Source organism: Lactuca saligna, chromosome 9 (assembly GCF_052625555.1).
Source record: "Lactuca saligna cultivar CGN05327 chromosome 9, ASM5262555v1, whole genome shotgun sequence".
NCBI lineage: Eukaryota > Viridiplantae > Streptophyta > Magnoliopsida > Asterales > Asteraceae > Lactuca > Lactuca saligna.
In genome coordinates this window covers 63,361,106-63,433,194 of record NC_136425.1, presented here as the reverse complement: position 1 = coordinate 63,433,194, position 72,089 = coordinate 63,361,106, and the positions used below count along the sequence as shown (strand labels likewise).

Genomic DNA, 72,089 nt, shown 5'->3' with positions numbered 1-72,089 from the left:
GACCTACATAATAAAGAAGAAAAGGGTCGAATTGCTACCTCAAAGTGAAGCCTCCTTGCTTGAAAGTCTTAGAACAATAACCTCCTTTGGTCCTTTTTGCTAGATCACTTCTCCTCCTTAGCAAAATCACAACAAAATGGATCAAGATGGCTCTCTCTCACTTCACACGCTCAAATGTGCTAGGGTTCTTTTCTCTGGAAGGGTAGTCGTAAATGAAGGCCATAAGGAACTTTAAATAGGGAACATGCCTAAGGATTTAGGGTTTCTGCCAATAGCACGGACTCGTCGAGTCCATTCACTGACTCATCGAGTCCACTCATTAATCTGAGTCATCATTCAAGATCCTACTCGACGAGTTAGGGCATCAAATCGTCGAGTCACTCCTCATATCTCAAAATAAATAATCAAATGACCATACCTGGGAATCCGGATGTTACAACTAGATTGTCTTAACTTTCCTTACTCACCCAAGATGTCGGAGCTTTATATGCAATCACTGCTATAACCATAGGAATCGATGTGCGTGGCATTGTACGTGTCACATGTTGAATCTTATCTTCCATTAACTTCTCCAACTCTTCAAGCTTATTTCCTTCTCCTATGTTGAAGACTTCATCTTGAGCATCACCATTTTGAAACCCATCTTTGTGACATCCCCTTTTTTCACGGCCAGAAAACACCGATTTGTTTATGCTTTGTTTTATAAATCAGAGTAATCTTTTAAAGAATACAGTTGGAGAATTTGTTCCCAAACAAGATATGATAAAACTTTATCAAAACATTTCTCAAAGATAATGTACTTTTCATTAAATAATAAAATCTCGGAATGTCATGTTTCGATATAGACCAAAAGCATAAGTAGTATAAAATAGACCTTACAATAGTTATTTATAACTACTGATCTATAATCCAAAATCTCTCGTCAAGTCCACCAACTTATACTTGCCATTACCAGTAATGCAAAGAAAACTGAATGGGTCAGGCTTGGGAGCCTGGTGAGAATATAGGGTTTTCAACCCACAATAATAAAATTATTATATTTAATCATTAAACAATCAACCCAATTACCCATCCCCATTATCTTCTTTATTTCTTAAGGTTTTACCCTAAGAATCAACTATCATTCCTTCATTCATTCCTAAGGATTGACCTAAGGAATTGGCACAAAGTCCATTGTTGCCCGAGGTTCATCTACACAGTATTAAGTCCATAGCTACCAAGGTTTATCTACACAGTACTAAATCCATAGCTACCAAGGTTCATCTACACAGTACTAAATCCATAGCTACCAAGGTTCATCTACACAATACTAAATCCATAGCTACCAAGGTTCATCTACACAGTACTAAATCCATAGCTACCATTGTATTTATATAAGGCATTAAATCTATAGCTGCCAGGGTTTTTAGAGTACACCGGTGAACACATCGTTCGTAACACCTACACGTTATGAACCTGCCAGCATTCCACTGGACTGTTTAAAATCGTCCGTGGTTGTCACTCATTTTCACCTGTCACCCTCATCTCATGATCTATATCATCTTACGTCTCATCCTCAAACTCATCTTTCATCACACACCAACTATTTCATCTACCCATGCTCTACCCAACATATTTGTAGATATAAATTACATATATAGTTTAAATCATATACAAACCTATATAAAACATTCATCCAACATCCATCTCAAATAAAAAAACAATATATAAACATATAACATGTATTTCATAGCAAATACTTCATATCTATGTGTTAGAAGAAAGTAACTACACACTCACACATAACATAGATGTAATATATTCAACCGATACTTGTATTAAAATCTTGTTTATGAAAGTGACTATACACTCACACATAACATAGATGTAATACATTCAACCGATACTTGTATTAAAATCGTTTTTATGAAAGGGACTATAGACTCACTTGTTTAGACGATGCTTGGACAACACTACGGCTCTTCGAGTAGCAATTCTCCGGTGAAACCGGGATATCTTCACACACTGGGCTTCTCGCGGGCAGAGCTTCGACTTGGAAACTCTTTTCTTTTCGGGATCTTCGGACTTCAGGACTTGCTTCGGGTCTCGGGATGATATCGGGGCTTCGGGGGTATTTCTTTGCATGTAAATCAATGTAATACGGGTGAGAGAAAAGAGATTTGGCAACCACAAACGACTGCCCCTTCAAATCTATTTATAGGGCTGTTTTCTCGATTTTGACGTTGTGAACAGTGTTCCCACATTGTGGGCATAAACGTCATTGCATGTATCATCTTCCACTTGCTATGTCAGGCTCCAGAAGACGTCAGAAGCCAGTCCATGTCGTGAACACTGTTTTCACGTCGTGGTGTCTGACAGTTTTGGGGTTTCGTGCCTCGAACTTCAGAAATTCATAACTTCCGCATACGAAGTCCGTTTTCAAGTTTTTTATATCGACGCGTAGGTCAAAACAAGATCTACAACTTTCATTTAGACTTCATCGGCTAGTTTTGACTTTATTTTTATTATATATTTTTTATATTATTTTTAGTAGGCCGAGACAGGAAAACTCTGTTAGGAAATCATAACTCCTTCGTATGACGTCCGTTTTCATCTGTCTTTTAACCGTTGGACTACTATCGACGAGATCTTCAATTCTCGTTTAGATTGTTTCGGCTAAATATCGCTCAATCTCATATTCGAACTTCGGGTTGTACACTGCTAAGCCGAAACTTCGAAACATCATAACTTCCTCATACGGAGTCAGATTTGGGCGTTCTTTTCATGCATGCTCTCGGTTTAACGTATTCTAAGACTTTTGATAGATCGCAAAATCCAAATATCACTCTATCGTAAATTCACTATTTACATCGCGCTATGTCGTGTCGGTTCTGTCGCAAAACTTCGACAGGTCATAACTTCTTCATTATAACTCGGATTTCGGCGTTCTTTATATGTACAAAATCCTTGTAACATATACTATGACTTAGTTAAGATTACTCCTTCTAAATAATCTTCCATCAAAAAAGTCATTTTTGAGACTTATCGTCTCTAAATTGACTAGCCCTGATCTACGGGCATTACAGTCTTCAACTCCAAAAGTAACTTCATCATCTCCCTCTCTTAAAGTAAGTTTGGATTTGCGAATATCGACCAAGGATTGAGCAGTATTTAATAAAGGGCGATCAAGAATGATTAGGACATTAACATATTCCTTCATATCCAAAACAACAAAGTTAATTGGAAAAACAAATTTCCTAATTTTCACTCAAATATCCTCCACAATGCCCCTTGGATGTGTCACTGAACGGTTAGCCATGTGAATTGTCATTCTTGTACCCTTCAAATCCGAAAGATTTAGTTTTTGATAGAATGAAAAAGACATTAGATTTATGCTAGCTCCAGAAGCGGCTAAAGCATAAGTCTTTGTATTATTTCCAAATTCACACGGAAGCGTGAGGCGTCCAAAATCTCCCATTTTCTTTGGTAACTTTCCCAATATTACTTTAGAACTTTTCTCACTAAGGATCACCTTGCTATTCTTTTCTAATTGTTGGCGAGTGTCAAGCAGAGCTTGCAAGAACTTAGCATATTCAGGAACTTTAGACAATAATTCAATGAAAGGGGTGTTGATTGAAATACCCTTCACTTGCTTCATAAACTTCAAGTGTTCCTGCTCCAGTGGATGAATATGAGCTCGAGACGGAAATGGTAACGGAGGACGATAAGCTTGAACATTACTAAAATTTTTCTGATCAGACCCTGCCCACATCGTGAGGTTTGAATGCTCACGTCGTGAGTTTGATATTTCAGCAACATTTTTTTCTTCAACTTTAGACTTCTTCGGCTTTGTTCTGGACGAGTGTGCATCGACTTCAAGTGCTTCAAGGAACTCAGAGATGGTATCCTCTTCGGTTTCTATTACCATAACATGTGGTTGAGGCTTTTTCTCGGGAATTTTTGGAGATAATTTTTCATGTACCAAAGTAGTTAAATGACGTAGTTGAGCTTTGATATTTTGAATCGATGCTTCGTGATTCCTTAATAAGGATTGCTGATCCTTCATGAGAATTTGGTGTTCCATTATCACTGCATCGGTCTCACCGTGTCTTTTCTCCGAAGCCTCCAGTAGCGGTTGTTATTTTTGGTAGAATCCTCGGCCATTCTGCCTATATTTTTCTTCTTTTTGCTTCTTATATTCTTCATATGGTAACCACTCCTTCTTTGGTTTCCTCCAATCTTCATCATACTTATCTCCACACGAGTAAAACACTTAAGCCTTCTTATTTCCATTATCATCCAAGTGGCACTCTTTTGTCAAGTGTGGACCATTGCATCTTTCACAACCGACTCTAATAGCATGAATTGATTGGTCCATTTTTGTCATCCTTTGGTCCATCGGATTTAGCATAGCTAAAACAGCAGCCATGTCTTCAGAAGTCCCACTACCTATTCCTTTTGCCACATCATGTCTAGGATATGGTACTCACGAGAATGCTAGGAAAACTTTTCAATTAACTCTTTGATTTCAGCCAGATTTTTCTTAGTTAAGGTTCCTTGAGAATCAAGGAGTTGTCTTGTCATGGCATTATCCCCATCATAAAATATAGACACTTCTTGTTGCTCATTCAAGTCATTTTGGGGGCAATTCCTTATCAACCCATTGTAGCGTTCCCATGCTTCATAAAGTGACTCCCCCAGTTGTTGCTCGAAATTTGCTATAGCTTTCTTGAGTTTAGTAACCTTTGAAGGTGGGAAAAAGTGTTCCAAAAATTGCTCGTGCATCTATGCCCAAGTAGTAATTGCATCGGGTGGAAGTGCGTTTAGCCAATCCTTAGCGGCTCCCTTGAAAGTAACGGGAAGCATTCTCAAAAGCACCATCTCTCTTGGAACATTAGGGAAGTTAAAGTAATCTGCTATATCGTTTAATACACCAAGGTGTTTATATGCATCCTCATGGTCTTTCCCGGAAAACGGTACTTTAAGTGCGGACAAAATGTGTCCCTTCAGCTCAAATGTAGTTGCAGCTGGAATCACGGGCTGCACAAGACCTGGACCGGTGTCCTCTCGGATTCTCTTCTTATATGCCTCCATGGACATATCAGCAATGTTTTCCATCACGTTTATTGGCTTGTCTTCGGGTTCAATATGTTCTAACTTGAATTTAGGTTCGGTCTCGTAATCAGAATCTTTTGAATTAGGATTTTCCTCAAAGCTTTCAATCTTGTTTTCGTCTTTCTTTTGATTGCTCGACTCTCCCATGTTCTTCCCTTTCTTTTTCCCAAAAACTAATTTAAGATCCTTGAAAGGCGACTTCTTTGGTGGTTGGTTTTCTCCTACATTCTTATCCGTCATTTTGTGAAGGGATGACTCTAGATCTTCAAGTGGTGGTATCAAAGGTGTGTTATACCCATGGGTCATGAACTACTGCAACAAAAGCAAAAATTAAAATGTAAAAATGAACAAAAACTACTTAAGACTACCTACAGACTGTCCACCATGACGTGGTATAGGGCACCACGTGATGTTGTCGCAACTAAACTAAACAGAAACGAAAAACAAAATAAAACGTAACTTACTAAGCTCGTATCGTGAGTTCAGTTCTAAAATGAAAACTAAGGCAAACACTTAACTTTTTGTAGGTTTTACCCCACAAAAAGGATTGATTAACCTAAAGCAAATAAATTAACAATCAAATAAGCCGTTCCCCGGCAACGGCAACAAAAACTCGATGTTTTCTAATAGCTACACCTAATTTTACCTCCTATCCTACTAGCTATCCGATCCAGGGCAGTGTACCATTTCACAAATAGTATAGCACAAACCGTCGAGTATCGATCTCAGGGAATGAAATGAATTGCTTAAGCTACTTACTATTAAATTAACCTAAAATTCTAAGCAAAAGTAAAATGGTTTTTTTTATCTAATTTTGCAAGTTTAGACAAACTTAAATTCTTAACAACTATTCAATCAATATTCAAAACACTTATGTTAATTCAAATCCACTTTCCCTCAATGGTTAGCTATTTATTATGGATAATTCTTGTTGGTTACCAATTAATATATTATTAGCAATTTGAGTCCAAATTTACCAATGTTGAATTAATTCATGTAAAGTTATGCATGGTCATACATAATTTAACACATAATCAATTATTAAACAGGATTGGAGCTATGTAAGATTGAGTTAACAAACACAATTACATTTACAATATGTGTTCTCTAGCACATCCAAATTCAAATACTTTAATTACTTATCTAAGATTGGTTCGATCTTAGATCTAATAATCTAATAGTCACTAAACTACATAGAATATGAATTAAAACTAGATAGGTATAACCTGTGATCGACACCCTACTTACCTAAGCTATTATGATTTTTTTTTTTTTGAGTTGTATCAACCACCTCTTCCATTCCCATCCTATGCCAAGGAAAATTTGATAAATCAAGGAAACACAATGTTCATGGAGCATAACGAACTTAAAGAGCAATTGGAAAAAGAAGAAAAGCCTTCGAAACCTCTAATGTCAACACCAATGATTTTTGAGGTGTTTGCTTTTACAAGACCACCAAATCCAGTAACAGAGTTGATTGAAGAAAAAGAAGAAGAGAGTGATGAGTCCAATTTTGATAAGAAAAACCTAGAAAGAGACAAGAAAAAAGCTAAAGACACAAGAATGAGGAAAGAACCCAAGCGAAAGCACAAAGAAGATGTTAACTCAACAATGCAAGAAAGCTCAAGAAAGGCATTCAATGGATGGGTTGCCTACAAGAAAATAAGGCTCGAGATGATGGAGAACGGGGAGGTTACAGTTCCACCTGATGCAACGTAGATTGGGAAGGAGTCTGGCTTACGACTCGTTTAAAAAGAAGCGTTTGTAAGGAGGCAACCAGATGTTTTTAGAGTTTGCATTTTCTTTTCTTTTTTATTTAGTTTTAGTTTTAGTTTTATTTTTCTTTTTAGTTTTATTTTACCTTAACCGAATGAAGATGTGTTGCTCTAGTTCTTGATCTTATTTTGTAGTGTTGAGCGAAAGTGAAGCAGTGAATGAGCTTAATTTGAAGAAGTTGTGCGATTTTTGAAGTTCATAATTGAAGAACACGTTTTTGAAATAAAGCAATCTAGTATCAAATTCAACATGCTAGGTTTAAACAATCAAACATAAGCCATTAACCAAATAGAAAAATCCATACTAACATAACCCATGAGTTCTAGCTTCATTTAGCTAACATAAGCAGGTAGATTTAGCTACTCATAGTAACAATCAAACAAGCAATCCTCATAATCAAAAGCATAATAATGTACCAAACTAAGAATTAAGTATGATCTTCTTCTTCTTCCTTGGTTGAAATTACTAGATTCCTATCTTCTTTTTCAATGAAAAACGACTTCTGGAAACTATTTTCTCTAGCCAACCTCTAAAATCCATAAGCATCAAAACTATTTATAGATTTCGATTTTAACCTCCTCATGTCGTGAGAAAAAGATTCTCACATCGTGAGCTTAGTATTTATCCGTATTGAACACGGATTCTTGCCTCCGGATGTTTATCTTCTAAAACTTTAATACTCACTTCGTGAGGCTTGATTCCTCACGTCATGAGGTCGTCTTTTTGCTGAATTCTTCATCTTTTAAGCTTTAAACCTCCAAAGTTCCAATCCTTGTCGCCTTTAGTCCTTATTCTTCAAGATGAATTCTTTTAGCTGCAAAATACAATTACATCTTATAAGTATCACTTATCTATGAAAATAACCAAAATATTAATCAAAATGTATTCAAATATTGCCTAAAAATATGTATAAATATGGCAATATCAGCACCCATGCTTCTACTAGATAGAATGAATCCCATGCTTGTATGGTATAGACTTTACTTTTGATTATTTAAATTTGAAAGCCATGCCTGGACTAACCTAGTTAGTTTTGGCCATATCTTCCTAAAAGAAGAGATAACTTTTACATTTTATAAACAAAGTTTATAAAATATAGACTTTAATTTTTTTGTAAAAGACAAAACAATTTATCTAGTCCAAAATGTTGTTCATGACTTAATAATTCATACCATATGAATTATGTAATATTATTTGCTAATGAAAATTATTATTTTCTAGAAATATATAATTTCCAATTAATTATAAGAGTTTATTGAATATTTGTTAAGATTAATTTCTAATAAATAATAAATTATATCAAGTTATTGTTAGTGTGACCCATTAGTATCCTATGTTAATTAGCAATATCACTTTAATATGATTCTTGAGCATACTAGATCTTTCAATGAGCTCTTCAATGTCACCAATGGAGGCTAAAAATGATTTGGGCAGGAAGGGGGTGATGGAGGATGAGGGTGTGCAAACCCTAGCCTCCTACTTCCCTTAAATAGGGAGCAAAACACAATATTAGGGTTAGCCTGATCTCACGACGTGAACATATATGTGTCAGGTCATGAGCCTAAAAAATGGTCATGCGTTTCAGTCGAATGTCACGTCGTGAGACCTTATCTCTCACGACGTGACCCTCCTTGATTTGGGGTTTATCATTTTTATTTAATTCAAAATATTGATAGATCGAGTACTTGCATTTGGATGTTACATTGTTGTAACCAACAAACCCAATTTACAAAACATTTACTATTTCTATCACAAAACCATAAGAAAAAAAAATTCATTTATCGCATCAACAATTTGATCTTTTATAATCTTCTTACTTACTAAAAGTTGATCGTTTCAAAATAGCCACAATACCAGAGGGTAGTACATATCACCGCACCAATGATTCCTTTTTTTACAAAGAACTAGAATAGTCATCAATAGAGGGTAGTACATGTCACCGCATCAATGATTCATTTTTTTACATATAACTAGAATAGTCACAAAAGCATCAAACATAGCTCTTTTTGAAGCAACTTTTGTTGGATAAAAATCAAGCAAAAAAACATTGCATTCCACGTTCTAGCTGCCACCTCACAGTTAAAAAAATGGTCTAGTTGCTCAATTTCTAATGAACAAACATGACAAAGAGTATAAGGAATATCGATACCTCTTTTGTCTAAATTATCACTAAAAGGAAGTCGATCTAACAGGACACGCCAAAAAAAATATTCACCTTTCTAGGTATAAAATGTTTCATCTCGTATGCAAGTCAATAGATTGTAGAACATGATTATCAGTCCATCTTCTAGTATCAGCAACGAAAAAGTTCCACAATCCCCTATATCCCGCCACCATTTATCTTCACAATCCGAAAGAACAATACCTTGTAGCACCACCAACAAGTCGTTTAATTGAATGTACTCGACTCCTCCTCTAATATCCCGATGTCATTGCCATTTCCATCCAGCATCAGACCACATATAAAAAATCGAGCATTCTAGGTTTGTGTCGATATGGTATAGCTGAGGGAAACAAGTTGATAAAGTTTGATCCCTACCCAAGAATCTATCAAAATTATAATCAAACAACCATTACCAATCTACCTCTTCAAACCGAGTGATCTATAATAATTTTTTTTCCACCAAACGAGAACTAGCTAAAATAATATGAGCCCACAGCCCATAACTGCTAGCCCTATGTTGACCCATCTCGAAACCTCTTTGATCACCATACAAAGCTTTAATAACTTCAACCCAAATCATAGAAATATTATTCAGAAAATGCCATCTTCATTTTTGTAGTAACTTAACATTTATAGCCGATAAGCTTCACCTAACCCTCCTTTGCATCTTTCCGCTAGCACTAAGACCCATTTGACCCGGTGCATTTTACTAACATCATCATCACTACCCCCAAAAAATTGATCTACTCGATTCAAGGTCTTTAGCAACCACCACCGAAAGGAGAAATATAGAAATATAATATATACCAATAGCACCCATAATCGATTTTAAAAGCATAGCTCGACCACCAATCGATAAAGTTGTAACATTCCATTTTGACAATTTTTATGAACCTTTGATTTCACTAGATCCCAACTTTCTATTCTGAACATGTTTTGACTAACCGGTAAACCAAGATAAGTAAAAAGCAGTTTATCTGGTTTACATCCTATGGCCTTTGCAAATCTCATATCACTTTATGATTTCAAAATTAAAACCATATGGACGCGGGGCTTTTTCGCTACCACAAGCCCACACTGCCATTTTTACTTCTTCCTGAAAAACCAACGCTTCAAGAAAAAGAAAAAGGGATTGCTTAACCAGAGCTCTTCCTCTCCTTCAGGATGACCACAAACTTTTTAAACTTTTTTTCATAAAATTCGAAAATCAATTTTTTTACCTGTCATCCAATCCAAACCTACGTCCACACCTTAAATAGCAAGTTGCATAAGTTTTCTATTCTATATACTATGATTTTTTTAGAGTTTTCATCATCTTTCTATAATCCATTTAATCTTGAGCCACATGTTTCATCTCTATATTTCCAATTCATATAGTTGAGTCTTAATACAAAACATCTTTCTTCCATAATCTCATTCGAAGGTAACCCATCATCCACTACTTTATCAATATCTTTTAATCTATTTAATAATTGAACTTAGGAAGAATTTCTTTTAGTTTTTTCCAAACCTCACCATCGCCTTATAGTCTATTTAAGCCTTTTTAGCTTATCCTAAAACCGAATACTAGCCCCTCCATTAGTAGCATTATAATCCAAACCCCAAGAATTTTTTACAATATGATCAAAATCTGGCTCATATATCCAAGAGGGAAAAATATAAACGGTCTAGGTCCAAACTCCAACACAACATTTGACTATTAAAACGGGTCTATGATCCGAAATATTTTATTCAAAGCAGAAAAATCAGAGAAATGTGTAACCACCTCTATTGAAACAAAGAACCGGTCTAATTTACTTTGTTTTGTTCCATTTGGACTCACCTTAGTAAAAGAAAAAGCCCCCATAGCCACTTCAAGAATCTCACTATCATTAATAGAATCATTATAATCTTGTGCTAACTCTTTGAAAGAACACACAACCAAATCTTTCAGACTCATTTCTAATTGCATTAAAATCTCCAAAGACACACCCATTTCCTTTATTATTTGGTTAAAATCAAGACTTGGTCATTAAGTTTTTTGTTGGTAACTTATTTATGAACATGAAATAGTTTCCTTACATTGCTTTAAACATGTAAGCAGTATGTTTAATCCACCGTACTCAAACATTTTACAAAAATAACACAAACAAGATAATTAAAAATAGAAGCTATCTCATGTTACGTCTTTAAATATCTTTAGTAATTTTTTCAAAATTACAATGAGAATGATAACATTGATTATACATGTCTAGTTGAGTAACATACGGAGTAACCCATGAAGATGCACACTCATGTCTATAACGAGTCCATTGAGGCACAATAGGAGGCATCGGGTACCCTGCGTGTAATGTTAATTTGACATAATGGTTTACATTAACAAGTCCAATTGCAATAGCAACACGTTCATGCCAAGTTGGTGGAGTAGACCAAAGCGGTAAATATGTCATGCTATCTCCAACGCTTAAACAATGTAATACCACGTTATATCTTGAAGCAATCAAGATCCCCATATCAGGCAAAGTCATCCAATACTCAAATGTCGCATCTATATCTGTACGAAAGAAATTCAAAGAGTCATGAAGTTGTAATCGACATTCCCTTCCAAAAATCTCGTCATATTCTTTCTTGTGTGTGTTTAACTCATCCATTAAATCCGATCGAATTGTAGGCCATGCATCTTCATTAAAACCAAGACAAACAGCTATTGCTCGAAATCCACAATTTCCATCACTTTTTACATCTTGTACTTCCGTTATGTACCTCTCAAACATATTCGGGAATTGATTAATGTACGAACACGAACATGAACAAGAACCATGTCTCAAGGGTTCAAAATTCCCCAAAACACTTTCCTTTTTCAAACAACTTTGTCTAAAGGGTTTTTCAATTGGTGGATCAACACGATTATTTCTCAAACACTCATCATACGTATGAGCATCGATATCACAAACCATAGTTTGTGATGCATCTTTCTCCTTTAAACTTTTTAGAAATTTTTGGCGCGCATTGTATACGGTTTGTAAAGAAGACACGTTATTTTTATTTTGTTCCTTCAATGCTAATAGAATATCCATCGGTTTAACATTCTTTTTTGTCAATTCTTCCACCAAACGAGTTTCTTCATCAGACAGTCGTCTTGCATATGCATGACCCTCCATACGCTCTGCAGGTCCATGATTATGTTCATCACATATCACCCTTAGCATCCAAAAATCATTCGCCTTCGAGTATTTTGCCGCCAAATTAAACGGACAATTTATTTTTTTTGAAAAAATATTTTTCCGAGAGGAATTTTTACTTGTGTATATACCACCACGATCACACATTAGTACAACTAGATTAGGCTTGGATCTTCTTGTAACAATAACATAACCTAGAGAACGTGCGACATTTTGGGCCCAATTCTTTAAATCTTCACTAGAATTGAACACCTGAAAATTACATTTGTTTTCGTTAACAAAATAAAATAATTAATAATGAACTTGATACGATAATTAATAATGAGGTTGTATAACATACCATGTTGGTGGAAAATGGTGATGTAGTGTTGATAACAGAATGTCCTTCATCACTGTTTACTTCGTTTTCTTCACTTTTTACTTCATTTATGTGGAAATCCATCATTTGTTTTAACTGTTGATAAATATTACAATTTGTAAGTGATGAATAAGGAAGGATAAAAGTGACTAAATCCATCATACTTTGATTTTTTTTGTTTGATATCATCTTTTAGTTTCGACAATAAAAATAACGCATTTTTATAAATTATTTGATGTCGACTATAACTAGTGAAATTTTTGACATCAAACATTCCACTAAAACAACTAAATTTTCATAATTTTCTGTTCTTGCCACTTTAAATTTTGAAAATCTTTTATGACCTATTTAACCTTGTCGACAAAGCAACATTTGTCTGGATGGGTGGTTTTATGTATTCATAATAAGTAAATAACTAAAAGGGATTCTTTTCATATACTATAAATTTAGTGGCAATATATAATCTTAATATTATATTAATAAAAATATAAAAGAGGGGTATTCACGATATAATGAGTACTTAGAAACAAATCTATTAACTAAATTTTTTATAATGAGTACTTAATCACTGGATTTAATTACCTTCATCCAAATTTTTATAACAAAGTAGTATCTAAAGTTTAAACGTATATAATGAGTACATAGAAACAAATCTATTAACTAAAAAAAAAAATAGAGATAAAGTGCAAGAAAATTTCACCATGAACACCTCCATCGAACAAAATATTATTAGGCATTCGAATAAATCCACAAAATATTAACAAAAATTAACAGATTAACAGAACCATGAACATCGATTATGCAACACGACCACAAAAAAAAATAGTAGATTCGAAGAAATGAAGAATGGAAGATGGTAGATGGGTCGACATTTGAAATAAACCCTAACTTAAGTATTAGCAAATGACAGATGGTAGATTTCGATATTAGAAGTAGAAAATTACCTTGTTATGGCATCCTCTGTCAAAACGGTGGCAACCGGCAGAACACAGCAGCGATGAGGAGCGACGGCGGTGGGGCGGAGTAGAGCGGAGGGCGGAAGCGGGGATTTTTTTGCTATTTGTAATTTGAATTGTGTATTTGAGTGGCTTTTTATTTTTTGTGCGGGGGAGTCTTTGCTCTTCCGACCATTATCTTGAAAATTGAAATTATTAAATACGATTTTTACTTTTTGACCATATTAAATTTGATGTTTGATAATTGTCAAAATCCAAAAAAACATATGTTATATTTTAATCAGTTTATGTATTAATTTTTTATTCGCTTTCGTTAATAAACCACTTACGTTTTATATTTTTCTATTGTATGTCATATCCATTCTGACTTTAAAAAATCACTATATATTGATTATTTCGTGGTTTAAACTTTAGACCACAAAAATGTCGAAATATAATATAATGGTTTTCTTTATTATGTATCATTAGTTAATAAGTATTCAAAATAAAATGATGAATGCTATAACTTTTATATATCTATATTTAAAAATAAATAAACATATAAATTATTATTTATTAACTTTTTATCTAATTTCTTGAAAATAAGCTATGTGCATGTTAAAATAATGCATTATTATAATTTTTGATCTTAGTGATTAAAATAAGTTAAGGGCAATGTCTCCGTTGTTGAGATTCAAAATGCTCGTAGTGATTAAAAAAGGACGAATTGGATAACACATAAGTTTATATAAAATTTTCCTATGAAGTGGTTAACTTTATAATTTTGTTGCAAATTTAACTAATAGAATGATTTGTTTGGAATGTTTAATATTTCTTATTTGCTAACTAGACAAAAAGTAGATGGAGTGGTTAACTTTATAATTTTGTTGCAAATTTAACTAATAGAATGATTTGTTTGGAATGTTTAATATTTCTTATTTGCTAACTAGACAAAAAGTAGATGGAGGATCCACATATGTTCCTAATTAACGAGTTATGTTAAATTGAACCCTTACGTAGATATGTATTCATTTTCCTTTATTTATTCTTCTTTTTTTTCTCAAAGCATCACGATTTTGTACATTGGTTTTCCACTTTGCGACGATGAACCACTTGAGCAACATTGGAAAGCTATTGGACAAAATCGTGATGCTATGAGAGAAGAAAATAAAAAAATAAGGGAAAGTGAGTACAAATCTCCTTACAGATTTAATGTAATATATATGTTTGCCAATTAAGATCATATATGGAAACCACGCCAACTTTTTGCCTAATTAGCAAGTGAAAAACATGTAACACTTGAAGCAAACCGGTCGATTGATTAAATTTACAACAAAATTGTAAACCGAGTGACTTAATTGAGAAAAAAGAAAACATGATATCAAAATCAGAATTTTATGTAATGTTAGTGTCTTTCATGCAATTTGTCAAAATAAAAACATTACTAAAACCTATACGTCAATAGTAACATATTAAGTATGCAGATGTCATTGTTACTCTCAGAAGGAGGTCCCACTTTGTTGTTTGCATCATTGATGTTCCCTTCAACCTTATTGAAATGAATTCCATATTAAGCATCACTTAGTTGGCTAGTTGAGATCAAGTTGTATTTTAATTCCATTGACATGGTTTGTTAAACACAACTGATTGACATTGAAGTACATAAGACGTATGTCTTATGGCTTGTCCTTAATCTCATATCTAAAGGTAACATCATGTCCATTTTCCTAAACTTATTGTTTTAGAAGGGAATTTAGCTCATTTATGTGAGAAAATAATCCACTGTCTAAGTACCTTATGTGTTTATTACCATGTCTCATATAACAAAGAGTTAAAAACCTTTGGAAACCTATTTTGAAATGGGTTTAACTGTAACATTTTCACTTTTATAACCGGGCGAAGGAAAAATGTGGTGATATTTTTAGGACAAACAGTCATCATACATTTTTATAGCAATTTCGATAATCTATTTGTGTTTGACAAACTTAGGGCTCAAACTGTTTGATCTTTTTAGATCCTTTTCTAAATGTACAGTTAGAGGCTAAGTATGTTATTTCACTATAATTATAAAATATTTGGTTACTTTGTTAGCTTTGACATGCTTTTCTACTTGATTTGTTGAGACAACTCAAGTTGTTTTGCAATCGTAGTTGGCTTGGCAATGTGATTTATCTTAAAATTAATTTATCTTAAACAAAACTTGTATGTTTCAAGTACTAGCTTTATTACTTTTGTTCAAGATGTCCCTAGTGAATTTAAATTTCTCTTTTGATGGACTCTTAAAAATGGTAACTTCCGTTTTGCATACAAGAATGTCATTTAGAAACCCCCTTACTTCGATTAATTCATATATTATAATTAAAAGTTCAAGTTTTACTTATATAAAAATTATTTTCAAATTATCAAGTTCCTTTTGAATTTTAACTTTACTTTTATGAGACCTTTGAAGATCAACATACAAATAGTAAAAAAATGGTATATTTATTATTAAAATAAATGAAATTTTAACTTTGAAAGTTGATAAATAGAATATGGATATCAGTTAACTATTAAACAACCTTAACAGCTTGGGGTAGCGTATCTTCAAAAGCACTTGATTTGTCACTGGTTTCATCATTCTTAGCCATCATACACAAGTTGGAAATTTGTGTTTAAACTTCTTCATCATTAAAGGAGACAAATTTAACTTCCTAGTTTTCCTCCATAATAATCAACACTTTATATCCACTACTTTTTTATCTTAAAAGAAGCTAATATCCTTTCTGTATTTAGCATCAAAAAAGTCTACTACACCAAAAACTTTGGTCATGCAATCTTTTGCAAATTTTGATGTTTTATCCTTATTTGTAGCCTGCATCATTTAAGGTTGCTTTGGTTTTTCATTCCTTGAAGATTAACCACCTTCAAATATTTTCTGGTTAGATTTGGGTAGCTTCCTTTAGGACAAAAGTCATTTAATTATTTAATTAGAACGACAACTTGAGTTGCCAAATCAATAAATTTATCCTTGGATTTTCTTTTATGTCTTTAATGCTCCTTTTTATGTGCTTGTTCAGCCCTAAAAAGAAGCCAGTAAGGCGCAATAAACCATAGTTACAATAGGAAAGGTTTAAACCTTAGACTGCTCATGTTTCCTTATGTTTTCAAATTAACTTTGAAGATTCATAAACTTGATCTTTTCATTATTATTAAGCACATGGACATGATTGATTTGTGAACAAAAGTATTTCAAGTTTTATCAATCTTGAATTTCTTTAAGTCGTTAACATGATTGTTGGATCAACTGAATGTATGTGTAACATATGTGTAACAGACTCACTTTTTTATGCAAAGAAAAAACTCATATCTTTGATATATGTTATTCTCTTAATGAGAATTTCCCTCATCTGATCCATTATAAGCTACTATTAGAATTCCCAACATCTCTGTGGCAGAGTTTTCATCCTTCCACTTGAAGTAAAACTTCATATAGAAGTGCATTATGTATAATAGATTTTACTCTAACATCTAATTTGATGTTATTTTTCTTATCAACTTTAATGATTTGAATTGTTGGTAAGTTGATTTTTCTTACATTAGCAACATGAGTACTTCAATATATGAGTTTAAAAATAAAGGATAAGAGAATTATTGAGGATGACGGTGTATGAGGATGACGGTGATGACTCCAGTCCTAGACACCATCCGAAAGGCTTAGGTGGAGGCTTTGAGGCCATAGAACCTCAATAGGGAGTGAGTGATCAGATAGGATTCCGAGTTTGAGACGGATAGTTGAGGGCTTATGACTTTCTGTGGGTGGATTTGGGTGCCCTATACAGGTGGAGCTCAGCGTATATTGATGGACGAGGCGCATAGATCGAGATTCTCGATCTATCCCGGAGCCACTAAGATGTATTTGGATCTGAAGAGAGATTACCGGTGGCCTTGTATGAAGAGGGATGTGGCATGGGTAGTTGAGAGGTGCTTGACCTGTCGTCGGGTTAAGGCGGAGCACCAATGTCCAGATGGCCCGTTACAGCCTCTAGAGATTCACCAATTAAAGTGGGAACAAATTTCCATGGATTTTATCACCAAATTATCGAGAACCGCACGAGGTGTTGATGTGATATGGGTGATTGTGGACCGGCTGACGAAGAGCGTTCACTTCCTTGCTATCAGTGAGAGATTTTCTGCATAGAGATTGGCTGAGATCTATGTGAGAGAGGTGGAGGCACGACATGGGGTGCTGACTTCGATGGTGTCAGATCAGGATGTGTGTTTTACTTCCAGGTTCTGGAATAGGTTTCATGAGGAGTTGGGTACCCAATTGCACTTCAGTACCGTATACCATCCATAAACTGACGGGCAGAGTGAGCAGACGATTCAGATGCTAGAGGACATGTTGCGAGTATGTGTTATGGACTTTGGAGGAAGTTGGGACACCTATTTGCCCTTGGCTGAGTTTTCTTATAACAACAGCCACCATTCTAGTATTGGTATGCCTCCTTGTGAGCTCTTATATGGGAGGAGGTGTTGGACCCCTATCCGTTGAGGATAGGTAGGGCATAGAGTGATGGGTGGCACAGAGATAGTGCTCAAAATGACTTAGCAGATTCAACAGGTCAGACATAGGTTACTGACAGCTCAGAGTCACCAAAAGAGTTATGCAGACGGCGACGATCCGAGTTTGAGTTCCAGGTGGGAGATTTTGTCCTCCTAAAGGTATCCCCTTGGAAAGGGGTGATTCGATTCAGGAAGTGGGGAAAGTTACATCCCAGATATATCAGACCTTTCAGGGTGATTGCCAGAGTTGGGAAGGTAGCTTATCGGTTGGATCTACCTGCAAAGTTGAGCCAGATACATAACACCTTCCACGTGTCTCAATTGAGGAAGTGTGTAGCCGACGAGACGGCGGTGATACCGTTAGAGGACATTCAGTTTGATGCGAGGCTGAATTACATCGAGAGGAAAATAGCAATCTTAGATAGGAAGGTGAAGGTCTTGAGGAATAAAGAGGTGCTGTTGGTTCAGGTCCAGTGGCAACATCGGAAGGGGTCCGAGTGGACTTGGGAGCCGGATTCCGAGATGCGCGAGCAGTACCCAGAGTTATTTCCAGAAGATAACTTCAAGGGTAAAGTTTGATTCTAGTGGGGGAGAATTGTAACATCCCATGATCAGGAATAGCTTATAAACCCTTGTTCTTTTGGTGATTGTCAAATTTGGACCTTTATTTGAGAAAAGGTGGTAAGTGAGTATGCAGGGAGTACGTTCAACATAATTATGTGCATGTTTTTGAAGCGGAAGCCACCTAGTACGCTGGGCATTCCAGAGGGTACATTAGGCGTACTAAGCCTAGATTGAAAACCCTAATTAAGGATGTGTACCTATTTAATGGACATGATGGCCTCATTTTTGGCCACCATTCCCAGACCTCAACCCTCTCAAACCCAAATTTCTTGTACCTTGAGGTTGTGTGTCCATTGTGAGCCATTAAGTGTTCTTGTGGTTTCTTTGGAGTGAAGAAGGAGCTTTGAAGAGGAAGGAGTGGGAGTCTAGGCTTTGGATCTAAGCTTATTTGTGGTTGGAGCTTTAGTTAGAGGTATAGAGCTCAAATCTTTCTCACCCCTTTTGATTTGTGCATCATTGTAGTCCATTTTATGATTTTGGTCCTAAAGTTGGATGCTTTATGAGTTATTGAAACTCCACAGCCTAATATATGTCCCTTTGAGTGTTTTAATGGAGTGGTGTCATAAAAACGGAGTCTTGGACGTCAAAACCACCCCATGCATGAGATAGGAGCATTATTGAGAATAAATAGTGAGAGTTTTGGTGTTTGTGACTTTTTCAGCCATGCAAAGGCTTAAAGTCACTGAATTTATGGAGTATGAGCCTTTAGGGAGTCTAGATCTGAGATTTGAGCTAAGGTCTTAACAGATTAAGACCAAATGAGTAGGAAGAGCAAAATTGGGTCATACGCTGAGCGTAATCTCAGTACATGCAACGTAAGGTCGAGAATCCCTGATGCATACATGGTGAAGGAGTACGCCTAACGAAGAGGGCTTGTATGCGCAGCGTACACGCTGTCGTTGACTTATAGTTGACTTTTAGGGTTTTGTCAATTTGTGGACTATTAAGGCCATAAAAGGGTAAAATGGTCTTTTATCCCTCTGTGAGTTTATAGAAGGGTTTAGTCTAGCTTCTTTGAGAGTCGTTATTAATTAGAGATAATTATTGTATGTGTTAGGCGGAGGCTAGACCGGTGATTTGAGTTTGAGGTTATTCGATTTCTTACGAGGTGAGTCTTCTCACTATAGTTACCTAGAGGGGTAATATTTGTGTAACCAGAGTGTCTGATGTGCTTATATTGAGTATTGTGATATCATGCATTATGTCTATGTGATTTATGTTGTGTATTATTTCGAGCTTGCTGAGTTAGGACCGGAGGGTCCACCCGAGTTGTGGGATCGGAGGGTCCCACTGAGACACATTGACCGGAGGGTCTTATATGAGTATAGCCATGAGAGGCTAAAGAGATATGTGTGGTATTTTGGGGAAATCACTAAACTCCATGCTTACCATGTTATCTATTATGTGTTTTAGGTACTTCTCAGGATCATAGGAAGGCACCGGCTTGATTATACACACATGAGTTGGAGATATGTTTTGGAGGATCCTAGATTTTGTATTAAATAATTAATGAACATGTGTTTTTGATAACTCGATATTTGGGGATTTTTATGGTTGTGTTAATGAAATTAATGCGCTTTTTAAATGAAAATTTTGTTTGGAAATTTACGGTGTTACAGGATTCATGTTGGTAATCATGTGGTTTGTTGTCGTGACCATGCTTAGCATTCCATTGTGATTCCATTATGTGTTTACTTTCTGAGTTGGGTGTAAAAACCTTTTACTTTGTGTTTATGATTGAATAAATCTTTGAGTTTATGGTTTAATTGCTATTTGGATTGATTATTCTTAGTTAATTTATTTTGTCAAGTTTGACTGAAGATCCACCTGTGTTAAAGATTGTTGTTTTGTTTCCTATTGCTGAGTTAATAAAGTTTAGATGACTTTCTAGCTGAGTTAATATGAATCATAGTTGTCCAGTAACCATTGGTGATTATGACTAGAGTATTGACCAAAACCTAGGGTTAGGGAATAAAGTAATGAACTTTAATGTGTGTGTGCATGAGTAGAATGACCATTCTATGCAAGATTTAACTCTTATTACCATTAGGGTTAAATAAGATTAAATCTTGCTTAATACGAACTAAAACTGATTTGCATGATTGTTTGCTCACCTAATCAATGAGTTAATAGTTGTGTTGAAATCAAATGATTAGTTGTTGTGACCATGACACTAGTCATATTAGGAATCGGTGAATAATGAATAAATATCCATGGTATTAGTAGTTAACCATTAATTTCAGATGAAATTTATCTAAACCAAAGTACCTAAAGAAATTTGACTTCCAGTCAGTTTATTGATATTTGATGGTATTCAAAGTATTTAATAAAAGATTTCTTTATTGCTTTCATGTGTTTAGTGTAACCTATAATTAAAAACTCCAAATTAATTCACCACCATTCCCCTAGTGTTCGACATCTGTTCTTACCACAGCTATACTATTATAGGATCGGGTTCACTACCTATAAGGTGTGGTTTTAGATGCGATAAATTAGGAATTATAAATAAAAAACTACTACATTAAGAATACACATCGTGCACTGATGGAGTGCACTGGCTGGTAGGAAGTTCTTTCAACATCTTTAGATATCTTGAATATCATGCCATGATTAGGAGAGTTGGTGGCTCCATAATTTAATTCTTGAATTCCTTCAGTAATCATCACTTGCGGATCAATTAGATGTACTCAATTCGATCAGCAAGCACTAGATGAATTTTTGTGGCTATTATTGTGAAGTCACATACTAGAGACCTGAGAAAGTTACAAGCTCTAGCATGTGTAGTCTTCATCTCATCATGCTTTTTGATTTTTAAACTAAATACCCTAAAAATAAGGAAAATGTCTTCAGGATTCATACTTACAAAATTAGCTTGAGTTCTGAAATACAATTTGCCATATCGCATAAGAGTATATTGGTAGAAAGATGCATTCTTTGAATGAGCTCACCTTGTACATTTTGTCAGCCTCCAGTGCATCATTCGACCATATTTCTTTAATCCTTTTATCATGCTTGTTGTGGAATTGATTCATTTTTTCAAACTCCATTGGCAATAAATGGGAGTCTAGAATTTGAAGATCGAATTCCTCTAAGACTTGATAGAAGTGAGCACTGGGGGATAAGGGAATATCTAAATACATGTAAGTTTGCGACTCGGTATATGTCAAATGAGGAAACATAGTCTTCGTCAACTAGTCTTCTGAATGGATTCACCCAAGATTGAATACGAGTGTCATCAATTGAGGTGTCAAAAACTTAAGCCTTCCATATATCTTCGGAAAATTTTGCAGCTCCCTGGTCAGCTTTTCTTTGTTCGGTCACCTAAGTGTCACGATAGTTTTCATCTGACATGGAGGCTTATGGAGCTGGTTCTTTAGGAGGCAAGGTTTTCTTGGGTGATTACGGTGGAGTTGGATTTTTTGTTTTGGTGAAGAAGATGGAGACTTGGTGGGATGAGTTGGATTTATGTGAGGAGGTGTTGGAGTTCTTTGCAGAGGGGAATGTGACTTTGAAATTTCTTTAGTGGAGCTTTCATCTAACTCTATAGTGACATTTCCCCTTTTTGAGGAAGAAGGCTTAAACTTCTCCTCAAACATTTCTTTTAATTCATTGAGATTTCTGAAGACTTTGAGGAAGCTAATCTGCGTATTTCTACACACATCATTTGTTTTCATCATACTGTGACTCTCTATGTAATCAGAAATATCCTTAGAGATACAAATGATCTCTTTTATTGTTTCCTAAATAGAGATAGATCTTCTCAATCCTCGTATTGTGTGTTGCAACTCTATATATCCTGCTTCATATGCATGTGGGTTTCATCGATGAGGAAGTTCATTTTTATTCATGCACTTAAGATTCAGTTCCGAGATTCTCCTTCGACATGGTTATTTCCTGCAAAAACTCATGTTCATTTTTTATGAACTTTTCATGGTATGTTTATCTTTAAACATCCATCTTCTTGAGTCCTATTTCAATTTGCAACAAGATTTTGTCTACAATAAACTTTTCTCTTATTTCCATCTCCGTAATTCTTTGTTCTAAACTTTATAGTGGACTGACATTTGGTGCCTACAGTGGTTGAACACTAGTGACTACGGAAAGGATTTGATCAACTTTCCCTTTAAGATCAAGGAATTCTTTCCTTGATACCGTAAGCTTCTTTTTCTTTTTCGGATTTGGCTTGGAGGTGGAGTGTAGTGAAGCACTCGTTTCATCCTCGGAGAGGTACATAGGGAATTTTTTGTTGTTGGTTTGCTTTTGAACTTCATCCTCAATCAGGTCATACCCAAAAGTTGTTTCATCACCAATATGAACCATAGTGTCAACTAAGTTAGAATTTTCATTAAGAATTAGTTCATCAACTATATTTGATCATTCTACATGAATTCATGTTTCCTTATGAGCTCTTTGTATAGTCTCCTCCATCATCATAATTTTGATTAGTCACCAAGTCGTAAACTATTTTGGATTTGTTGATCTAGTTGGTCCAATAAGTTGCAACTTGACATAGTTCATATTCTTTTCTCTGTTGAAGTTGCATGTATCTATTTTTTCGAGCTCGTACCGCCTTTTGACACATTACAAGTTTTTTCTTCCTTCCTCCATTGAGGGATGATAATTTTCCCAACTGTCACCTAAAGATGTGAATCGAAAGTAGTTACCATTGGGGTGTCCCCCCGGTTCACAAATCCTCGCACATTGGTGCTCCCCATGCCTAATCCTCTTAGTTTTAATGTTAATGGCATAGGATTTCCAGGACTTCCTAGGTCTCCTTGGTCTAAAACCAAGTTTGGCATCAATCCTATTTTGGATACGGTCTTTGAAAAAGGACCCTACGGTGCATGAGGTGTTTTTAGTAATGTGAAAGTGAAGAGAAAATAGAGTGCAACTCCTCAGGAGTAAAAACATGCGACTTTCTAATCCTTGAGACCTTAGGATTTTTATCGACTTCAGGAATCACTTGGAATTATGAATGGGTTTTGTCTCCATGTGTTGTTGAAACTGATACACTTTTGTAACGGAGTGGATGGATGGGGTTCTATCAGGTGATTCAACGTTGAATCCAACTACACTTGGAGTCTTTTAAGAGACTCTAGTGGTTTTTGGGTTGCTTTTCGCTAGGTGGATGGAGAGTTTTAACTTTCTTTTGAAAAAACAATTTTGTGAAGCAAATGGTTATTGATCTTTGGTGTTAATAGGATCGACCACATTGATGGGATCTTCAGTGTGAATAACCTCTTCAGATGCCTAGGTTCTTCAATGTTATTAATTCTCTAATCGGCCTTAGCTCCTCGGTACCAATGTAGTTTGTGGTATCTTTCTTTATATTCTTTTAGGCCTCAGTTCCCCTTTTCACAATCTTCTTCGATGTGGACTTATTCTTCGCTATAGATTTGGTCTTTGTCTTTTTGGGCTTAGGATCTGAGATAGGTGTAGTAGTATGTGGTGTAGGGCTAGGTAGGGTAGAGCGATAAGGTGGAATATTTCCCATAGCCTCAATATGATCGATTATGGCATGATCAAACATTCCTATCTCAGATAAAATATGCTCTACGATCTTCCCAATTGGTCCAAAAACAGGTTGATATTTCCTAAGAGTGTACCTTTTGGGATCTCTGCAAGCGAAGAGATTGATATCGTTATTGATGCTGACATGAGCCTCGTTGCGCAAATTGCGGATGCATAGTGACCAGAACCTCGTTGAGGTCACTTTAGTTAGACCTTCTCTCGGTGTCTTCCTCCCAATTTATTGGATGAAATCATCCCAAAGAATGGTTTCATAGTTGACGGCCTTTCTGGTGAAGATGCTCCAAAGTAGATCTAAGAGTTGTTTTCCCATAGCATCTGTTCCACCGGTTCTGCCAGATAAACAACAAATTACATAATGACAAACAAATTTCCAGACCGTTGGAAGTTTTCCTTTCTTAAAATGTGCAACACCTTTCAATCTTTTAAGGTACCTCATCTTGTAGAGTACTTTGAACACATCATTGTTGCTAGGGTTCTTGAACACAGTTGACGACGGAACCCTTAAATTGATCGCTTCCAAGAACTTGGCTTTTGTAAGAACAACCGTTGAATCATTGGCTAACTTGAAACGAATCTGATAAAGATCTTCTTCCTTATGCTTAGAACTTGGATTAGAACCCTCCACCAATGAACTAGGGTCATTAAACTTTGATTTGGCACTCAATACCATGAGTTTATGGCCGTAAACTCATGGAGGAATGGTCCTTTGGCCGTAAACTCATGTTAAGGTCAATTCTTGGACCTTAAACTCTTATAGATCCTTGTTTAAACTTGGAATGCTTAAACACTTGAGACTCCATACCTTTAAGCCTCTAAATATGACCCTTTAGAGAGTTTACGGCCAAGAGTAAACTCCCTTGGGCCATAAACTCCATTGAGTGTGGTCCTTGGGCCATAAACTCAAATGCAATGCCTTACACTCCTTTGTTACAACCCAATGGCCTCCTAACACTTAGACCAAAGTGTTTTCCACGATTTAGGGTGTTTATACTTGTCTAATTAGTGTTATAATCAATAATTATATATATATATATATATATATATATATATATATATATATATATATGTTATTAGGATCATTGTGTGTGCTCAAGTCTTCACTTGACACCTAGCACTTGTCCGACACTTCCATATGATCCACTCACTACAAGTGACTTCATACCCCTTAATTAACCTTTTAAATGTTTTTAAATGATTTTATGGGGGAATACAAGTTGAATCATACTAGCTATTATATCAATCACATGTGATTAATAACTAGCATACAAATGGATTTACTACACTTTTAGTTGTTTTACTCAGCATACTACTTCAAAATGATTTCTCAAAACGTATTTACATATTAAACTCATTATTAAACTAACTTACATACTATATCTTTCCTTTCAAAATATGTTACAAATACCTTCCAAACAAAGGTTTTCATGAACTTCAAACTGTGTTTCAAACTAAGGATTTCTTATGCTCTAAATTGTTCTTATCAAAAAAACTGCTTTTAAATCGTTTTATAAATTGACATCAAGTCATCAATTCTTATTTACTAATTTTTCAAAGGTTTTACAAAACTTCTTTTATACTTTTATATTGTCTAATGCATGCCTATATATGTATAGTTATATAAGTAATGTTTAAAGGACTTAGGACTGTTAGCTCGCTTTAATTCCTTTTCCTTGTTTGGATGTGGCCTTAGGGCATCCGTTATTTGTCTGACTGTTGTCTAAATATTAGTTATATATTATGTATACATATACAGATATAAAAGTTTCTATCAGTCAATTCAGTACCCCTTGGGTAGCAAAGGCATACATTCGGTTATACACGTACATTATTAGTAACTATAATAGGTATAGTTAGGAGATACTATTTACTATTCCTAGTACAAGGAATCACACTAAGAGTCATTTCATACATGAGTCAATACATACACTACTCTAGTACACACTATACGAAGAGACACTAATACATACTATACGAAGAGACACTAGTACATACTATACGAAGAGACACTAATACATAATACACGAAGAGACACATACTATACGAAGAGACGCTAAGGTGCTGTTTGTTTTTTCGAAGATAAATTGCGTGAAGTCTGCGAACCACCTCTGCAATCATCTGTAGCAGAAGAGGTGGAACAAACAGCTGCAGCATGTAATAAAAAGTATGTTTGTTTTTTAACGTCTGCAGACTGCTGCAGTAAGTTAAACTAATGCGTGAAGAGGTTTGAAGCAGTTGGTTTAGTTTTGCGCCACGCAACAGTTTTTAAGTCAGAAGTCTTCTGAAAAACAAACAGCTGCGAATGGCCAAGTGTTGCGCGTGTGCTACGCGACGCAGTAATAAGTGGTTTGAAGTGGTTTTTTTTAAGAAAACAAACATCACCTAATACATACTATACGAAGAGACACTAGTACATACTGTACGAAGAGACACTAATGCATACTATATGAAGAGACACTAATACATACTATACAAAGGGACACTAGTACATACTACATCAAGAGAAACTACTACATACTATATGAAGTAATACGTCTACATAATCATGGACTGAACATCCTACACTTGGCTGCTCGCAACAGAAGGTGTGTTCATCTTCGGATGTTCTCGGTTGTATTGTTCGGCGGGTTACCACGCCGTGTTTATCCTATACAAATGGATACATTCATAAGGATTATACTATTTTCCTTATTACCTCTACTTTGTGATACATTCACATAAACGATGAGGTAGAATATATTTTGATATAAATATATTATTTTCCTTATTACCTTTATTTTGTGATACATACACATAAACGATGAGGTTGACTATATTATTATAATAATAGTTATATATGGTAAAAACCATCATTTTTACAATGAGGTGTACCTTCAAAACAGTCGGATCTTAGTAGAAGACTACTTTTTATACTAGTAGGAAATATGAGATTTTCTAGGGTTTTCATACTTATACAAACTTTTCCTCAAAACAATTACAAGTCTTTCATTACAAGTTTTTACAAATCAATGACACTAAAATACTTATGAATTCACCAGCTTTATGCTGATACTCACTTTTAAAATAACTTGTATTCTCATGTCACCAATAGACAGGTACGATGACCAGGTTTTGAGAAGACGGAGGAGTCAAGACTCGTCTTTTATTTTGATTATTCATTATGTTGTTTTATTCTATAAAAGAACACACTTGTATTTAAAATTATACTATTAATGCAATGGATGATGTTGTTTCTTGTTTACTACTTTACATATTTGTGATACTTTACATGACGTCCTCCGCCTCAAAATGTTTCTGCCGTTCTTGGTTTTGGGGTGTGACAGATTGGTATCATAGCATTGTTTATAGTGAATTTAGTATAACAACTCATAAAAGATATGCATACTATAAATACAATGGGATTAAAATACTCTGACCAAGAGTTTATACTTTTAAATAATAAAATATTTAACAAGTATACATACCTGCATTCATACTAAAAACAATGTCACAATGACAAGAACAAAAGTATTACGATTGTTGATTATCACAAGTAAGCTCGGGATGTATGGTTAGTCCTGGGAGTGGCATAGCCTGATCAACTATGCTGGTCCGAGGAGTGATTAGCATATGCCCAAGAATGGTTGTGATATGGCAATAAGTCTAAAAACTTATCAACACTACTACAATAAAGACATTAGGAATATCATGTGTTACTATAAGTACTTAGTTGAGAACTAAAAAGATCTTCATTACTAGGTCAATAATTGCTAAGTGGATACACTAAGGTTATATGTAACTAGGATGTCATAGACTTAGAATCTGTGAATTTTTGCTTTACCCCTGTTCCTTGTGAATTTGGAGTTAAGGTCACTTATTCGAAGGCCTATCCTGTTTTGATTACATATAACTAGTATGCACTTTACAAATAGTGAAGTAACTAATGAAGATTATCTTATAATTATCTAGTTAGTTTGTCTAATAATTATTTTCCTTACCCTAATTCTCGCATAGATAACATGGTTGGACTCCATCCCCACGACGACTCGTACCTTCCGAACGAAGGAAACATCGCATATCAAAATTATGGCATCTCCTCACATTTCACATCATCTATCTATCATCACCTAGTTATCATCACCTTTCTATCATCAACCGTCACTACCCAATATATATTTATAAGTATAAAAATACATATACAGTTTAAATCATGTAAACATGTATAAATCGTTCATCTAGCATAGATATCAGGAACACAGATAATATGCACACATAGCACGTAATTTATATTAAATACTTCATATCTATGTGTAAGATGAAAGTAACTATCCACTCACTTGTTAAAGTGATAACTCGAAATTCGGACAGCGCTTCGCTTCTAACAATCGTCTTTCCTTCGATGAAACCTAGCATTTTTATTATTGCTATGTTTTAATCTAATATTTATTGCAACTAATTTACTCAAGGTCTACGAGCGATATTGTTTTATAAGTGTTAAACAATACTTTTCAACTACTATGTATAGACAGGGGCCAAACATGAAACACGGGAGGGCGGGACCATTTTGGCATTTAAGCTGTTCTGAAATCTAACAACCCTATGAGGCCCTTCAAACCAGATTCCCATACCGCGAGCAGTTAAAAAGTATTATAATAACACTTTTTATAACTTATACTTAGCTCATATATTTCTTAGGTTCATAATAACGATAATGAACTTAAATATAAGTTATACTTAAAGAAGGGTAAGCATAACTCACTTACAATGGGGTTTGGCTAGGACTGGGCTTTGCGGGGGCAGAACTTTCGAGCCAAAAGCTCTTCTTCTGGGAGCCTTTTGGCGCTCCAGGACTCGCCTCTGAGCACTTGGGAAGTATTACGGATTGGGAGGGGTTTCGAGATATGTTTGAGAGAGAAAGAAAGGCTTAGGTGTGAAAAATATGGGAGAACCTCACACCTATTTATAGGAGGTTGGATGCGAGTGCACGTGGCGTACCTTGGTTGTATGCTGGGCGTACTCAGTATGCAGGGCGTACGAAGTGCTACATTGCGTATACGAGGGCCAGCCGTTGAGATCCAAATGCGAGACCGTGGGGAGAAAGAAAGGGTCCGGATGGCGCCATGTGGAGAAAGTTGGGACCGTGTATGCAAGTTTGCGAGGCATAATTCTAGTTGTGCGAGGCGTACACGTGCCACGTGTCACCCTCGCATCCATCCATAAATTAATAAACTTCTAAATTCCGTAACTTTCGCATATGATCTCTGTTTTGACGTTCTTTATATCCACGCATAGGTATCGACAGGATTTACAACTTTTGTTTAGACTCTAGCGACTAATTTTGACTTTATTTTTAAAGTTATATTTTAACAGATTTAGACAGTTAAAATCCGTTAAAAATTCATAACTTTGTCATTCAACGTCCGTTTTTTTCTGTCTTTATATCGTTGAGCTCCTATTAACGTGATCTTCGATTCTCGTTTAAATTGTGTCGGTTAAAAATCGATCGATCTAAATTCGAAGTCCGAGTTGTGTATTGTTATGCTAAATCTTAGAAAAATCATAACCTCCTCATATGAAGTCAGATTTGGACGTTCTTTTTATGAACACTTTCGGTTTAACGTATACTACGACTTTCGTTTCGATCGCTAAGGCTAAAAAGTAATTTATCAAAAAATCACTTTTTACGTTACGCGGTGCCATGCTGGTTTAGCCGTAAAACTTCAACGGGTCATAAGTTCTTCGTTATAACTCGGATTTCATCGTTCTTTATATATACGAAACCATTGTGATATATACTATAACTTGGTCAAGATTATTTATTCTAAATAATTTTTTTTTATCAAAAAAGGTTATTATTGACGCTTATTGTCTCTAAATTAAGTAGCTTGAATCTACGAGCGTTACAATGTCACTCTAATGTTGTAAGCTTCAACGTAAACACCCTAGATTTGACACAGAATATTCTTTGTTTTAACAACCTCTGGATCTGAGAACCTGCAAACAAGAAAACAATAGGAAGTAAGTGAAATATGAGCAGTAAAATAATAAATGAGGAAATCAGGATACAATCATATGAGCAAGAGGTATGTGCCAAACTACTGATCAACAGACAAAACATATAAACAAGTGAGAAACCGATTTACTCTGATACTTACGCCTCGTTCCCGAGTTTTAGCAAAGAAAAAGATAAGAAGAGAAAAGAAAGTAAGACAGAAAAGAAGAGAAAGGAAAGGAATATAAAATTGTCTTTCATGTTCCTGAGTCGGAGAAAAGTGAAAGGAAAGTTAAACTTTTTGTTTTTTCTCTCCAAATCCGTCCAAATCGGAAGGAAAGTTAGGAGAGAAAATGATCATTCTATTTCCTTCCCTGCCTCCCATTTCATTCCTTTAATGAAACTCGAGAGCACTAATTTCTTTTACTCTCCTCTCACTTCCATCAATTTCCTTTCTTTTTCTCTCGTTAAGTTGAACTCGGGAACGGGGTGTTAGCCTTCAAAGCCTCCTATATGAGGTCATGTCCTCGGAAAAGAGAAAGCTCGTCTATTTCTACCGCACACTATCTTCCCACTTTCTTCTAAAACATCCCATCTTCCTCTTACCCTCGATCGTTATTGACTTTACTTTCCTTATGGTCGTTGAAGGTGGTCGCCTAAATGCATGCTCATACCACCTCAAACGTCGTTCCCTTATTTTTTGGGTAATCCACGCCACTCCCAACGAGTTTCTTATGGTTACATTTGGGATCGTATCCAACAATATTCTACCGTAAGTCCACCTCAACATCTTTATTTATGCTACTTTCATCTTCCTTCCGTGGTCCTTTGTTGGCTAACATTCTGGTCCACACATCATGGAAGGCATAACTACCCTGTAAAATCCCCCCCCCCCCCTAGTGTCAACGATACCTTCATGTCATATAAAAATCCTAAGATTTCCCTCTATTTTAACCAACTTTTCTTAATGCGATGAGTAACGTCTACCTCCACACCCCTCCCTTATGAACCATGGAATCCAAATACTTGAAGCTCTCCTTTGGGGTAAGAGCATACTCCCCTAAACTTACATCTATTCCTTCGTCATCCCCCCCCCCCCCCCCTCCTTGAAATTTCACCAAAGGTACTCAGTCTTAACATCACTGATGCATAACTCTTTTTCTTCTAATGTCACCCTCCATGTATCCAACTGAGCATTCAACTCAACCCTAGACTCGGCCACCAACACAATGTCATCAACAAATAACATACACCAAGACACTTCCCATGGATCTCACAAGATATCTCATGTAGAATCAAGGCAAAAAGATACGAGATGAGATCCGAGCCTTTATTAAGCCCGATTTTAACTGGGAACGGATCAGTGGTTGTGTTCGGATACATGTCATAAATCTGGCAATACATATAACGAATAGCCCTCACATAACTCCTAGGGACCTTCTATCTTCCAATGTCCTCCAAATTTCCTCTTCTGGAATGCTATCATATACCTTCTCCAAGTTGATGAACACCATATGAAGATCCGTGTTTCTCTCTCTATATTTCTTCATAAGTTGTCCTCAGTCATCAACCTCCCAGACATGAAACCAAATTGGTTATCTATGACCGGCGTGACACTACACAACCTAACCTCTATACTCTTTCCCATGGTTTCAAGGTGTGATTGAGCAGCGACATAATGTTTGAGATGACTTTCTAATATTCTTTGTTGGTTTATACGGTAAAAAAAAAGTTTGAATATGACAAAATAGATAATGGCAGTCATTTTTTTTTTCAAAATTACATTACATCGTACAAATATCTTTTTTTCTTTTGAAAAGACAAGGATCTTCACCGAAAGTGGCAAAAGGTTTTCGTAAACTTTGGTTGCAAATATTACAATTTTCTTCGATGATATTGCAAAGTTCTGAGTTGAAAAATACGAAATGTGTACTGCTACAAGAGGTATTCTCAAACCCCATTTTGTGGTTTGAAGAGTTTTCTTGAACGATCATTTCTGTTAAATATTTAATTCATAATAGTTGTTAATATCTATTTTTTTTATCACCAATAATATGTTTAGATTTGGTTTTTTACTTACAAAATGTCTTGGGCGAGTTGTAAGTATGACATTCATCATCACGCATTCTTTTAAAAACAAAATTATATAATTTCAATTATCTTGCGTGTTGTCGGTAGTTAAACATACAAGCTAAAGCACAAATAATATAACAAACGAACTAGTTTCAACCAAGTTTTTAAACACTTCTAATAATATCGAGCATTATAATGTTGAGCATACATATTTAGTCGATTAATATACGGAGTAACCCATGCGGAAGCACACACATGTTTGAAATGAACCCATTGAGGCACAACCGGAGGCATTGGATACCCTCCTTGTAAATCTAATTTGACATAATGGTTATCATTAACATGTCCAACCGCAATAGCCACATGTTGATACCATACAGGCGGAGTAGACCGAAGCGGTAAATAGGTCATACTATCTCCAACATTCAAACAATGTAATATTACATTATACCTTGAAGCAATCAGGATACCTATATCATGCAAAGTCATCCAATACTCCAAAGACGCAGCTATATCCGAACGAAAAAAATTCAAAGAGTTGTGAAGTTTTAACCGACATTCCCGTCCAAAAATCTCATCATATTCATCCCTATGTGTATTCAACTCTTCCATTAAATCATATCGAATAGTTGGCCATGCATCTTCATTAAAACCAAGACAAACAGCTATCGCTCGAAACCCACAGTTTCCATCACTTTTTACATTATGTATGTGTGTTATATACGGATGAAACAAATTAGGTAATTGATTTATGTATGAGCATGAGTGGTTTTTTTGCTCCATATACGAACTATGTCTCAATGGTTCATGGTTCATACGTCTAAAAGGTTCTTCGGTTGATGGAATGGTTAACTCTTTTAACTTCCCGAGGTATTTCTGGCGTGCATTATATATCGTTTGGAGTGAAGACACGTTATCTTTATTTTGTTCCTTTAATGTTGATAAAATATCAGATGGTTTCACATTTTTCTTTATCAAATCAACCACCAAACGAGTTTCCTTATCAGACAATCGCATTGCATATGGATGACCCTCCATACTTGATGCAGGTTCATGATTATGTTTTTCACATACCACTTGTAAAGTCCAAATACCATACAACTTCGAGTGTTTTCCAGCCAATTGGAATGGACAATTAATTTTTTTTGACTTGGTATTTCTAGTAGAGGGTTTGACGCTTTTGTAGATTCCACCACGATCACACATAAGTGTAGTTTTAGATATCCACCCACTTGGTTTTACCTTGGTTCTTTTAATGATGATAATGTAACCAAGTGAACGTCCTTTATTTTGTACCCATTCAATTAAATCATGATGAGTCTTGAACACCTGAAAATTTATTTATCTTTTGTTAAAAATAGATTATGTTGCTTGATAATTTAGGAAGATGAAATGAATAGTAGTAAAATAAAATACCATACCATGTCTGTGGAAAATGCTGATTTATGAGAACTCGTCATTTGCTTTGAATGGGCGAGATGATAATGACTGTTGAGAGTAATATTTCCAGTATTTGAAATTTTATAAAGGGTTATGCAATAATAGTAGTATAAATTATTGTAAAAAACAAATGTGTTCTGAGTTATTACTTATTAGCTTTAAATGATGTAAATTACATTATATAAAAATAATAAGCTAAAAGTTATTTTTGAAGTATTTTCGAGATTAAAAGTTTTTTTTCTTTTTTTTAAATAAAACTAAAATCTTCTATGTGCCGAAACTTTTTGTTGAAAGCAAAGTCAAAAACTACACCCTTAACTAGAGATACAGGCATATGACATTATTTTCGTATTCAAATGCAACCGGAAACGAGAACTTAATTATTTTTAAAAATTAAATAAAAATTTTTATATATATTAACTGACGGTGTAACCCGTACTTCAATTTAATAGAGAAATAAAACAATATTTTATTATCATGGTCATATCCAATTTTACTCTATTTCGTTTAACTATTATTACGTAATATTGATGAAATAAAATTAAGTTTATAGATTTACTTTCATCTTAATTTTAGGGGTTAACTTAGGTACGTAACAAATTATTAACACAAAATGGTTTAGATTATATTATAGTATTATACTAAAACGTACATTACTTTATAACATGTGAATTGTAATTATACATAAACTTATATTTAATTGTAAATAAAAAGGAAAATGACTCTTGAGGGTAATTAACTTTTGCGTTTGTACTCATTTGGTCCCTTTTATTTTTTTTGTATTCAATATACCATCGAACTTGTTGTTGATGTTTACCATAGCCCTTTTGACCGGCTTTTGACCTGTGATAGCCGGTCAAAGGGTTATGGTGAACACAAACAACAAGTTCGATGGTATATTGAGTACAAAAAAAAGGAAAGGGACCAAATGAGAACAAACGCAACAGTTGGTTACCCTCCTGATTCATTTTCCCTTTACTCATTTACAACAAATCCCACATCATCTCCTACTGATATTAATGATTTTTTGAGATTCATTCTTGCTTCTCTTCAAAACATAACCTACAAAAAAACATTATTCATGCATGTACAACTTTGTAATGCACTTGAATATTTATTAGGGGAATCTTGATTAAGTAGGCGCATTTCATGACTACATTTACATTTTGTAACACTCAAAAATTTAAGCCAAATTTAAACTTTCAAAAACACGTCGAATTCGTCAAAACATTACAACTTTGTTTTCAAAATACATTTATCTCATAGTTTTCCCAGAAACATAACACAATAGGAGGAGCTGTACGATCATGCTTTTGCCTTGCTGCGATCCCCTGAGGTACCTGAAATAATAAACTGAAACTGTAAGCCCGAGAGCTTAGTGAGTTACCCCCAAAATACCGATACACATACAGTCCACATAACCATGTCACACGTTAACATATCGTAACAAACTGAGCAAAAAAGCACATAACGGGTCCACATCTTTACAGATTGGAATACCCCTGGGCCCACAGTGTGAGTATGGAATACCTACCGGGCCCTCAGCTCACATCTGGATTGCTACTGAGCCCTCAGTACGCATCTGGAATGCCTACCGGGCCCTTAGCTCGTATCTGGAATGCCCCCTAGTCCTCAGTATGAGTCTGGAATGCTTACCGGGCCCTCAGATCATATCTGGAATACTCTAGGGTTTGTTGGCTACCGCACGGAGCACTACAGCCTGAACCCATCCCACATAACATATCACATGTAACAGATAATGCACATACCGGAAATCAATCAGTATCACAGGTAGTCCTACAGTCCTACCCTCAAGCGTATCAAACTAGCATGCATAACTAACTTCGAATCAACATAATACAACTACTAGGATATCATCTCCAATGGGCCGACCTTGGTGCCTTAGACCCCCTTAGTATAGTGAGGATAACTCACCTCGCAACTGTCGTCAGAAATAAGATAGCTCAACTCTCGGGTCCAACACGAACCCCACCACCTAAAAGTACCACACAACCTTTTTCATAAATCTCCCAAGGGGGTCTAACGCACCAAGGTCGGCCCATTAGAGATGATATCCTAGTAGTTGTATTATGTTGATTCGAAGTTAGTTATGCATGCTAGTTTGATACGCTTGAGGGTAGGACTGTAGGACTACCTGTGATACTGATTGATTTCCGGTATGTGCATTATCTGTTACATGTGATATGTTATGTGGGATGGGTTCAGGCTGTACTGCTCCGTACGGTAGCCAACAAACCCTAGAGTATTCCAGATATGATCTGAGGGCCCGGTAAGCATCCCAGACTCATACTGAGGACTAGGGGGCATTCCAGATACGAGCTGAGGGCCCGGTAGACATTCCAGATGTAAGCTGAGGTCCCGGTAGGTATTCCATACTCACACTGTGGGCCCAGGGGTATTCCAATCTGTAAAGTTGTGGACCCGTTATGTGCTTTTTTGCTCAGTTTGTTACGATATGTTAACGTGTGACACAGTTATGTGGACTGTATGTGTATCGGTATTTTGGGGGTAACTCACTAAGCTCTCGGGCTTACAGTTTCAGTTTTTTGTTTCAGGTACCTCAGGGCATCGCAGCAAGGCAAAAGCATGATCGTACAGCTCCTCCTATTGTGTTATGTTTCTGGGAAAACTATAAGATAAATGTATTTTGAAAACAAAGTTGTAATGTTTTGACGAATTCGACGTGTTTTTGAAAGTTTAAATTTGGCTTAAATTTTTGAGTGTTACAAAATGTAAATGTAGTCATGAAATACGCCTACTTAATCAAGATTCCCCAAATAAATATTCAAGTGCATTACAAAGTTGTACATGCATGAATAATGTTCTTTCGTAGGTTATGTTTTGAAGAGAAGCAAGAATGAATCTCAAAAAATCATTAATATCAGTAGGAGATGATGTGGGATTTGTTGTAAATGAGTAAAGGGAAAATGAATCAGGAGGGTAACCAACTGTTGCGTTTGTTCTCATTTGGTCCCTTTCCTTTTTTTTTTGTACTCAATATACCATCGAACTTGTTGTTTGTGTTCACCATAACCCTTTGACCGGCTATCACAGGTCAAAAGCCGGTCAAAAGGGCTATGGTAAACACCAACAACAAGTTCGATGGTATATTGAATACAAAAAAAAAAAGGGACCAAATGAGTACCAACGCAAAAGTTAATTACCCTCAAGAGTTATTTTCCCTAAATAAAACTAATAAATAAGATAGAAAGAGTTGAACAAAGTTTATTTATTATAAAGGTAACCCTATCCATAACATTAAAATATTGCAATTTTATTAATTTAACAATCGTCTATAATGTTCAAAACTTATTATGTGTATCGTAATAATAATAATAATAATAATAATAATAATAATAATAATAATAAATAGATAGAAAGAAAACTAAGAGCACGGATACTTACATTTTTCAATATTTAAGCAAAAACGACACTTTACCGGATAGTTTAAGGCTTTAACTACAAGATGCCAAACTTACAATAAAATTATAAATACAAATAACAAAATATAAATATAAATATAAATAAGTAACATATACTAAATATGTAAAATAATTCGAATAAAATAATAACGAAAATATAATATGGGGAACACAAGGACGTCGGAAATCACCGCTCCCTACACAGCTATATATAGGCTACATTATTATCTAAAACCCCCTCTACAAGGTAAAGTTGCACACATCACATCTGACTTTTTCTTTTAGTTATTTTTTTTTTTCAATTTTTATAAAAAAGTTTCATAAATCATTATTATTATGTTATATTACACTGTTAATTTACTGCTAATTTGTTATGGTTATACTAATTAAGTATTACGTTCTAAAGATTTTACAAGCTTCATTACTACTACTTTTACTTGATAAAAATATAAGTCATTGTGAAAATATAATAACCATAATTTTACGAAATTTAAGAAAATCATAACGAATTTTTCGAAAATCAAAATTTCCAAAATTGCTTTTCAATATGAATGATGCTTGATAAACCTATGAAAACATTACAGATCCGAATAAAAGAAGAATAGAAGATTGGAGATGGGTCAACATTGTAAACAAACCCTAAGTTAAGTATCAAACAAAAAATAAATAATAATAATATAATTCGGAATTAAAGGTTGGAAAAATACCTCTTTATAGCTTTATCAGACAAACAGAGGCAACGGGAAGCATGCAGCACCGATGAGCGGGCGAGTCCTGAAGGCGGCCGGAACTCGAGAAGAATGAGAGACACGGAGAGGCAGATAGCTGAGGTCTGAGAGAACCGAGAGGCTGAGCCCTGAGGGCTTTTGAACTTATTTGTTTGTAAATATAAAGATACATTTTGTTGTGTTAAGTTAACCCTTGGTTTATATTTAGTCAAATAGACACACATACAAAATGAGAATTAAATTCTTACAAAATTTCAAAAATTGTCTTTTCCGGTTTTTAATTTTATTTCAAAGTAGTTGTTATGAAACATTTTTTGGAGCAAACATTGCTCACCCTTAATTTTTAGAGTAAATTACACGAATGGTCCCTATGGTTTGGGGTAATTTGCACGTTTGGTTCCTAACTTATTTTTTTAACTCGGAAGGTCCCTAGTGTTTGTTATTGCTACACGTTTGATCCCTATTGTTTGTTTTTGTTACGCGTTTGGTCCCTATCTTACCTAAAAAGATAATTATTTAAATAGAGAAAAATGATAGAGTAGGTAAGGTAAGGAGAGAGGATGAGATTGAGGGTGTGTTTATTTAAATAAATTAAAAAATCAAGGGAAAAATAAACTTTTTATGTAAGACAGGGACCAAGCGTGTAACAAAAACAAACAGTAGGGACCTTCTGAGTTAGAAAAATAAGTTAGGGACCAAACGCGCAAGTTACCCTAAACCATAGGGATCATTCGTGTAATTTACCCTAATTTTTATTTAGTTTTTCTTTTAAATATAAATAAAAATACTATATTGTCATTTAATTTTCTTATTAACCGGTGGGATCTCTCTCCCTCCGGTAACATCACCATTTCCCCCGCTAAACCCTTCTTATCCAGACCTCCACTCCATTCTTGACTTCTTGTTGATGTCATTTCTCTTCCTCTTTCTGAAGAACCTTAATAATCATTCTATTGTCGAAAAAATTGACCCCCTCCACCCTTAAAACACCTAGACTCAACTATCGTCATGAAACCTACCTAACAATTAGAAAGTTAGGGCTTGGATGGCGACATAGAGGAAGAAAATAAGGATTGAACTGGTAGGACATTGTGGTGTTCGTTATAGTTGAAGGATAACATCGTTGGGGTTAGAATTACTCGAAAAAGATAGATTGGGAAGAGATCGTCGCCCTTAACCACCTCTCATTACCGCCCGAACCAGATTTGCTTGGCGGTCGATGGTAGTGATGATGATTTGGCGGTGGTATCGAAGTTTGTTAGATAGTATTGATAGTGGTTAGAAGCAAGATGTAGTGGTGACGACTAGGTTTCTCATGTGGGTGTAGTGTCAGATTTAGATTTCTCTATATTTTTCTTGATTTGATTTCAGGTTTTTGATGGCTACTAGTGGTGGTTGCTCGTTATTTTAGGTGGTGGTGGGAGTAGGTGTTGTTTTGTCTACAATATGCAATGATTTTTTGGTCATGCCAGAATCTACAAGTGTTGCCAGAATTTTGTAGGTGTAACAGACGGAAGAAAGGACAATGGTGGTGTCGATGGGGAAAGAAAACGTAGTATGTGTTGGAATGGGTGGTGTTCCACGATAATGGCGGTGGTCAATGTTAGTAATAGTGGTGCAAGTGAAGGGTGGTGGTGGTAGTGATAGTGGTGTTTAATGGTAGTGTTGGTGATGGTGTTCAATGGTAGTGGTGGGTCGAGGGTAGTAATGATGGTGTTTAAGGGCACTGGCCACCGGTGGTGATGTTGACTGATGATCGTGTTAGAGACTAAATGGTAGGGATGACCATGAGTCGGTTTGGGTCGGTTTTTGGCTAAAACCAAACCAAACCGTAGAAAGTCGGTTTTTCGGTTTTTAAACCCATATAGGTTCGGTTTTTACATGGATCGGTTTTTCGGTTTTTCGGGTTGGGTTTATGGGTTTTCGGTTTTAAACCGTGGGTTTATGAGCTCCTGTTTTTTTTTTTTTTTTTCCTAATTTTTGGGTTCAACCCTAGTGAAAATACGTTGCGATAAATAGTATTGTATCAACTTTAAATATACTAAAATAAAGAGTACGAATTCTAGTATTATAAAAGCATAAAAGTGCTCAAAAGATCAAAGTTTAATACTATTAACAGTTTGTTGAAAATAAACATAAAATATTAAAGAGATAAAGTCTAAATTCTAAAACTAAAAGTTTAAATTATAATATAAATAATATATATTTGGGTCGGTTTGGTTTTTATGGGCGGTTTTATACGTCAAAACCGAACCAAACCGTTATTTTTCAGTTTTTGTAAAATTCAAACCTAAAACGTCGGTTATTGCTTTGGTTTTGGTTTTTCAATTTCGGTTATGTCGGTTTTTTCGGTTTTTTGGTTTTCGGTTCGGTTTTTGCTCATCCTTACTAAATGGTGATTGGTGCCGGAGTTCTGGTGATGATGGTGGGTTGAAGCACACAGAGGTGAAGATAGAGGTGATGTGGAAAAGAGAAAGAGAGAGAAATAAAGAAAGAAATAAAGAAAGAAAGAAGGAAGTGTTGTCTTCAAGATCGGTGAGAGGACAAAAATGTAATTTTATCGTAGGTTTTACAAAAAATAAAAAATAATAAGAGAGTTAATCAAAAAGACTAGTAATGAGACATATTTAAAACTAAAAAGACTACTAGTATGCAATGTTTGCTCTAAAGAGACCATTCATACAAAAAAAAAGATTTTATAAGGACTACTTTATGGAAAAATTAAAAAACATTAAAAGCATTTGTAAAGTTTTATCTAAATTTTTTAAAATTATTTTTTTTCTAGATATTAATAAAAATGAAGGTATTTTCAAAAAATAAGTTGATTCCCAACTTACTCAATCTATTTTTTACATAAGCTCCACATTACTTTTTTTTTGTCTTTTTCATTTTTACGAATTCATAACATGTGAAAATTATATCTTTTTCAACCCAATTGTTATTTCACTATTTTAGTTTAATTAAATTAAAAAATATAAAATAAAATATAACATAATATATATTTTTAATTATAAAAAACTAGTATGAATAAAAAATAAACGATAATTAAAGAAAAGGTAACAAAAAAAAGGACAAGATAATAAAAGAACTGCATGATAAGAAAAAAAATACACGATAATTCTAAAACTCTCAATCATATTTTGCTACAATTTCTAATTCCATTCAAACATTGTTTGTGGAACCCTTCCTGTCAAGTGATTATGCGGGTTGTGAAAAAACTTCATGACTATCTAGTAGAAACATTCATGTCAAGTGATCATTTTCATTCAAACATTTGCTCTGTTTATATTGTGGATGCCGACAATTTTGTTAATGATATCAACGATTTCATTTGGTGTTAATGATGTCGATGTCACTTTCTTTTATTTTCGTAGTCTCCGAGACTATGAGTTTATTTCATGAAACGTATGTTGTTGTAGGTCGAATCCGGGTGGAAATTTTACATCAGATGATGTTGTATAGGCATTGGATGAAGATGTTTTGGTTCGTTTTGAAGAAAGAGGCTGAAAAATCCCAAAATCACAATAAAGTTTTTCATTTTTAATTAAAGATAAATTATTGTTTTCAGCCAAACCCATGTAATAAAAACCCAAGATCAAGTACAATTGTTCCAAAATCAATGTATCATAACATCTCTAAAACATATCACCAAAGGATGTGTACGATCATGCCTTTGCTTTTCCCCGATCCTCTAAAATACATGAAACATAAAACTTTAACTGTAAGTCAAAGCTTAGTGAGTTCCCCCAATATACCTCCACACAAACATATAACCACATGCATACTAGGTCCACAACCATCAGGTTGGATTAACCCTAAGCCCACAACATGAGTCTGGTTTGCCTTTTTGGCCCATAGCTCATGTTTGGATTGTTCCCGAGCCATAACATAAGTCTGGCTTTCCCTACTGACCCTCAGCTTATGTCTGGCTTGCTCCCGTGCCCATAACATAAGTCTGGCTTGCCTTTCTGACCCATAACTTATGTATGGATTGCTCCCGAGTTTCTTAGCTTCCGTACAGAGTAGTATTTCCTCAACCCAACTATACTATGTCGACATATGCAACAAATAAATATATAAGCAGTAAACAGATAATCATACAGATCTAACTGATCACCACAACATAACAACATCCTATATATCAGGATACATAACCGAATGGGCCGACATTGGTGCCTTTGACCCACGAGTACAATGAGGAAACTCGCCTTATAGTATGAAAAGATAACAAAAAAGAACACTACTCCAAATTCCAACTTGAATTAGACTTCTTCGTGAAGTCCTCAACTACAAATAACTCGGATAGTGCTCTCGCATCTCTACATCGGGTTCCCAAGTCCATTCGAAACCCTTCCAATGCTGCCACTGAACTTTGACCAATGGAACCACCTTGTTGCACAAGGTCTTCGTCTTCCTATCCAAAATTGCCACTGCTCTCTCAACATAATCCAGGCGATCATCAACCTGAATGTCATCTAAAGGAATCACTGAAGAATCATCAGCTACACACTTCCGTAGTTGAGAGACATGATAGGTGTTGTGAATATGACTGAGCTCCCCAGGCAGATCTAGTCAATAGGCTACCTTACCAATCCTGACAATCACTCGAAACGACCCAATATATCGAGGCCCCAACTTATTCCTCTTCCTAAATCGTATTACACCCTTCCAGGGTGACACTTTTAATAAAACCATATTGCCAACCTGGAACTCCAACTCAGATCGATGTCTATCAACATAAATCTTTTGCTGATTCTGAGTTGTCGGTGACCTCTATCTGATTTGCTGAATAATCTCTATCATCTGAAGAACAACCTCGGTCTTTCCTATGACCCTGTTCCCGACCTCTCCCCAACAGACTAGGGTACAACACTTCCTCCCATAAAGAAGCTTAAAAGGTGGTGCACCGACACTGGAGTGATAGCTATTGTTGTAAGAAAACTCAGCCAAAGGAAGGTACGAATCCCAACTCCCATCGAAATCTATAACATAGTCTCCCAGCATATCCTCGAGCGGTGGATAGTTCTCTCAGTCTGGCCGTCAATCTGCAGATGATAAGAAGTGCTAAAATGCAACCTCGTACCTAGTCCCTTATGGAACCTTTACTAAAAACGAGAAGTGAATCAAACATCTCGATCAGATACAATGGAAATTAGAACACCATGCCAAGCGATGATCTCTCACACATACACATCAGTCAATTTCTCGGTCATGGAGCTTTCCCGAATAGCTAAAAAGTAGGCTCTCTTGGTCAAACGGTCCATTATAACCCAAATCGCATCAAACCCCTTAGCCGTCCGAGGTAACTTGGTGATGAAATCCATGGTGATCTTTTCACATTGCCACATGGGAACCTCTAAAGGCCGAAGCTCTCCGTGCGACCTCTGGTGCTTGGCCTTGACCATCCAACAATTCAAGCACCCCTCATCATATTAGGCTATCTCTCTCTCTCTTCATACACAACCACCAGTAACTAAATTGCAAATCCCAATACATATTGGTGTTGGATTAGGTGTCTAAGTTCATAACTATTTCTCGAATGTACCTGACCCGGTTGGCATGGTCCATTTGGGTTGCATGACATCATGACACTTGGATAGACAAAATGAGAGGAAGGACATTTAAGGTTTAGTAATATATTATAAGTTCTAATATATTAATAATATTATTTAATTAGTATTGATCAAGAATTAATTTGGTGATCAAAAGGAGACTAATTAAATATATGGGGTTGATTGTGTAAATAATCCATTCTTATATAGTGGGCTAATGATCCATGGTTTATTGAAATGGGCTAAAACCCATAAGGTGCTCCATGGATTGTCCATGGAGGTTATAAACCCATGGATCATGGAATATCAAAAATTCATGTCAACTAGGGTTTACATGTTGTAACCCTACTTGTGACACCACTATAAAAGGACCCCATGGGCTACCAAAATCGGCACTATGTGTAGAACAAGAGGGCTAGACGATTTTGTGTGATAGTGTGCCTCTCTCAAAGTTATTCCAAGAGTTGTGGTGTTGTGTGAAACATTTTAGGCATCACATTTGGGGTGCTAGGCTCACAAAGTTCTCAAGGAATCCAAGCAACGAGAAAGGTATGTTTTTCCTACTAGATTTTATGTTTCAAGTTCCCCATGCCATGCTAGATAGGTTAAGAACCTTGGAAAATCAAATTTGCATGTATCTTAGTAAAACATAGATCCAAGGTTTCTAGGGCTGCATGTACACCTTAGGAGTGTTAGAATGCTCAAAACCCTTCAGTGATATCAGAACTCATGTTTGTTTTCTTGATACTTGATGCAAATTGTTGAAAAAAACTCAAAATTATGCTTTCTGCCTAAGTGAACTTGTCGAGTCCATGGGGGGGGGGGGGGGGACTCGACGAGTCCATGTGTTATTTCATCCTACCCGTCGAGTAGGTTCTTGCACTCAACGAGTAAGAGGCTGTGAATGCAGATTTTCGAGTTTTGCTGTTGGAAATGGACTAGAAACATTACCCTAAACTGTTTTGGTCTTATAAAACTTGTTTTAGATGGTGTAATGGTTATGCTAATCCATTTACAATGTCTATTATCAAAATTTCAAGTTTTATATGTGTTATTTATGATTCTTGAAATTGTTGATATGAACGTTCATACACTTATGAGTTTAGAAGATCATAGGAATTATTTGCAAATAATTTGTTAGTTTAATTCTTGATCTTGATGTGTTTTAATGAAATCCATAATTTTTCTTCAAGTTATGGATTACCAAAATTCATTCTTTTAAAGTCCATTAAAGAAACACATAAGTTACATGAAACGAAGAGTATTCATTTTAACAAACCATTAACTCATAACTTATGAAGTGGAAAAGTTTTGAAAGTTACAAAACTTGCCCTCAAGTTTTGGAACATGTAAAGTCACTTTAGAAACTTTAGTTCCAACCCCTAGAATTTTAAAAGTTAAAATTCAAACCTTATACTTTATAATATTATAAGTTAATAATATATATATATATATATATATATATGTGTGTGTGTGTGTGTGTGTGTATAAGAACAAGTCGTTTTACCGTTAATAGGCCTCATTCACGAAGCCGATCTATAAGGGGGGGGGGGGGTATAAGGTTGTTGCCTATAAAATGGCAGTTTAATGGGTGTCTACTCTCACCCACCGCTTCCTTGGCTAGTGGAGGCTCGTTAGCCGAACGGGTAGGATAATAAGTTTAATCGTCATTAAAAGTATAATGGTTATAAAGTAACTAAATGTTTTATAAATTCTCAATCTTAGTTACTTTAGGAAAATATGAATATGATGTTAACCCATGAAATTACACTTTGCACTTTTCTTAAGTCGTTAGTGGAGCGTGTGTGGTTAACCGACACACTAACCTGGATTTAACAAGGTAGGAAAAGGGTGGCTTAAGGTTTATCATAGATCGGTGGAGCGCGTGTGGTTAACCGACATATCGGTTAGGTGATAAAAATTAAGAGTACCAAGTAATTTGCATGGTTATTTCACATCTTGTTTTATGATCCTCAGTATCCTAGTGACAAACTCGAAGGGCACACTCGAGATTGAAACATGCCATTGAAAAGTTCAATGAATCTCAAAAGAATCTAGGAGTTTCAAAACCAATTAAAACCTAATAATACATTTCGATTTTCATGGTGGAAGTTGGTGAATCGTGATTCACCTACCTTCAAATATTTTTTAGATTGAATTACGGCATCCCTCTTCTAAGTTATAAAATATTTGGGTTGGTTCATAGCCTTAATATTACATTGGGGTGTCTTATTAAGGACTATCATTATATCTAATCTAAACGTGTGTTTTTTTTTCAGATGTCTTCCAATAATGCTGCTTCTGGCTCAAACCCCTACCGGCTCATTCTCTCTCATGAACCTATGTGGGAGAGTCATCTTCGATGGTTCCAACTTTAAAGATTAGATTCGAAACATCAGTATGGTCACTCATTACAAGGACAAGGAATATGTCCTCGACAAGGAGCTTAAGGAACTTGATGAGTCGTATGTTACTCCTGAGGAGATCGTTGAATTCCGGACACATGAGAAAGATGTCACAAAAGTGGCATGTATCATGTTGGCCATGATGACAGCCTAACTCGAAAAGTCCTATGATGACTTTTACCCTTTTGAGATGCACTAGGACTTGATGGACCGCTACCATCAAAATGCTCGTCAAGAGAGGTATGTCATTATCTCCTAAATGATAACAACCCGAATGAAGGATGGTGAACCCATCACGGGCCACTTACGGAAAATGCAAAGGTATGTGGACCGTTTGCTGAAACTAAATGTGAACCTCCCTGAGGAGTTGGCATTTGACATCATTTTTCACTCCTTACCTTCTTGTTATGATCAATTTCGAATGACATACCACATGAACAAGGAGGAAGTTACACTCAGCAAACTTCGAGGACTTTTGAAGACTGTCGAAAGTGGTCTTAAAGGTAAATCGGTTGTTACCACTCTTGCTCCTACTGCCACCCCTATCTTAGCATTCAAGCAAGGTAAAGGGAAGAAGAGGAAGAGCCCTTCGAATGGTACTGATGAGATATGGTCCACTGGCATGGCCTAGACTACTCTAGCGCGTCAGCCTGGCCTGACGCACTCCTACCAGCCCTGCCTGGCGTTCCCTTGCCAGCCCTACTGGAGTACTGGGGACTCTCCTGTCGGCCCGACCAGGCACTCCCTCGCCTGGAACTCCCTTGTCATCCCTTCCTGGTGTGCGCCTGCCAACCCCGCTTGGGGTACACCCGCCAGCCCCTCCCATCGCCTCCGGGTGGCCTTGCCCAGCTCATTGCTAGTTGGGCCCGAATTGGGCTGGCCCAAGGCCTGACCTAATTCCCATTGACCTAATTATCCCCTATATAATGAACAATATCTCCTCCATGGAGAGGGATCTTCCCCCATGGCTCAGCCGCCACTATACTCCAGCCGGGTGGCTCAGCTGCCACCCGCCACCATCAACCACCACACCAGCATCACCAAGATGGTTCTCTCCAACTATAGAGGACCATCTCAGATCTTCCAGTTGATCTAACTTGACCGTCGGAGTCCGCTCCCGGGGCACAGTCCCTGGGACAGCTCTAACGAGGTTCTCTGATTGTGACTAGCAGATCTCCGCCGCAGCAGAAGACCAGAAGACTTGCCGGAGGTCGATATCGCATCATTTGGCGCCATAGCGGACACGAACGAGCATCCACCATCTCGTTCTTGCCTAGATATGTTCAGATCTGTTGTGCTTCAGCTCAGGTTTGACTAGATATGTTAATGTTTAGCATCATTTGGTTCAGATCCGCTTGGTTATTTACAAGATCTATCCATATGATTTAGTTTTTTCTAAGATTTGTTCAGATCTGATGTATTTTCATCTAAAGTTTGCTCAGATCTGTCCATTTCTACCCTCCTTAGTTCGGATCCGATTGGATATTGGCAAAGATCTATCCAGATCTGATTAGCTAAGTTTCAGATCTTTCGATCTGATGCACTCTTTGTTCAAGATCTGAAGATGTACTTAGTTTATAACTCAGATCTTTAGATCTGAATGTTTTTGTTAACTGATTCACCTTTCAAGTTCTAAAAACACAATATCAAGCCCGTTTTTATTTGTATTTTCGGGGAGAGAAGAGGGTTTTTTTGACCATTTCTCCATGTTTGTTCATATTTTGGTGTTTATCGAAGTAACTTGAGAGGAGAAGAAATTTTTCGTGACTTTTTACTTTGTTTTCAGTTTATGTTACAAAAAATGACCTTCAGTTTATGAATTTCTTTGCAAAGCCCCTCTGAAGTAGTCTATTTAGTGTTTTCTCTAAAAAGATTAGAGATACAGAATGAAAATTGTTCCAAATCTGTTTTTTGCTCATATCTTCATAGCTTGTTGAGCAAGCTGAAAGAAAATGAAGCTTTATGAGCAGTACCTTATTAGATCCGTTTTTCTTTTTGAGTTTGTTCAGCAAGGGGGGGGGGGTGGAGAAAAGAAGTTTTTTATGAGTTTCTTTTGTTCATACATCATCTGGAAATTCTCCTCTAGTTGTGCATTTTCTTGTACATTCTTACCCACTGCAACAGTTATTTGTACAAACAGCTATATGGCTTGTACATTTTACAAAACCATAATAAAGAAAATAGAAGGGAGGAGAAGTTTTGTTGGGTATTAACCCATTTTCAGTCCATGTACTTTTCTAAAAACCTCATCTTTAAGATTAATAAGTTCCTGTAAATATTTTATCTTCTCAAACTTTCAGAAAACACATTTTCACCCAGATCAGTTTTACAATTCCTTTTTCATGGTTTACTAAGAAAGTTGAGAAGCAAAGAAATTTTTTAAATTTTACCATATTCCAGTTCATAGATAATTAAAAATTCATTTTAGCAATGAGTTTATGTATAAAGTTGTGCTGTAATCCTTATATATTTGAAGACACTGGTAAAAATTATTTTTACCTTATAGTTTTACCATGAATAAATGGTTTTCTTTAAAAAAAGGCGGAGAGGTAAAAAAAAGGCATAGAGATGAAGTGTTGAAAGAAAGTAGACAGTAAAAAGAAGAGAAAGGATACGGACACACAAAGTTGAGTGGTGTTTCCTTCTCACATCAACAAAAAAAATGAGATACAAATTGCTCTCTGTCGTTTCATGGCCGACCACAAAAAGAAAAAAAAGGGGGAAAGGGGCATGGTGTATAGACAAATGACAGAGCTGTCAACAAAAGTCAAAAGAAAAATCGGGCCCCACTTGGCTTTCTCTCTTTCCAATGGAGTAATGGCCTCTTCGTTTCCAATGAATCACCAGCGACAACAACCGGAGCGTCGCCATCGCCAGTCACCGTTGTGCCACCCCTGCCACCGGTCATCTCGAGACAGCGACATCCGGTGAAGCATCCTTGGCAGCAACCTTCAAGCCAGCGCCCAAGCGTCTCCAATGGACCTAACAAACTAGTGTCAAATGCTACTTAGGTTGTCATGTTGTGAGCAATCCCTAGACTACTCGCCCACCAGTGGAACGATCACCTCCTCCGATCGATGCATCTACAAGGCAACAACAACAACCATCGGGGACTACGCAATCATTGGGAACTACAGAACACCATTGCCATCATCACAGTTGTACAACCTCAAGCTATCGGAAAGATGAAATCCGGCCACCTCTAACCCCAACAAAATTGTCCAGCTGCTATCATTGGTTCCCTGTGCTCAATTAATTGTCACCGACTGAAGCCACAACACCGCCAGAACCAACATCACCGGTTGCCCCAACTAATCGAGGTCGACTCCGACAGTGACTTTCACCCCTACCATCGGCTGCTTTCCTGCTTTCTCAACCCATCGCTATCCTTTTCCACCTTCAATTGAGCAACTCCAATCGTCGACCCAGCAGCTCCAGCCTCCAATCGACGATGGCAAGGCCATCAGTGCAACCCTTCGCCAGACCATACCGCGACCCACTGTGTTTCATTAATCGCCACCTGTGGTAGCACATCTAATCTCCCCTGCATCTGTCGAACTCTAGCGTGTAATCACCAGGAGCCCCGACCACTGGAGGAACTTAAATCGCCAGCTGACCATTGCCGCTTGCCTCCAGTGTCAACAAAATAGCCTCAACTGCAACCCCTGTCTTCACCAACACGCCTCTTTCTTTGGCATTTTCTTACGACAAAATGAGATAACAAAGTTGATGTAACCCTCAAAGCTAATAAAAAAGATAGCGGTCTTACAATATCTATTTCTGTATTTCATATCCACTACATCCACAAACAAACTAGGCTTATGGATTTGCATTTGGGCTCCATTAATTCACAAATGGGTTGAATTTTTTGTAAGTTGGTTCCAAACAGATTTATCTTAGGATCGTATATCAAATTCGACATTTCTTTGCATCGCTTCAATAAATAAATGGGATCATTTTCTTAATATAGGAAATAACTATTTACTTGTGTGCCTCAAGCTTCACTCAAAAAAGAGAGAAAAAAGGGGAGCTGGGTTCCAAACGGGTTGCAACAACTCCACAAGTGGGCTCCATAAATTTTATTTTAGACTTGGCTAATTATTTTATTAGGACGATAGGCTGCAGTAAATCACCTTGGGCTCCGTTTAAGCTTTTTATGGGCCATCTCGTATGCAGGCTAATTTGGCAAAACTTGATCAGCCACTCAAAGCTTGCGTGTTGTGATCCCGCCCAATAATATATATTCTCAGAAAACTCTTTGTAGCACGGATCAACTCGAATTTAAAAAAAAATCATCAAAGCTCGTGCGCTCCAACCCAGTCAAGCTAAGTCCAATTTCAGAAGATGTGATCCAACCAACTCAACGTTTCAAAAAAAAAGGGGTGGTGGAGAATAGTAGTATGTTACTACTACTCGTGAAGCATTTTGAAATAAACCCCAGTAGTTGCGCCGCCCGGCTCTCAGCAGCCATGAGATCCAGCTCGGCAACTGTAAAAAGCCCATTCCCCAGTTATTATGTCGCCTAACTCCCAGCAATAACATTGCCCGCCTCCCGGCAGTTGTGTTGCCCAGCTCTTAGCGATCGTGCTACCCAACTCTTCTCGGCCCGCTTGAATCGCCTAACTCTTTCTAGTAGTTGTATTGCTCAGTTTTCAGCGGCTATGCATCCAACATTCTCTCTCTCTGCCTCCTATAAGAAAAAAGAAGGGGAGAGAAGGATTAGCGACACTATGCATAAGTGATTTTAGTGTGAAGGGACAAAGTTAAAGTACATGAAGAGTTGATACTATGCATGATAGTGCATTCCTAAGACGACATTAGTATTTCGGGTCGAAAGAGCAGCATCGTGGTCCAACTCTCGGTAGTCTTGTTGCCCAAATCTCAATAGTCGTGTTGCTCACTTATCGCTAGCAGCTCGCTGCCAAGGCCTCAGCGGCCTTGCTGACCGGTTCCTGACAACAGCCTCGCTACGCATCTCTTAACTGTAGCTACACTATCAAGATGTAAGTAGCACTGCCACATAGCTCTCCGCAAATAGCCAAGACACCGAGGCATCAATTACTAGTACGACTAGAGAGGCAGCAAAGCATCAGGTACCATTCCGCTTTAACCCAAACTGGTCACATGAGCTAGACACATAGATTGTAGGGTGCTACGCCCAGTCGTGCGAGGTTCAGTACCCCCGCCTCGAGTCGCTTGGTTTTTCAGCCCGACTCCATTATAGCAGCAAGCTCCGCATGCGAGGTTCAGTACCCTCACCTCAAATCGCCCAACTTCCCAGCCCAACTCCATAATAGCGGCAAGCTCCGCATGCGAGGCTCAGTAACCTCGCCTTAAGTCGCATGGCTCCCCATCCCGGCTCCATTATAGCAGCAAGCTCCGCATGCTAGGTTCTGCACCCTCGCCTCGAGTCGCCTGGCTTCTCAGCCCGACTTCATTATAGTGGCACGCTCCACATGCAAGGTTCATCACCCTTGCCTTGAGTCTTCTGGCTTCTCAACCCGACTCCATTATAGTGGCACACCCCGCATACAAGGTTCAGTACCCTCGCCTCGAGTCGCCCGACTCCATTATAGCGGCAAGTTCCGCATGCGAGGTTCAGTACCCTCACCTCGAGTCGCCTGGCTTCTCAGCTCGACTCCATTAATGGCATGCTCTGCCAACGAGGCTCAAAGCTCTCAACCTTTGCCTATATGAATCCACGTGATGCTTTCCCGCGTGATGTACTTATGATCGCTGGCAGCCAAGCCCGATCCATTCCACGCGATGCTCTCCCACGTGATTTATCTACAATCGTTAGCAGCCAGGCCCGATCCATTCCACGTGATGCTCTCTCGCGTGATTTATCTACGATCGCTGGCAACCAAGCTCGATCTGTTCCACTCAATGCTTTCCCGTGTAACATCTCCATGAATGTTGGCTGCTAAGCCCAGACTATTCTTCTAAGTCACGCAATATAATTCGCGTATCGTCGTGCATCGTAAGTTGCACATCGTAAGTTTATGTCATGCTTAGCACCACATTTGGGGTCTCTTCTCTTATAATCAACATGGTTTTCCTATGCTCGGACGAACAATAAGGCGTTTCCTAATCTGGTTGTCTATTATGATAGCAAAAAACCTCACTGGGTATTCTCATAAAAACCTTGCCTATGCACCATAGTCTGATATGGCTACCTACGCTGCCCACATCAGACTAGGGGGAATCCAACTTGGAATAGCTCGAGCAAGTAACACCTTCGGAATGGTTATCAATGCTCATGAAGAAAATTATCGATGACATTCCCCCAAGACGATGGAAATGCCATGACAAAGATCTCGTACACCAGCCCCACTCTGCAATAACATTATTAGCAGCTTTGCTCCGCATAACACTGCCAACAATAGTTACGTTGCATCGCACCGACAGATCACACTCCTCTTAGTGAAGGAGTACCAAGCCAGCTCAAGCTGCATAAGCAATGTTTGGCTCATCGCACAACCCATGGCTCTCGTGGGCGAGGTTCGGTCATTCTCTCTGTTATTTAATGTATTGGTGCTTTATCTAGTCTGATCCGATTGTCAGCAACCCAATCGCGTCAGACTAGGGGGACTTGACGATGCACAATTTATTTGACTAAGTCCAGTCCGATGTCATTGGTCGCATACCAATAACACCATACTGGGGGGACTTGATAAAATATGATCCATTAGCATGGCCCAGACTGCTCTAGCACGCCAGCCTGGCCTAGCGTGCTCCTGCTAACCTTGCTGGGGACTCCCTTACCAGCCCCGCTGGGGACTCTCCTGTTGGTTTATCCGACTAAGTCCAGTCCAATGTCATTATCCGCATACCAATAACACTAGATTGAGGGGACTTGATGAGATATGGTCCACTGGCATGGCCTAGGCTGCTCTAGTTTGCCAGCCTGGCCTGGCACGCTCCTGTCAACCCTGCCTGGCGTTCCCTTGCCACCCTTGCCTGGTGCTCCCTTGCCAGCCCTGTTGGGGACTCTCCTGTCGGTCCGGCCAGGCGCTCCCTCGCCTGGCATTCCCTTTTTATCCCTTCCTGGTGCATGCCCGCCAGCCCTGCCCGGCGCCTTCGGGCGGCCTTGCCCAGCTCCTTGCTAGGTGGGCCTGAATTGGGCTGGCCCAAGGCCTGACCTAATTCCCATTGACCTAATTGTCCCCTATATAATGAACAGTACCTCCTCCATGGAGAGGGATCTTTCCCTATGGCTCAGCCGTCACCCGCCGCCATCATCCACCACACCATCAGCACCAAGATGGTTCTCTCTAGCTATGGATCACCATCTCAGATCTTCCAGTTGATCTAACTTGATCGTCAGAGTCCGCTCCCGGGGCACAGTCCCTGGGATGGCTCTAACACGGTTCTCTGATTGTGACTAGCAGATCTCCACCGTAGCAGAAGACCAGAAGACTCGCCGGAGGTCGATGTCGCATCAGGTACCAAGGGAAAGTCCATTGATGGCTCCTCTTCAGGTAGAACCGAAGGTGGTTCTGTCACTCCTTCTGCCAACCCTAAAGAGGCTGAATGCTTCTATTGACATGAAAAGTCACACTGGAAGCGAAACTGCCCAAAGTACCTGCAAGATGTTAAGGATGGGAAAGTGAAACCCAACCATGCAGGTATTTACACTATATTGTCTAATACCTCACCCCATTCTAATTCTTGGGGTCCTTGATATAAGTTGTGGTATTCACATATGTTCTGATTTGCAGGGACTAGAAAGAAGTGAGAATGTGGAGCATGGGAAGATAAACTTGATCATGAGGAATAGGAAAGCTTCACCTGTCACCAACATTGGAGTTTATTCTTTGTTGCTAAGTAGTGGTTTAACATTAGATTTGAATAAATGTTGTTACTCGTCTGAAATGGAGAGAAATATTATTTCCTTTCATGGTTTGTACAAACAAGGGTTTACATTTTGTTTGATAATGAATGAGGTGGTATTAATGCTTTCTTTGACAATGTTCTGTATTTTAAATCATTACCTTGTGATGGTGTATATGAAAGAGAGAGAGAGAGAGAGAGGGAGTTCATAAGCTAAGGAAACAGTGGAAGTCAAATTGACCATGGATAAATTCAAGAGTCAAGTGGTGAAGGAACCTCAAACCCTAACAATCAACTTGAGGAGGAAACTCCGATTGATCTGACTGACGAGTCTGTACTACTGAGGCTTTCCACGAGAGTTAGGAATGCACCTGAGCATTACTATGGTTTCCTTATTATTGCGGAAAATGATACACTTATCAGTGATAACACACCAGTAAGTCTGCATGAACCTAACAACTACACAGAAGCCATGGTAGGCCCTGAGGCTGCTAAATGGAAAGAGGCTATGGACAAAAAGATCTAGTCCATGTATAACAATCAAATTTGGAACTAGGTTGACAATGCGCCAGGTCGCAAGACAACCGGGTGCAAATGGATCTTCAAGACGAAGACCGACATGAATTGTAATGTACACACTTATAAGGTGAGGCTGGTTGTAAAGGGGTTTTCTGTAACGCCCGTAGATCCGGGCTAGTCAATTTAGAGATAGTAGGGGTCGAAAACAACTTTTTGACAAAAGATTATTTCGAATAAATAATCTTAACCAAGTTGTAGAATATGTCTCAAGGGTTCCGTACATATAAAGAACGCTGAAATCCGAGTTATAACGAAGAAGTTGTGACATGTCAAAGTTTCGCGACGGAACCGGCACGACACCGGGAAGCGTAAAAATTCAATTTACTATAGAACGAATTTTAGCTATAGCGATATAAACGAAAGTCGTAGAATACGTTAAACCAAGAGCGTCCTTAAAAAGAACGCCCAAATCTGACTTGGTATGAGGAAATTATGATTTTTCGAAGTTTCAGCTTAACAGTGTACAACCCGAAGTTCAAATATTAGATCGAGCGGTTTCTAGCCGACACGACCTAAATAAGAATCGGAGATCTCGTTAATAGAAGTGTAACGGTAAAAAGACAGACGAAAACGGACGTTGGATGAAGAAGTTATGGATTTTTAACGGACCAATCCTGTCTCGGTCTGCTAAAAATATAAAATTTAAAATAAAGTCAAAATTAGCCGACAGAGTCTAAACGGAAGTTGTAGAGTACGTTCCCGCCTATGTGTGGATATAAAGAACGTCGAAAATGGATCCCGTACACGAAAGATATGAATTTTTGAAGTTGGGAGTGCAATTCACGAAGCTGGGTGCGATGGGTACGCCCAACGTATCCGAGAACGCGTCGCGTAGTCCGAAGAAAGCCTGGAGATGTGAAGTATGCTCCACGCCGGAAGGAGTTACGCCCAACGTTCAGCTATCTTCCATGGTCCAGGAACGAGCCACGTCGGACCATCCGGAGTTCGCCAAATGCTGATCTTATTCGACTTACGACCTGCATCCGAGGACTGGTACGCCCAACGTACGTCCGAGGAGCACCTATAAAAGGGCAGCGAAGGCTGCCGACTTCCTTACTCCAAATCCACCTCTTTCTCTCACTAGTTTCTCTCTCTACCACCCATAACCCCCCTAAGCCTAGGTAAACCCCCTAACACCCGAAGGAATCCTCGAGGCTCCCAAAGTCCTGAGAAAAAGGGTCTTTCGGTTCGGAAACGCTGCTCTAAGTGAAGCCCGACTTTCTATAAAACCCGTTGTAAGTGAGCTACACATACGCTATTTTTATTATTGCTTTTATTTAATTATAGTAATGTTATTAGGAACTTATAATAAGTACTTGGACTATTATTATGGGTTATATAAGTATTGTTTAACGCTTATATAATAGTAATAATAGCTAGACTATTAATTAGTCTCGGTGAATATTAGACTAATCTCTAGTGGTAATGATACTAGGTTTTATCCGAGGAAAATTGTGTTGAGAGTAACGAGGTGTTGTTCGAGTGCCGAGTCACCACCTTCTCAGGTGAGTGCATGGTCCCTTTCATCTTACACATAGATATGAAGTATTTTATATAAACTAGGTGTTATGTGGGCGTATTATTTGTCTAACTGTTATTTATGCTAGATGAAAGCTTTTATACAAGTTTTCTATGATTTAAACCATACATGTATTTATATCTACATAATATGTTGGGTAAAACGTGGGTAGATGAAATATGAGTTGGATGATGAGTTGAGAGGTGATATAGACCATGAAGTAATGGTGGGAGGTGGACGATGTGAGAAGTCGTGTTCCCAAATGCTGGCCCCGTCATCTAGCAGAGTGTGGATGACAACCACAGACTATTCTAGACAGTCAAGTGGAACACTAGCAGCCTCACAACCTGTAGGTGTTGTGAACGTTGTGTTCACCGCTGTACTCTAAAAACCCATTGACATGTATTGCGAGTGGACTCTAGAAAATGATTCTGTCAATAAAGGAGATAACCCTAGTAGCTGTGCTCGAAGGACAATACTGGCAGTGGCGCCTCATATAGAATGTCACAATTCTGGCAGTTGCGTCTAAGTTGATAGAACTAGCAGCTATGCTTCAGAGCTGTGTCATTGAAAATGATGGACTTCGTACCCATTCCTTAGTATAATCCTTAGGAATGAATGAATGAGAAATATTTGATTCTTACGGTAGATCCTTAAGAGTAAAGAAGATAATGGGGATGGGTAATTGGGTTAACTGTTCGATGATTAAACATAATAATTCTATTATTATGGGTTGTAAACTCTATGTACTCACCAAGTTTCCCAACTTGACCCACTCAGTTTATTTATATCATAGGTTTTGATATGAAGTCACATTACACTGAGAGATTAAGGAGATATAAATCACTAGTGATAATGAATGTAAGTTCTTTTTATGCTTATGTTTCTCTATTGACGATGACATCCCAATGTTTTTAAAATGAATAAAAATACATTTCTTCGGAAATGCTTTGATAATGTATTTATCATGTTTTACTGGGAACAAAATCCATAACATTTTTATTAAAAAATGTACTCTGATTTTTATAAAGCATAAACAAAATCGATATTTTCTGGCTGTGAAAATGTGGATGTCGCAGTTGGTATCAGAGCATTAGTTTAAGTGAACTAGGAATATGGATTTATTTCTAGACTTAAAATTAGAATGCTAAGCCATCATTGTGAGGAGTGTGTCTTAGGTAATACACCTGGATAGACACAAGCACTAGCTTATTTAGGGAAAACGCCTAACATGATTTTATGTGTTAAATGATTTATGATGTTTTATGATGCTAAATGTATGATTGGATCTATGGTCTATTGTCGACCGGATCGGGAAACTTGACGTGTTCAGACTTCTAAACGTTTAAATACGATATTAGAACTGGCATGTAACTTTTCGGAGCAATAGGGAGATTTACACGCCGATCGTAGATAAAATCTTTCCCATCTTAATTATCTTCGTTTCGCACTGAACGTCTGATTTGGTGTATAGAACGAAATGGCAAGAACCAAAAGTGGAAACACGAATGGAAATAGAAATCAACTGCCTCAACAACCAGTTATTGCGCAAATACCTATTGTAGTAGCCACTCCTGAGCCAATTACAATGGCTGGAGTACAAGCCATGATTCGGGCTATGCTGGCTGAGCAAGGAGAAGAGACGAGGCATATGTTGCACGAAAAAAGGGATGAATCTACGGTGCCTATTGTGCAACCTGAGTTGATCGTTGAACAATCGGAGAAAGGAAATTATAGTCGTACTGTGAGTCAAGTTGAAACCTAAGGGGTAAGGAGGAATGGCTAGGAGAAAGGAAATGACAAGGATGGGCGGATGTATACGGATTTCTTGGGTGCAACACCACCGAGTCTCTCTGGAAGCCCAAAACTAGTGGAAATTATGGACTGGATCTCCAAGTTGGAGATGGTATTTGAGAGCTGTGACTACAGCGATAAGAAAAAGACAGTCTTTGCAGTCAGACAACTAAAGACCGGAGTGTTAAGTTGGTGGAAGTTTCTAGAAGCTACATTGTCACGAGGAGAAGCCATATGAATGTCTTGGGAAGCATTTACAGAGCAATTAAAAATTCAGTACTGCTCAGAGATAGATTTGATAGATCTACACAACGAGTTTCAGAACCTGAAGAAATGGAAGATGAGTGTTGATGAGTATGCCACCATATTCACTGAGAAGATGAAGATATTTCCCTACTTGGTGCCTACTGAACTCTCCAAGATAGATAGGTTCGCTAACGGACTACCCGCAGACTTTGGTCCAATGGTCAAAATGATAACTACTTTGAAAATAGTCGTTAGAGCAGCTAAGAATATAGAGACCTAGATAAGAGAAAGGGGTCTAGAAAAAGATAAGGTAGGAGAAAAGAGGAAGTTTAAAGGATCTTCAAGGACCAACAAGGAAAGTAAGTTCTCGAAGTATGGAGGAGGAGGAAGAGGCGAAGCAAGATGGTGTGATAAGTGTGAGAAAAAACTCTTAGGAAAATGTGGTGAGGAGGTGACTTGTTTCAAGTGTGGAAAGCATGGGCATTACGCCAATGAATGTACATTCAACAAAAGGGTATGTTATGAATGTAATAAGGAAGGGCACTTCAAGCAATACTTCCTAAAGAGAGAAGGGGCTACAAGGCCAAATGTGCCGCCAAGACTAAAAGCAAGAGCATTGCACATGATCCTCAACGAAATAGATAACAACGCGAGGAATCAATGATGAGGACTTCATATCCAAAGATCAAGTTATAGTATCATGTGATTTAGCCTATTAGAGGCATAGTCTAGGTTTGAACTTGAACACCTATGTAATAGTTTCAAGAAATAAAAAAACCTTCGATTTGTTATCTGGTGTGTTAAACTATTATGTGATTTTCTTGTATGGTGACTTGGAAAACTGTGAGACAATACTTGGGACGAGTTTGAGTAGGTGTGAATGGTAGTAGAGTCCTATACTACCGAAAGCACAAGACTCACACTTGGATCGGGGAAAGTCACAAGGTTACCAAGAAGCTAGTAATTTATACCGTTTTATTTAAATATGTCGTTACCATCGTTTCGGTAATGAATAAGAAGATGATTGTTATTCCGACCCTAGTGGTCATATCAAATTAAGTCCGACTACGATGAGTATGTTACATCATTCAGAAAACCAATTTCGATGTAGCATCTGACTTAAACCGGAAGATTGAAATAGAAGATAATCAAGGCGATCAGTATAGGTATCGAGATAGTTGCTTGTAGATAGAAATGTGTCACACCCCCAAACCGTAAAACAAACGGCGGAAACATCTGGGGGTAGAGGACGTCATGTATAGTATCACAACAATTGCATCATAGTAATCAAAGTAAAAACAACCATTACAATATAATATGAATATTTACATCTTGTTTGATACAAAGTTTGTATAAATCAAAAGTATAATCAGTAAAAGATGTGACTCTGAAAGCTCCGTCTTCTCAAACGCTGGCAAGAGTACCTGTCTACTGTTGTCCTGAGAATACAAGCGATTTTTGAAAATGTATCAGCATAAAGTTGTTGAGTTCATAAGAATGTTTCATAGTAAAAACCAATGTTATCGAGTTTGGAAAATGTATGCATGCTTTCCAAGAAAATCCAATATTGTTTAACATGTTTGTTTGTTACCGTTTGAATAGTATGTTTGAAAACCCTGGCCACCACCAGTAAATAGTGTGTATTCTGTTTGACACCCTGGCTACCACCAGTATGTAGTGTATGTTTTGTTTGAAAACCCTGGCTACCACCAGTATGTGTAACAACCCAAAAATCACTACTAAAAATTTCTTTTAAAAACATTACTAAAACGATATTTATAAAAACCACATCATAAGTCATAACATAATTTTCGAGTATTAATCCAAAACCTAATCTTATTATCAGAGTAAAACATCCCAGACTGACTAGCTATGGTGTATGCACTGCAATGTTCCCAAGCTCCTCTTTTGAAAACTGAATACCTGAAACCAAAATTGAAAACTATAAGCACGAAGCTTAGTGAGCTCCTCCAATCTACCACATACCATACAATAACATATAAAGCACCTACTGGGGCCGTGCCCCCTGCATCAGACCAAAGTTCGGAAACTGCATCGGGCTGAAACCCGAACTAACTATGACCTTGTCCCCTGCATCAGACCGAAGTCCAGAAACTGCATCCGGCCAAAGCCCGGACTAACTGGGACCTTGTCCCCTGCATCAGACCGTAGTCCGGAAACTGCATCGGACCGAAGCCCGGACTAACTGCATCGGACCGAAGTTCGGAACTAACTGAACGTAGCATAACATAAACATATCAACTAACATGAACACATATACTGCATACTACATCGGGCCGTAGCCCGAAGCACATAACACATAATTCCTGTATGAGCCACGAAGGCATCAACATACTAACTACTGCATCAGACCAAAGTCCGAAAACTACTACTAGCTAAACGGGCCAGCATTGTGGGCTTAGACCCGTTCCTACTGGAAGGAAAACTCACCTGAACTGCTGAGCTCTGCTGATAACCCTCTGGCTGCTAACTGGAAACCTTCCGAGCCGCTGCTCCTCTAGCTCTCTGAGCTACCAATATCAAAATGATACTTAGTCTGACAGTCCTTGAAAAGTCAACTAAGCCAACTCTGGTCAAAGTCAAAGTCCTGGTCACAGTCAACCTTCCAGGTTGACCCTACTCGCCGAGTCAGCCTACTGACTCGTCGAGTTCATAAGCTCTGAAGCCCCTTCATTCGCGACTCAACTCGCCGAGTCAGACCATGACTCGCCGAGTCTACTGATTTCTGAGTTCTGTCCTGTCCAACTCACTGATCCGAGTCTTAACTAGAAGGGTTTGGGGTTTTGCGACTTGACTCGTCGAGTCCAAGGCAATCTTCAACAGAATCGCTGAGTTGTTCTTCCAACTCATCGAGTTACTGCCTAACTTCATCCAACTCGTCGAGTCCGCCCATGTGACTCGCCGAGTCGCTTCAGTTCTTAATCCATTCAGTGGCTTTTCGAGCCATGCAGGGTTTCCAAACCATAGATCCATACTTCTAAAGTCCATTCCCCATGTAAAGATGCAAACTTTACGTATAACTAAGGAGATCAAGGCTCAAAACACTACAAAATAGGGTTTAAGACAAGGAGGCTTACCAACCAACCCAAAGACAGATGCTTTATGAGTTTCTAGGCCAGAATACACTTAGATCTGAAGTAGCAACTTCATATTTGGGCTCCAACTTGAAATGATTCAAGGACATGGCATAAAAGCCCCAAAACTCATAACCAAGATAGATCTAGATGTAAAGGAGGGAAGATAACAGCTTATTACCTCCAATATGGGCACAAACTGAAATAGTTCTCGGATCTACACCTCTCCTTTGAAGAAACCCTCTTGATCTTCAAGTCCCTTTCAAAGATTCCCTACTCCAAAGCTATTTTCCCTCAAATGATTGAAGCTCACACGAAATCTAGGATTTACAGGTTCTCTGGGATGATATAGAGGCTAAGGAAGGAACGTAACATCCCTTATATAGGATACAACTCCGGGATTAGGGTTTCTCTCTTCAGACCGGACTCGCTGAGTCCATTATCCGAATCGCCGAGTCGGTCTCTTACTCCTCGATCCGGATCCCACTCGGACTCCTCGAGTTCCTCCCTGGACTCGACGAATCGACCCTTCAACTTATGGTTTTCTTTCCTTTCTTGGACTTTCTGATTTTGGGTGTTACAACTCTCCCCCATTTAAACTAAATTTCATCCTTGAAATTCGCGATGTCCAACTGACCTGCAAATCGCTTCCAACACCCTGCCTGGTGACTCTAACCGTTTTGTCCATCACACCAGCCACTCTCAGTGCTGTTCACTACTGTTGGGACATACAAAATGCTTCTTATTTCCATAACTTAGTGCTGAGCACCCGTCCCAACGAATGGATTAGATAATCCTTTGAATGAAAGATTCATCCCTGCAACGGTTAAGACTCATACGAGCGCTATGCAACAAGGTCAAACCCTCCCCTATGAGATTATCCAACCCTGCTATGAGGGGCGTAGCAACCTCTGTCAACGTGCTGCCTCTTACCATACTTCCCTTATTGTTACTGTCTCTGATTGAAAATTCTGTTGCCCCTCATCCACCTACCGGATGCACTAAGACCACCCTGGTGCCTACTGATGTATCCATATCTGGGTTACCGGACTCCTACTAGGTACTACACCCCATTGCAATCTCCCAGTCGCTTCCAGCGACTTCTGAAGGTACTTCAACTATCTATAACTATTCTATCCACTCTGCCACTCATACTGAATTGATGTTGTTGGAACCAGCCTGCTTATCTCTCATCTAACTACTTAACTTTCAATAACTCGAATCTTCCACCCTGAAAGGAAGGCTATCTGCTCAATTATCCATGCTGATTACTTATACTTGGCAGAAGACTCAACTGATCCTGCTGAGAGGGACTTACCATTTCAAATCGACCAACTATACCGTCAGCACTTGCATTCCAACACAAATACTAATACTGGCCATCACATTGAAACTAACTGAAACACTGAACTACCTACAACACTAAACTGCCTGAAACACCAAACTGCCTGAAACACCGAACTGCCTGAAACACGGAACTGCCTGGAACACTGAACTGCCTGGAACACTGAACTGCACGAAACACTGAACTGCCTGAAACATTGAACTGCCTGGAACACTGAACTGCACGAAACACTGAACTGACTAAAACACTGAACTGTTATATGGCTGCTTCCCAAAATATCTCAAGACCTTCTTGGTCTCCAATCATTCGTCGGTTATCTGCAACACCGAGTTCCAACTCAACTGTGGAGTCCAAGGACTCCTCACTTAGTTGCTCCCACAACTTCTGAACGGAATCTTTCTCTGGAACTAGTTTCCACTAGTTATCCTGACACTGTGACTCCAACAACCTCCCGATCCAACCGACCGGGTCCACGCCGAATCCTAACATCATCAAATCCAAGACTAAAATGATGGATCTCAGACTAATGGTAGCCCATAACATACACGAACCCAAGCGGTTCACTGCTTCCCCGATCTCATAACTAAGGTGACGATCTACTGACAAATCGCCTACTTAACCATAACTGAACCATTTGGGAAATACGAAATCTTACCCGTGGATTCCCATATCCTCACTGCTGCACCTGAACTGGTGGGAACTACTGCTTCCCCCACATCTAAACAACGCACTCATGCTGCCTACCATCCTGATAAATGCTATAGCTACACCCGCAGACTTACAACTCTCTAATACTATCTTGCTGCTAGTGAATGCTACGGCTACCCCCGCAGACTTACAACACTCTACCACTATCTGATTACTAGTGAATGATACGGCTACCCCCGTAGACTTACAACACTCTACTACTATCTAACTGCTAGTGAATGCTACGGCTACCGCCGCAGACTTACAACACTCTACCACTATCTGACTGCTAGTGAATGCTATGGCTACCCCCGCAGACTTACAACACTCTACTACTATCTGAATGCTTGTGAATGCTATAGCTACCCCCGCAGACTTACAACACTCTACTACTATCTGACTGCTACTGAAAAAAAATTGGCTTTCCTGCCGCTCTGCGATGCTCTACATGCCGTCTCTGCTAGTGACTACTAACACGGAAGCATGTTTTGCTAACTGTTCTCAAGATCCTCATTCCGATTCACTAGAGCCCTACAGGCGGTCCTCCAACCTAAATTCCCAACCAGGTACTAACCATCTCAAATACATGAACTAACTGTTGGGAAGTTCCTCAAACTCCTAATCCTGAACTCCTCAATCCATCAATCGTTGCTACTATATTTTCTTCTCAGAGGCTGCGTACTGATTCTGGATATGCGCACTCTTACCCTTGTATACTCGGAGCGTTCTCCCCCACTTAGATCCGGCTAACTCCTTACTGCTCACTGGTCGAAAGGATTCCCCAACCTTCCTTACATGAAAAAGGCAATCCGTTGCCCACCCACGTTTACCTCTGTTGGCGCTCCAACTAACCCTTACCTCATCCGAACCATTCCTGCTTAACTAATAGAGGACTCTTCAACCCTTCACTGTATTTGCTTTAGTGACTGCATCCTGAGAACTTGCGTTCAGGGTAAACATCTCCAACTCACTTCCCTACTATCTGTTAGCTACTTCACTAGAAACTTTAAATCATCGCTATTGAGGATATAACTGATCAATACCCGAATGACATCTTCCGAAAGTAGTGAGGCACTACTGAATCTTACACACACATGCTGCAGTCACAGCATCTGAAGTAACCTGATCTAGAGGGGACAACCTCCAATTTACCATTCTAATTCCAAGGTATGCAAATGGCATATAACATAACCATAGGCAGGTAATATGATACCCTAACATATATGCTTATTGATATCAATGCAGCAACATAACAATAATATCATGAATAACAATTGACAAGAAGGTAAAAGATACGTACCCCCATCATTCGGTGCTGCTTGATTCCTTGCTGAAATCAACCGGAATACTCGGCTCCGAGCCGTGGGCGCCCTTACCCGACCCCGGATGTCCGCTGGTGGTTCTCGAAGTCCCAGGGGCAGGAGCTGGCACCTGCCCTGCTGAATACAAACTCGGACAGTGAGCCTTCTTGTGGCCCCTCTAAATACAACAGAAACATATCGGATCAAGCCCCTGATCGATGGTAACAATACAATCTCAGCTAAAATGGCCAATCCGACCGTACTCGAAATATCCAACATCACCACCACTTCTACGCCTGGACGTACCCTCGTGCATCCTACCACACTTCCCGCATCGACTGTGGCTCTGATAGTCCCTCAATCTCGAATCCGACCCCTTAGGCCTCTTGCCCGAACATGTGGCTACCTGAGTCTCATCCGTTTTCCTCTTCCTTTCCGAATCTCTGCCTGACTCACACTCATGCGTTACCTCATCGACCCCATCCATCGTCTGAACAACTGCTGGTTGATCTTGGAGCTTCGTGGTCAACCTACCAGTGACTCATCTAACGATGTTGGGTAGCTCCTCACGAATGGCTCGTGCAACCTCCTTGACTATCCAATCGTACAGAGGTCTCTCCTGGAGACAGGGTGCCCCGCTCACTCCCGTCCCTTGATGGAAAGAGCTATAAGTGGGATCTCCCTCCCTGATGGATCCCTAAACTCCATAAGAATCAGGCTCTAGACAATCCCCAAACTGCCCTGAAACTATCACGGCCCTAAAGGCCTCAAGACGACTGTCCAAAAGCTCCATAATGGACTCCCTAACTGAACCAAATATCACGGGAGTCTGATCAATGATGTTGCGCATAATCTCTGCGGAGATGAAATCCCTCATCTGACCATCAAACTGTCCGGCTCTAGAGCCTGAGCCAGATCCCTCCCCGACACCTGAACTGCCAACTGATATCTCGTGCAATGTCACCATGCTGGAAACACATTACAAAACTAATCAATACACACTGCTGCTGAAGGTCCACTCACACCCTCTACTAGCTCCCTGGTTTTGCCTCGGCCCCTCTTGAATCGAGTACGGATCCTCTGCTTTCAGTAGTACAGACCGATATTACCTTCCACATTTATCCGTACTTTCCTCAAGAGTTACCTCAACTCCACCAAGTCCCTTTTCTCTACTGCTAATCTTTGCTACTCTCATCCTAGGCTTGCCCTAGGGAACCTCTGACTCCATCCAAACAGTCCTCAACTGCTGAAGGCCTCCTCATAATGCCAATTAGCCACCACCTGAATACCATCACATGTGACGAGTCTCAGATAATCCTTCGAGTATAAGACTCGTCCCCACAACGGTTAGACTCAGACAAGAGCTGTGCAATACGGCCAAATCTAGCACTCTAAGATTATTCAACCCTGATCACATGTGATGTGACGTATTCACCTAATGGCTAACTCACATCACTCAATGTCCCACTAAGCACAGAGCAAGCAACATTCGGATAAAGGAAACATACTGATGTAAACTACTCTCATCATCAAGAAACTGTACTAGCATACAATGTTGAACTCATATTATTAGGCATAACCTAAACAGGCTATCCTACTGCTGTCTACTCAATACTAGCATGCAATTCTCATAAGGCTGAAACACATAACCAGACACATAAGGCATCCTGCTAGATCCTTAGTCCTATACTAGCATGTTGTTCTACTGAAACTCAAACTCAAACTCAAACTGGAACAAAAACTGAAACTGATAATCGTAAACTTCTATGGGTAATTTAGGAGTACTTACTTGAACTCGGCTGATTGCATGCACCACACCCTTTTTCTCTTTTCAAGTTTTTTTTTTTTTTTTTTTTTCGCTTTTCTAAAACTCTTTTCTTTTCTCAAACTCCTTTTTACCAAAAATTCCTTTTGAAAATGTTTTTTCTTTTGAAAACCTTTTTACCGTTTCCTGAGTTTGAGTCCAGGCACACTCTCAAGTGGGTCCGAATTCCTCAAACCAAGGCTCTGATACCAACTTATAACGACCCGAAAATCACTACTAAAAATTTCTTTTAAAAATATTATTAAAACCATATTTATAAAAACCACATCATAAGTCATAACATAATTTTCGAGTATTAATCCAAAACATAATCTTATTATCAGAGTAAAACATCCCAGGCTGACTAGCTATGGTGTGTGCACTGCAATCTTCCCGAGCTCCTCTTTTGAAAACTGAATACCTGAAACCAAAACTGAAAACTTAAGCACGAAGCTTAGTGGGCTCCCCCAATCTACCACATACCATACAATAACATATAAAGCACCTACTGGGGCCTTTCCCCCTGCATCGGACCGAAGTACGGAAACTGCATCGGGCTGAAACCCGGACTAACTGGGACCTTGTCCCCTGCATCGGACCAAAGTCCGTAAACTGCATCGAGCCGAAGCCCGGACTAACTGGGACCTTGTCCTCTGCATCGGATCGTAGTCCGGAAACTGCATTGGGCCGAAGCCCGGACTAACTGCATCGGACCAAAGTCCGGAACTAACTGAACATAGCATAACATAAACATATCAACTAGCATGAACACATATACTGCATAGTACATCGGGCCGTAGCCCGGAACACATAACACATAATTCCTATCTGAGCCACGAAGGCATCAACATACTAACTACTGCATCAGACCAAAGTCCGGAGACTACTACTAGCTAAACGGGTCGGCATTGTGGCCTTAGACCCGTTCCTACTGGAAGGAAAGCTCACCTGAACTGCTGAGCTCTGCTGATAACCCTCTGGCTGCTAACTGGAAACCTTCTGAACCGCTGCTCCTCTAGCTCTCTGAGCTACCAATATCAAAATGATACTTAGTCTGACAGTCCTTGAAAAGTCATCTAAACCAACTCTGGTCAAAGTCAAAGTCCTGGTCACAGTCAACTGTGACATCCCCAAAATCTCGGCCCGAAAAGACCGATTTCATTTATGCTTTTTAAAATAATTTTCAGAGTAAATCCTTTTAATTTTAAATGAGATGCGGAATTTGTTCCCAAAAACAAAACATGATAAAATAGATATTTATCAAAACATTTCATAAAGAAATATGATTTCATTTCATAATCAAAAGTTGGGATATCATGTTCCGATACAGATCATAAAGCATAAACGATAGCATTACAAGTCTTTCAACAAATATATACATATACAGACTTGTAAACAAAACAACTTGATGTTCGCCCATCTTAAGCTCTTGCGCCACTTCCTGTAAAATAAATCAACTGAGTGGGTCAGGCTTGGGAGCCTGGTGAGCATATAGGGTTTTCAACCCACAATAAATAATTAAATTAATTATTATCAACCAACAATAACCCAGTTACCCATTCCCGTTATTCTCACTTTATGTCCCTAAAATAACTAACACAAGGGACCTAGTCTAAGAATATTTCATCGGGGCGACTACACATGCTTCGGGGGTTCCTCAGCAATATAAGTCAAATAAGGCAACCATGGGGGGGATGGAATACAGCGAATGAACACCCAAGTTCATTAACACCTACAGGTTATGAGCCTGCTAGCGTTCCACTGGACTGTCTAGAAAAGTCCGTGGTCGTCATCTAAATTCCGCTAGATGACTGGATCAAAACAACATCGAGGCCTCTCATCTGTTTATTACACATCAACTATCTACCCATATTCTACCCAACATATTAGTAGATAAAATATACATTTTTATACGTAGTTTCAAAACCTGTATAGCATGCTCAATCAAAACATTTTTCACATAACAGATGAGGCATACACACATAACACGTATTTCATAGAGAATACTTCAGATCTATAAGATGGAAGAGAGTGAGTATACACTCACACGTATAACAACCAAATATATACACATAGCACGTATTTTATAGGAAATACTTCATAATATTGTGTTGGAATGAAAGTAACTACACACTCACTTGATCAGAAGATGATCGGGCAGCACTACGGCTTGTAGAAGAGGTGTTTCTCCGTAGATCTGGAAGATCTTCACAAAACCGGGCTCCTCGCGGGCAGCGTTTCGGCTCGGGATTAACGCTCTTCGGGATTCTCGGGGCTTCGGATCTTGCTTCGGGGCTCAAGAATATTACCGGGGCTTCGGGGTATAAACGGCACGCAAAACGAGGCAAAACTTAGAGAGAAAGAAGAGTTTGAACAAGAGAAAATGGCTGAATTCGAGTTCTATTTATAGGCTGCTGGGTCTGGGATTACGCGGGGCGTACTCAAATTACGCGGGGCGTACTCGGGTTACGCGGGGCGTACTTTGACGTCACTGCGTGCGTCGACTGGTGGCACTCGAGTATTGGTCAGACAAGTTGCATCCGACTGAGTACGCGGGGCGTACTCAAATTACGCGAGGCGTAATTGACTTGTCAATTTTCTAAATTGCGTAACTTTCGCACACGAGCTCCGTTTTCGACGTTCTTTATATCCACGTGAAGGTCAGACCATACTCTACAACTTTCATTTAGACTCCATTGGCTAATTTTGACTTTTATTTTTATTATTTATTTTTAGAAGGCCGGGACAGAAAAACTTCGTTATAAATTCATAACTTCTTCATCTGATGTCCGTTCTCGCCTAACTTTTCATCGTTTCGCTACTAACAATGAGATCTTTGATTCTCATTTAGATTGTTTCGGCTAAAAACCGCTCGATCTCAAATCGAGTATTCGGGCTGCATACTGCTAAGTCGAAACTTAGAAAAATCATAACTTCCTCATACGAAGTCAGATTTGGGCGTTCCTTTTATGCACACTCTCGGTTTAACGAAATCTACGACTTTCGTTTAGATTGCTAAGGCTAAATATCGCTCTATCTTAATTTCATATTTTACGTCACTCGGCATCGTGTCGGTTCTGTCGCGAAACTTCGACAGGTCATAACTTCTTCGTTATAACTCGGATTTTGGCATTCCTTATATCTCCGGAATCCTTGTTTCGACCACTACAACTTTATGCAAAGATGTCGGGCTTATCTCACACTTAAATTTTGACGCTTATTTTATTCTTAATTCATTAAATTATAAAAATTAAGAAAATAAACACATAAATCACATAATTCACATAATTCACAAATAATACATTTTTATTATTTCAAATTTAGTTACAAAGGTTAACCTAGACTATTACATTGCTAAAAATGGCAAGCCCAGAAACACAGGCGTTACAAGTCAACCTTCCAGGTTGACCCTACTCGCCGAGTCAACCTACTGACTCGTCGAGTTCATAAGCTCTGAAACCCCTTCATTCGCGACTCAACTCGCCGAGTCAGACCATGACTCGCTGAGTCTACTGATTTCTGAGTTCTGTCCTGTCCAACTCACTGAGTCTTCGCCCAACTCACTGATCCGAGTCTTAACTAGAAGGGTTTGGGGTTTTGCGACTTGACTCACCGAGTCCAAGAACATACTCGCTGAGTCCAAGGCAATCTTCAACAGACTCGCCGAGTTGTTCTTCCAACTCATCGAGTTACTGCCTAACTTCATCCAACTCGCCGAGTCCACCTGTGTGACTCGTCGAGTCGCTTCAGTTCTTAATCCATTCAGTGGCTTTTCGAGCCATGTTGGGGCTCCAAACCATAGATCCATACTTCCAAAGTCCATTCCCCATGTAAAGATGCAAACTTTACGTATGACTAAGGAGATCAAGGCTCAAAACACTACAAACTAGGGTTTAAGACAAGGAGGCTTAACAACCAACCCAAAGACAAATGCTTTATGATTTTCTAGGCCAAAATACACTTAGATCTGAAGTAGCAACTTCAGATTTAGGCTCCAACTTGAAATGATTCAAGGACATGGAATAAAAGCCCCAAAACTCATAACCAAGATAGATCTAGATGCAAAGGAGGGAAGATAACAACTTATTACCTCCAAGATGATCATAAACTAAAATAGTTCTCGGATCTACACCTCTCCTTTGAAGCAACCCTCTTGATCTTCAAGTCCCTTTCAAAGATTCCCTACTCCAAAGCTATTTTCCCTCAAATGATGGAAGCTCACACGAAATCTAGGATTTATAGGTTCTCTGGGATGATATAAAGGCTGAGGAAGGGACATAACATCCCTTATATAGGGTACAACCCCCGGGATTAGGGTTTCTCTCTTCAGACTGGACTCGCCGAGTCCATTCTCCGACTCGCCACGTCGGTCTCTTACTCCTCGATCCGGATCCCGCTCGGACTTGTTGAGTTCCTCCCTGGACTCGACGAGTCAACCTTTAACTTATGGTTTTCTTTCCTTTCTTGGACTTTCTGATTTTGGGTGTTACAGCATGTATTGAAGTCTTATTACTTAAAATAAAACCAAGTGGTGTATCCCTTGAATACCCTCCAGTGTATAGTGTAGCAGTTTATTAATTAAAATAAAACAATTGAAGAATGAAAATCCCGTAAACATAGGTTAATTTATACTATTGTGAGTTCATATAACCATGCTAATATGACTGATGACCTCCACGACGTTTCTTCAGGCATCGTAGGGTATGATATTTGTCACCCCATGCATGTCTGCCTAACTGTAGCTAGCAGTTTAGGTGTGGGATTGTCAGTCTTGAATAGATTTATTCAAAAATCTCATGCTCTTCCTCCTGGAGACTCTGGCTATATTGCATGTAGAGGATTTAACCAGTACCCCAAAGGGTACAATGGAGAGATGTCTCACAATCCTGTATTCACTAGTTTACGTGTTGTTATGTGTCGTGTTCTCGTATTTGAAGCTGTTTGTATACTTAGTAGACTATAACTAATTATACTTCAAAATAATTATTTAATGTTATACTCTTGTTATTTGAATGTAGTAATGAATATCATCAACTAAACCGACCTTATTTTATATGTTTAACAGTGTAAGTAGTTCGTATCTGTAAAACTGGTAATGAATGCCCCAAACTATACCTATTATAGTTTGATTGTTATGTTCGTGAAACTGTTCTGAAAACTATGCAATTAAATTTAGAAAATGTCCCTTATTCTCCACATAATAAAAAAGGGATAAAGTATCTAAATGTTTTATGAAAACCGTTGATTTGTTTAAATTACATAAGTTTTGACTCATTGAAAACCTTTATGTTTGGCTATATCCTCCCCCTGAAAACGTTTAAAACCATAAAAGCGTAGGGGTTTGAACTCACTATCTGACGTGGGGTTCGAATGGAAGATCGATATGGATGCTGAGTGTCAAATGAAGTCTCGAACACAAACGGATCCTATTTAACATATAATAACACATATATGTATTCGATTAGGGTATAAATCCACTATTTATGGAAGGAAATTACATTAGAGACTAGGAAACACTTGAAACTAAGTGTTAGAACCACGTGTGATTGAAAGAGGGAAGTTTGCGGCCACTTAAAGGGGTGTACGATCGTGGGTTTGCGGCCCAAAGGAGTTTGCGGCCCAAGAGTGTACGACCCATAGGTTAATGGCCCAATGGGTGTACGACCAAGGAGTTTGCGGCCATACACTCTTGATCAAATGTGCATTTGAGGTGTTTTAAGGTCCTTTCTAGCCTCCCGGAAGTGTTCTAGGTCCCATGCATAGCTTAAAGAATAGTTTAAGGCCTATTCTTGACCAAAAACTAGGGTTTACGGCCCATGAGTTGTATACGGCCGTACACATGGGTTTACGGTCGTAAACCCTTCGTGTTCATGCCTTTTGGGTCGATTTATAGGTGAAAAGGAAGCATTTATAGTAGATAACAAGCATAGGAACTAGTTACTTACTATTAGGAAGCTTGAAGTGGGATTTTAGCCACCAAGAACTAGTGTGTGTTCTTGGTGTTCTTGTTGAGAGATGAAGATCTAGTCAAAGATTAGATTAATGAGATAGGAACATGGATTCATCACCAGAATAAGGAATGTAGCAACAA

At 38.2% G+C, this 72,089-nt stretch overlaps 2 protein-coding genes and 1 non-coding gene across 3 annotated transcripts; 1 reads left to right on the top strand and 2 right to left on the bottom strand.

Annotated features, from left to right (window-relative positions):
• Nucleotides 1–4,609: 4,609 nt before the first annotated feature.
• Nucleotides 4,610–4,716, top strand: LOC145019076 (small nucleolar RNA R71). Its single transcript, XR_013667396.1, has one exon. It is a non-coding gene; the product is annotated as a small nucleolar RNA R71 (small nucleolar RNA).
• A 6,478-nt stretch (nt 4,717–11,194) lies between these two features.
• LOC145017891 (uncharacterized) lies at nt 11,195–13,621 on the bottom strand. The gene is made up of 3 exons (XM_078975844.1): nt 13,498–13,621; nt 12,536–12,649; nt 11,195–12,447 (listed from the first exon to the last, which is right to left on the bottom strand). The coding sequence occupies exons 2-3, from the start codon at nt 12,638–12,640 to the stop codon at nt 11,203–11,205; spliced, it is 1,350 nt and encodes a 449-aa protein (XP_078831970.1). The 5' UTR covers nt 12,641–12,649; nt 13,498–13,621; the 3' UTR covers nt 11,195–11,202.
• Nucleotides 13,622–32,374: 18,753 nt separating this feature from the next.
• On the bottom strand, nt 32,375–37,983 carry LOC145017316 (uncharacterized). The gene is made up of 3 exons (XM_078975364.1): nt 37,818–37,983; nt 33,649–33,715; nt 32,375–33,556 (listed from the first exon to the last, which is right to left on the bottom strand). The coding sequence occupies exons 2-3, from the start codon at nt 33,685–33,687 to the stop codon at nt 32,402–32,404; spliced, it is 1,194 nt and encodes a 397-aa protein (XP_078831490.1). The 5' UTR covers nt 33,688–33,715; nt 37,818–37,983; the 3' UTR covers nt 32,375–32,401.
• Between the last annotated feature and the right edge of the window lie 34,106 nt (nt 37,984–72,089).

Excerpts from the sequence above, each read along its gene's own strand:
- LOC145017316 (XM_078975364.1), bottom strand. The coding sequence starts at position 33,687 with ATGACGAGTTCTCATAAATCAGCATTTTCCACAGACATG. Across the intron at positions 33,557-33,648 it reads CAGCATTTTCCACAGACATG|GTGTTCAAGACTCATCATGA; the intron begins GTATGGTATTTT and ends ATAAATTTTCAG.
- LOC145017891 (XM_078975844.1), bottom strand. The coding sequence starts at position 12,640 with ATGATGGATTTCCACATAAATGAAGTAAAAAGTGAAGAAAACGAAGTA. Across the intron at positions 12,448-12,535 it reads CACCATTTTCCACCAACATG|GTGTTCAATTCTAGTGAAGA; the intron begins GTATGTTATACA and ends TGTAATTTTCAG.